The sequence below is a fragment of the Protopterus annectens genome, chromosome 14.part0 (genome assembly GCF_019279795.1).
Source record: "Protopterus annectens isolate FY-2018-M chromosome 14.part0, PAN1.0, whole genome shotgun sequence".
Classification (NCBI taxonomy): domain Eukaryota; kingdom Metazoa; phylum Chordata; order Ceratodontiformes; family Protopteridae; genus Protopterus; species Protopterus annectens.
The window spans coordinates 705,215,533-705,287,621 of NC_056748.1; positions in this window are offsets into that span (position 1 = coordinate 705,215,533).

Here is a 72,089-nt window from a genome sequence, read left to right on the forward strand (position 1 = left end):
CTTTCTAGTCATATATACTAATTATATATATTAAACTCAATATACCTGTGGTTAATATAGTCACCACTCAGTGCTTGGTTTATATGTATTTTAATAAGAACTTAATCTAGTCAGCTTGCCACAATGACCAGGAGCCTTATGGCAGTTTAGTAGTTTTGTGGTTGTTATACATTTACTTATTATACATTATTACATATATTTATTACATATATTTATATATATATATATATATATATATATATATATATATATATATATATATATATATATACACATTAGTTTATAATAAACATTTAGTAATGGTTTAACATAATAAATTTAATTAGTTGAACCAACATTTGATTTAATTAAGTGAATCTTTGACCTAAAAAAAATAGTTTAAAGCTTGTAAATATTAAAACGTGTTTTGAAAAACGCTTTTTTATAGTACAGGAACAAGTAGAACAACTGTCCTGGTTTGTTGCATTTTTGCACGAGTGCAGCTCTACTAAGTTTCATCTATGGTGCCATGTATTTATTATTACTTATTATTATGATTTTAAAATGTGAATTTTAGTTTTTACTAAGGGAATATGTGATTAGACATTATCAGTCAGTTTGAAACAATGTGTTTCTAGACAGCTACTTTTTAGTAGTATGGAAATAATACACAATAAACGATGGTTAGTCATAGTGTTTTTTTTCAATAACAGCATCTGTTTTATTCACATTTGGCATCTATTTTGTATAGGTTATGTATGACTTAGTAGATGGCTCTAACAGTTTTAAGTTCTCTTCTATTTTAAATAACTACATTAACTTTATGCCTTTGAAATTGCTATTTGAGTGTTAAAGGATGTTTTTAGTGAATTAACATTTTTAAATTGATTTAATGGTTTATAGGTTTGTAAAAAACATTCATGTTTATAACGTTTGTTTTATTTAAGAGCAGTATTCAGTTGATGGTGTGCTGTACACATATATACCCATGTGGAGTTACGAAAATCTAGTTTGAAATGTTCCTTTAAGCTTAGATTAAGGGACAAATCTAATTGCTTAATTGGATTAATTTTTGTATAAAATGCTTGTTAATTAGTTTAATCATTGTCTGAAGAAGGTGAGGCACTGACCCCACCGAAAGCGCTAATAAAACTTTTTACTTAAACATTCTTTTAGCTCTTCATTGGTTTCCTGATGTCTACTATCCAGTCTGTGCATTTTTACAGCATGCCCTATGCCTTCCAATGCTCAGATATTCCCCTCTCTGTCTTTTCATGTTATTCTGCTCTGTTGTCGGTATATCGGGGCCCTTCTTATGAGACTGAAAGAGTGAATAAAATGTAGAGCTTTAAGGATAGTTGAATATTCTCTGGAAAATTCCATTTTTTATCCCCTTCATTTCTTAAAACATTTCCACCATGCTTCATTTTAAGGTTTAACTGTTGACTATATGAATATTTTATCAAGAGTCAAGGAAACAATCTAAAATTTCCACCTTAAATGAATAGAAGAGAGATGCATGACATGCAACAAATTAAACTTTTAGATAAGCATTTTGTGTGACGTTATCCATAAGTTAAAATAACACCATAAAATATGCTTCTACACAAAGCAATTTGCAGTGCCTGCCCAGACAGATGCAAAGTATGCCCAAGTTTTCTGTCAATACAGAGAAATATTGTAAGTAATAATTAAAAAAATTTCTCCAAAGCCAACTTCACGCTTCTTAAGACAGAAGTGGCAAACTTCACGACACCCATGATGACGGACAATAGAGGTACGACTGCTGAATCCTATACAAATACACTTTATAGGCATTTACACGAGTGCATGGATCGTGCAATCCCTAACAGAACTAAGATGCTATCCTCCAAAAAAAGGAAGCCAATCTGGTGGTTCCCTGCCATAAACAAACTCTACAACAGAAGAAAGAAACTGTTGCAAAAAAGAGTAAAATCCCATGATTGGAGGAACTCCCTGGTCACCCTCAGTAAGAAGCTGAGATCCCTCATAAAATCCTCTAAAGTTAGTTATAAAAACAAAATCACCACTGATTCTAAAGACAGCCACAAAGCATTCTATAGTTATGTCAAGAATCTCAATGGCAGCACTCAGATCTGCTCTGAGCTACAGCACAATGGCACTAAATATCCAAAACCAACTGATATTGTCAACATCCTGGCAGGTTCAGTGCTAACTTTACCCCTCTCTCACCCCCCTAAAGGGCCCATCTCTATACTGGAAGAATGCAAAGTTCCTGTAATCACGGCTGCACATGTAAAAAACACACTCTCCAAAGCTAAGAACACAGCTTCCATGGGACCTGACAACATCCAAGGCTACGTTCTACATGAACTACAGAATGAACTGGCACCCCACCTAACTACCATGTTCAGTCATAGCCTCACCTCAGGCTTTGTGCCCACTGAATGGCGCACAGCAATGGTTATCCCACTCCACAAAGGGGGAGCCACCACAGACCCTGGGAACTACCGCCCCATTAGCCTGATGAGCCTGGTCTGCAAGGCTATGGAACGTATCATCATGGAACTTATAAACAATGACAGTGGTAATCTCTAAACTCTGGACCCTACCCAGTTCGGGTTTGTAAAAGGCAGATCATGTCTCCTAAACCTGATAGACTTCTTTGAAGCAGTCACCCAAACCATAGATGAGGGTAAGGTGGTTCACACAGCCTATCTAGATCTCGCCAAGGCTTTCGACACCATCCCCTACTCTGGAATTATAGATAAACTCACTAAACTAGGTATAAATCCCTATGTCACAAGATGGGTTGCCAGCTGGCTCACTGACAGAACCCACACTGTGAAAGTAGCAGACTCTAAATCAAACTTTAGACTAGTGACAAGTGGAGTATCATAGGGTTCAGTCCTGGGTCTTCTCTTGTTTGGTATCTACTTCTATGAAGTACAGGCTAACACAGAAGGTCTTTGGCTAACAAAGTTCACAGGTGACTGCAAACTAGGAGCCATAATCAAAACTCCTAACTATGTGGACATCCTACAAAAGGGCCTCACTGAAACAGATGCCTGGTTTCAAAGCCATGGCCTCAAGCTTAATGCCAAAAAGTGCATTGTCATCCCTTTTGGCAAAAACTCTGTACCCATGAACTGCCACATAGGCGGTAGTCTACTTAACTCCGAAAGTGTGATAAGAGACCTTGGGACACAGGTGGACAGTAGTCACTCCTTTGATAATCACATTGCCACAGTAGTCAGGAAATCCTTCCAAGTGGCACACCTCATCACAAAAGGTTTCTCATCCAGGAATAAAGAGGTCATTGTTCCCCTCTACTCATCACTTATTAGACCCATTATAGAGTACAACACCCGTTTTGGTATGTCCCCCACAAGACATCTACAATAACTGGAAAGGCTGCAGAAATACCTCACAAAGAGGATTAGCGGCCTCAAACAGATGCCCTATGCAGACCATCTCAAAAAACTCCAGCTTTACTCCATCACATATTGCCTACTCAGAGGAGATCTCTGCCTAACATACAAAGCTATGTCAAACCCAGAGCTGTTGGACATGCTCCACTTAAAGAAATCCCAATCCCTCCAAGCTACATGCCCTAGGGACCTAAACCTTGTCACCACAATAAACAGAACATGCTGGAGGGATAGATTCCTGTCCCAGAGACTTCCCATACTCTGGAACAAACTACCTATCCATATCAAACAAAGCTCCTCATTAGCACTCTTCAAGAAAAATCTTGATGATTGGATGGGATATAGGAAATTCACCCTGGGGATCATTTCTGTGGGTCTGCTTGACAGGGGCACAGGAAAATAATTTTCTTGTGTGGCGAAAGCCAGGGTACCATTTGGCTAGTCTTATATAGGCCCTAGGTCCAATAGCCTAGTACCTACCAATGAACCTATGACCCTATAAGCACATTTTGTTTATTTGCAATATTTTAGGTGGCAGCTATGCATTATCCCAAACATTTACTTTTTTTGGGGGGGAGAAGTCCCAGCATTGGTGACAATGGAGAATTCATACAAGCTTAACTCTTTTGATGTAACATCTTCATGTATTTGTGCCTCTGCTTTTTGCAATTTAGTTTTCCAACATAATGGTGGCCCTACTTATTGTGATACTCACCTGCACCTGCTGTGTAGCCCTCCTTCATATTATCATGGCAATTATCTTCAGATTTAGTAAAGTCTCTACATTCTGCATATTGGTTCATTTAGTGAGCACCCTTTATTATTCTTCAGATTGCAGGTTAATGTTCCTTCTTTGCCATATAAAGGACACTTCAAAAGAGATTTCTTGCACCAGAAAATTGTAGGCATCCATGTTTACACTGTAGCTGTTGCTGGGTGTGTATCATTGTCTGCAGTGCAAGCTTTGTCCTTTCAGTACTCTCTTTTCATTACACCTACCATTCTTTAAGCCACTTCAGTTGCATAAAATCTAACTGAGTAAATCTCATGGATTTTAAGATCATAGGATCTCAGGATGTTACTAGGCTACTGGCCCTGAGACCATTACAAGCCTCTCCAAGAATTTAACCCATGTTCCATCAAGTCAGCACCCTATGCCACTGTCCAGCAGGGACACAGGTGGAATCCCAGGAGTGCATTTTCTGTTCCCCATCCAGTTATCCAGGTTGTACTTAAAAAGGATTAATGAGAGACTCCCTAGACAAGACCTTCTTTGCTGGAAGCGAGGGTCACCAGAACTCAACACTACTTCCAATATAATCCAAATGGACTATAGCAATCTTATGTACACACACACACACACACACACACACACACACACACACACACGCACACACACGCACACACGCACACACGCACACACGCACACACACACACTTTCTGGGCCACCTAATCTCCCCTTCTGTATTTCATTAAATATGGCTGCTCTTTTTGTTGGAAAGCATTCAAAAATGTAACCTTGCAGATACTGATTTGATGTGCCTTTCTACTCTGTTTGTCACACTCTGTCACCAATAGCTGTGTCATCTTCCCTCCATTTTCATTGCAATGTTCTGATTATACCCCAACCATCCTCTGCCTTTGGCTGAAATCTATTACTTCAGCCACTCTGAGTAGTTACAAAGACCAAAATGGCTTCCCTGGAGAGCTCCTCAGCTTTGAGTATACCTGCCCTATGCTGGATGTCAAGCAGGTTTAGATGACAGGGGAAGCGGCACATCACTGAGTGCTGACTGACTTACAGTATTAAACTAAGAATAAAATTGTGTCCCTCAAAAGAATGTTGAAATGATTTTGAGAAGTAGCAACAAGTGTCATTTGTAATTTGAACTCAGTGTTTTAGGGAAAATAAACTGTGACAGATAAAAACCCTAACTTTTTTGTAATATCACCAAAGAAAGACTCTGTTTCCCTTTTGCTGCTTGAATTAACCTGTGCCTTGCTTGGTATTGTATTGGTCTTGCCCATCACCATGGTAGATAATTATATATTACTCCTAGTGAGAATAACAGGAATCATGCCATAAATCCTTTTAGGGAACCCATGCATGGGATAAAGCATTTAGGAGCTGCCTCTGTCCATTAATAGTAAAGGGCAGTCCTGGGGTAAACTTTCTATTCTTAAATTTTCTATTACTCATCTATATATCCATGTTGCACTTGAATTTGGTGAGGGATGAGCTTTGTTTTTATGTGGATGGGGAGTCTACTCCAGAGCATTGGTATCCTTTGTGAGATATACCTGTCCCCTCCAAACCATTCTGTTAATATTAGAAAAGCAGTTTAGATTCCTAGACTGAGTATTTCTGATTTAATTGACTTGCTGCTACCAAGTAGGTCCATCAGTTGGTCCTTCGCCAATGGGTTGGAATATGCCTTGTATGTCAGATACAGGTCACCTCTTAGCAGTCTGTAGGATACTGAGCTAGTGACAGGGCTTTATGTCTACCCATGTAGAACATATTGTTTGGTCCTTCTACCCATTTAGTAAGGTATATCTACATTCCATTTGTTGCATTTGTCTGGACAAATACTCACTGAATGGCCTGGCTGAATTAAGGGGGGGCAATGACATCACTATGTTGTTGTGTCTTTCGGCTTTTCCCGGTTAGGGGTCGCCACAGCGGAACTCCGGTCCGCTAATGATTGCTAGTTGATTTTTACGTGCCGAGTTACCAGCCCTGATGCACAACCTTCAATGAAGGTACGCCCATTCACGCATGTCTCCACGCGTAAGACACTCTAGCTGAGAATTGAACCAGACAGCGTCTTATTGTGAGGTGACAACGCTACTGCAGCACCACCACCGCGCAATTCCTTTGTTTATAAGCTGTGCAGTATAAAGGACTTTCTTATGGCAGCGGACACATCTTGGGAGAAAATTAGGTGACTGTCTTCATAAGTTCCCGATTCCTGAACAACTGGGTGAACTCCTAGGGGGTGTTTTGTCAATGTAGTAGTTTCAGTCCATGATTCTGGCATGTTATTTGTTTAGGACAAACCTTCCTGCAGGATGGCCAAGTTATTTTGGGTATTCAAATTGCTGTCATCTGCAAACGTAGTCAGCCAAAGCCCTCTGGAATTTGTTTTTATTTCAGAGAAGTAGATGCCAAACAGGAGAGACCCTAGCACCAAACCCTGGGTGACTCCACTGGTGACTGGTCTCTTTGTGGAGGTGGTTCCCCTACTTCCCTTACCCTTCCCTTAAAGCCCATAGTCCCCTTTCCTTCCCCTTAAAGTCTATATTCTAACCTCTGTTTGAGTAACCATACCTCCCAGGCTGTTTGGACATCTGCCTGCCAAGTTTTGAAGCACAAACAAGATCATAGAATTTTACCTGTGAATTACTACCTTGTCTTACGTCCCACCCTTTGTCACAGAGATAGTCTTTGTGACAATGATTACTTTTGTTTGGTTACAGTTCTTGGTACCCAAAGGAGCTAGCTGGTGGTTGGGATAGTGTTAGAGAAGATGGAGCATTGATGCATGATCTAGAATGTTCCTCAAATATGTTGTTGTTGACAGTGAGGCATTTGAGGATTTCTGTTACAATTCGATAAAAATGCCAGAAGTAAAAAGACTGAAGGGTGGGTATAAATAACTTGTTAACAACGTCATTGAATATGTAAGTAGCAGAGGGAGCTATGACTGCAAACATCATAGTGATATGCCAAAATTGTAGCAGTTTGCAGGTATGCAGACAGCTTAGAACAATATGGCTGATTTTAATTTGAAGGAAATGTGTATGATACCAGATGAAAAGAAATACCTGCTGGTAGCAGTTCCCTTCTGTTTTCAGTTAGTTATCTGATGGAAAACAGAAAGTGTTCTCTGAGTCATTTGGAGGTCTGCATACCACTGAGAGAATGAAATTGAATGGTCTTGCTTATTTGCATTCCATAGTTCCACCTAGGGAGATTTTGCCTGCCTTACTGCTAATGGTCATTGAGAAGGAAGTGCCAAGAGCTGGTAAGATTAATGGGTTCGCAATACTTCTGGGCACCATTGACTTATTTACCCTGACCTTTAAACACTAATGAAATTACACACACTTAACAGCTAATCACATCGCTGTAACGACAGGGGAGTGAAGACCTGATTGCCTTGCTTGGCGCAGACTTGATGGAAGAGTTCAGGTGTGCTGTGTTTAAAGAAAGTCTTTGAAACAACTTGATAGACATTTGCTATGTACAGAAGGTAATGCACCTCGGAGAATTTTTACAGCAAGAACTGTGTGAGGCGAAAATTCAAAACAGACGGAATATAATTGGTAGGTCTCTGTGCACACATATGAAGGTTTATCCCTCAGCTGTTATGAATTTCACATCATTTATGTGCCTTTTCACTTAGATTAAACCTTGCCTATCAGAAACACAGGGAGCATAATGGATACATATTAAACTGGAGAAAGCATACTGTAAATCAAAACTTATTGTAATCAATATAGTTCTTTAACCTGAAAAAAAAATGCTCATGTTATACTCATGTACCCGACATTGTAGTATCTTACCTCATTACAATGCCTGCAGTCATATGTGATACAAATGTAATTTAAAATGTAGAAAAATTATATATTTTCTATCCTGTTGATATTTGCCATTTTTTTATTTATCCTTTTTTAACCACTAGGCTAGTAGCCTCTTTTCAGGAGAGACCCAAGTTGGTATTTATACTACTAAGGAAATTTGATCAGGGAAGTTCCCCTTTTGAGGAGTGCCATGGTATCTTTTACATCCGGCTGAGCTATCATCATCTCAAGCAGATGAGTCAGTTTAGTGTTTTATCTGAAGTACAGACAGCATCCTCCTTCTCTGCACTGTAGTGTCAGTAATTAATCTACCTGGTCTGGGAATAGAACCCACAGCCTTCTGGATAAAAGACAAGTTTGTTACATGTTACACCACTGACACTGTTATTTTCAGAAGTGCTACTAGCATTTACCATGTGTTTGGCCATATTCTGACATGATCCTAGGGAAAACATTCAATACTACATAAGTAATTTTGTGAGAGGCAGTTTTAATACTGCTGTCTACAAGAACATCAGTTAGCCGAAAGATATCATGTAAGAAGTGAAACAGTATTTTGGAAAATACCTAGACAAGATCATCATGGCACAGTGATGCAGCATTTAGCGTTGTCCCCTCTCAGGAAAACGTTCTCCAAATTGACTCTTGGCTGAGGTGCCTTCTGTGCAGATTTTGCATGTCCTCCCTGTGTTCACATGGGTTTCCTCCAGGGGCTCTGGTTTCCTCCCACATTCCAAAGACATGTCTCTGGAGAGTTTCTCCCTGGGCCTTTGCTGAACATGGGCTATGACCTAGTTGGACTTTCCCAGTAAACAAATGCTAAACAAATACAATGAAAACACAATTTGCCTCTTGATTAAATAATTAAGCATGTGAAGGTAAAACATTAATAACCAAAAGTGCTAGGCAATTTAGTTCAGCATTTACCATAAAAGGCATACTATTTAAAGTAAACTGGAGAAACCTGCATTTCTACTATGGCAACAAAGAGCAAAGCGTGCTGTCCATTGCTGCAATATGAAGCACAACACTTACAAATGTCATCTTTAGCTCTCTCTCTCTCTCTCTCTCTCTCTCTCTCTCTGTATAGCATTTGCCTTACTGTTTGGATAGAATCGATAATACATTCAAGAATTGTATATTCATCTTAATTTTTAAGGAAAATCCTAAGTATGTAGCTAAACGGAGAAATAGTTGTAAGGTTTGGTGTGAATCCAAAGCAATAAAAGCACTGGAACAAAAATGAAGTTTTAAAAAGAACTTCCACCTTTGTGATAAATATGACTTTTATCCATAAACTGCAGTGCGATAGCTTGTTTCAAACTTGTTCATTTGGGTGGTTTTCTATGGTAGTAAGAGACTCACAATGGGAACTTGTAAAATTCAAGTACAGAGAAAGTAACACTTTATTTCACTTTGCAATAAATATTCAGGCTTGCAATTATTTCACAACCAGAAGAACTAATCAAATAATGGAGTTTAAATCAACTTTATTAACTTCTTACTGATGTGAGATGAAATAAAAGAATATGTCCTAGATCGAGATAAGCTCCTCATCCACCGAGAAAGAAGAAGAGAAAACAATGCTATGGGCTTGGGAGGAGGTAACGCATGAGGTCTGAACTTGACTTTTGACCTTTAATCCCCAGCTAGCATTTGTCCCTATGCATGTTTTTTTGTCTGGCTTTTAAAATATTACACTGTTCCAGGAGAATGGCATTCATTTATTTGTACTCACAAAAAATGATGTGCACATCTACATTGCTGCAGTTTAATTTTAATTCAGAAAATGTCTCCAGCTGACCTTCATATTACGAAAGTTTCTTCAATTGAAATTACCATATGAAAACCGTGTCTTCAGCAGTGGGGAGGGGGGTTGAGATGAAAGGGCAACTGAAAGGCAGAGTAGGAATCTGAACGTCATATACCCGTCCTCAGAACAGAACACAACATTAAAAAAGGTAAAAATAATTTGAGTTGGAGACGTGTGAATTCATATGCCCATAAATGTGAACAACCATTCATTGTTTTACACTTTTCTTCATTCAGTCATCAGCAAGTCATGTATGTATATATTATGTGTTAACATTTCTTGCATTTTGAGTTGAAACACAGGTCTGTGTGCCTTCTTTCACACTGATTTTTCTTTCATATACACTTCTTCCTTATTATTTCGCCTACAAATGAAAACAGCTGCATTTGTTTTGTTTAGTTTTACTTTCATTAATTTTTTCAAGAGTGCTATCCCACCCAAATATCTTTTGATTTCTCATGCTACCTTTAAATATGGCAAAGTCAGCTTCTGTATAGTCCATATATTCGGGCAATATAACTGTCCATGCTGAATGAATAGATTATTCTTTTTTCCTGAACTCACATGACTATATGTAACTAGTTTTCTGCTTTATTTGAGACTTTCTTTAACATCTCTCAGCCATATTAAAGATATCAATAATGCCCATAAAGGATAGTTTCTATAAATAATGTTTCTTTACATTTCATACAGTTAAGCATGCATTAGTAGTACTCCTTCAAAACAAAAATGCACCTGCTCTAGAAAACAATTATACAATTATGTTTTGTGTGTATGCACCTGAATAGGTGGCAGAGGTAATCCAGAAAGCTTGAGTCAGGTCTGGTATCCCGTCTGTAATCCAGAATGTGACAAGATTTACAAGAAAGAGTACAAAAAAATTAGTCCAGATAAAATCACTTTAGCTATCTGTCTCTCTCTCTCTCTCTGATACCCTTTCTGTGGGAGGAATAAAGACGTCTTGTTGAAGTTTAAAGTAGTTTATTCAGTTAAGCAGGTAGATGAAGAGCACTCATCCATTCATACATCCATATACATATTTTTGTATGTGTGTGTGTATATATATATATATATATATATATGTGTGTGTGTGTGTGTGTGTGCATGCGTATGCTTGTGTTTATTTCACATTTGCTTACTGGGTGCATGGACTGGCCACATAACCCTTGTCAGCAACAACCTGGACCATTGGGCAATTACAGCAAAAAAGGGCACAATTTTATTTGCAAAATACATACGAAATGCACAGGACAGTTTTAAAGATTTTTAGAATACTTTAAGTTTATTAGGAACATTAGTAAAGGAATATAGCAACTCATTAGTCAACAAGATACACAATATCTTTATATTAGTGAATTAACTATTAATGAAGATGCAACTGGGATAGTGTCGATAATGGAGACAGGAAGGTGTAACATTTGCACTGAGTGAAATTAGTATCATTGAGAGGAGGAACGTTCTAAAACTATAAATTAGAAGGTTTTGGAGCTCTGGTGGGATAAAATCCCATGCTGTTGTGTCAAGCATAAAAAAACATCTTTTAGTGGCAGAAAGAGAGAACGGTATTATTTTCAAACTTAAAAGGGGCCATTGAGGTTAGTTCCAAGATGTAAACTAGAGTTAATAGTCGGTATACAGGGAAGTGGGGCAGAAATCTCAATTCAAATGTTTGCGAAGGGCATTGGCTAGAGGAAGGATGCTTTCTTGTAAATAGGTAAAGTTTTAACAGAAGAAGCAATAAATATTGATTGGTGTACAAGTGAGAGAGGTTGATAAATCTGCAGATTTTGTTTCGGATCTTTTGTAAAATGGATGTATTACATATATTACAGAGGACTTTAGTGGAAAAGCCTGTGCTCAACTGGGCATAGGAAGGAAGTGGGTGAGTTAGCTGGCATATTTGTAATAGTGCTTGAGTCATGATGACAGGACTTTTAAAACTGGTCTCATGCTCCTGGAAGGTTAAGGAGTGATCTAAAGATATGCCAGGATATAAATCTGTGGGAGAAATAGCGTTCCTCCAAAGGTCAGTTAGAGGAAGAGTTAGATGACAGTCTTTGGGAAGTGCCATAGTGCATAGTTTGTTTCTTAGCTACATTGAATAGGAGTATTTAAGAATATGGATAGTCATAACTCTAAAATGCTTCATGCGCAAAAGCAGAATTCCATGTTACTTTAATAAAGAAGCCATATTGTGATCCTGATTTCATTTTCAGATATAAAAATATCATGGTATGTAGCTGTTTATGACATTACCAGTTGCAATCCATCTACTTCTGTAGATAGAATGTTTTCTTTTAGGTCCATAACAAGGCATCTAAAGCAGAGATATAACAGAACTATGTATGACCATAAAAAAAAAATTAAGTAAGTATCTCTTATAAAGGCTTCCACATACATCTCTATGTTGAGAGGGTAATAACTCCCTCACCCATTTACTTTACTATACTAAGGACATTGTCACACAATCTTACAGAAAGACGGTAAGCTCACCGTCACTATTATGTTGAAGAAAGTAGCTGCTGGCTCACTCGAATAAGGTGTCAAACGAAGATCTTCTTATTAAGTAAATTTAGAGTTTAATAAACACCAACCACAAGAAAAACGTACACTTTTACAATTTTTGTTAAGCGCTTTCATCTGCTTATCACAGACTTCATCAGAACAGCTTATCGTCTTTTTTTGCATCATTGGTGTTGCGGTGCTACACTAGACAGAAAGCTTACAGAGAGGGCAGACACCATGGGAAGGAAAAACTGTCCTGGCTACAATACGCAGATGCTCAAGTCAATAAAGATTAACTCCACCCATAGTTCAAAACGAAAAATTAAAGTCAGATTTCCTACTTCTGTGTACCCAGTCCCTGAAAAGCAAAACGAGACAGTCTGCATCAAAAATAGTAGCGATATACATTGCAAGAATCGTACTCAAGAATATAAGTCAGAGATGTTTCTGGATGAACATTTATGTAAACAGTGCACCAGAAAAAAAAAACATGCTTCCTGTTTATCCGATGTTTGAATTATATAAAACATAGTTTTAAGAAGAAACACGGGCAAAATCTTCCACTAAAATGTGTGTGTTGTGTTTTATTTATACTGATAATAATGAGCTTTTGGTACTTTCTTTGAATTCCATGATTTCAGGGCTGCAGTCACAGAAACCATTAAAGTGATGCCACTTGATGAATTACTTCTAATGTTCTACTTGGGATGCATCATAGCTAACAATCCTGTAACACTGGTGACTTTGTTTACAGGGTGCTAACAGCTGTTTAGCAATCCAAAAGATTTATATTGTTCAATTCCAAACAGATGTAGACATGTGTAGACATATGGTCTCTGCTAGCCATAGCCAACAGAGCTAAAGGCAGTGAATCTGAGGCTTAAATAGTAAAAGTCAGGATATTATTCATTTTCACACATCATTTTCTGTATCTGAGTAGGATAACTGACTGAAATCTGAATGCTTCTCTGTACCGAACTGGGAGTTCAGCGGTGATTCTGCTATGCCCCTTTACACAAACACACACAAGAACCTGGGAATAGAACATTGTTAGTGAGAGGGAAGTGTTAGAAGCTTTGCTTTCCCAACAGAAAACAAATCCAGTATTGCTATGCCTAGCCCTGTGAAGCAGACAGCATAACTTAAGACATTCCCTGTAAACCTTCCTGCAGTCACATCTGTAAGAAATATTTCTCGTAATAGAAGTTACATAGAGGACTGATACGCTTTACGCTTTTAAATGACAAGAGCCACCCTGCCACCCCCTCAAAATGGTAAATTATAATGTAGATATGGATGATTAAGGATATGTAGTCCAAGGTAAGGGCACTTCATAGGGAAGCAACTATTGCAATACAGTGGCAAAGATGCATTATTTTTTGGGGGGTTTTTTGCTTTTGCTTTAGTCTTCTATTTTTGTTTCTTTAGTGATTCAAGATTCAGCTTTCTGCTTTGGTCACAAAGGGGAATTCAGCAAAGGTGTCTTTGGTGTAAAGACCTAGATCCTGTTCATCATACGTTGTTATAATTAACTCTGTTTCACAAAGACAGTGACATACATCTAAGATTTCACATAGAGAATATAAAATAAAGTTTCTGGATGCAGGAATTTGTTATGATCAAGATTCAAATGTGTTGTGAAGTTTTATAATAACGTACTTTTATAAATTATTAGACTAAAACTTTCCATATGTGTGTGCAGACTAACAAAATTATGTAGTCTTTCAGTTTTGCTTTGCACTTGCCCTGCACCTGGCCTTATTTAAGACCCTAACTTAGGTGTTGTTATACACAGTGTTGTTAACAGTGGGAGCTGGCAGTTTGACACAGGGGTAGGATCCCCATGAGTGCCTCCAGTAGCCCAGTAACCCAAATACCCAAGGTCAGGTATTATAGATAAAAAGGACCACAGAACTTTAGGCTAGTTCTCTTTACTCAGAGGGACGGCTGGGATTGATTCTGCAATAGCTTTGTTTTATATTGATGGCCAAATTCTAATTCTGTTTCATATGTAAAGACTTGGATTTTATGTTGTGTTCATGTATATAACCTCTGTACACTCACTATATGTTCCTGTTGCTATTTGTCATGCAAAGCTTATATAGTATGTTGTTATTGTTATTTGTCATGCAGAGCTTTTCTCTCCAGGCCTCTGCTGAAAAGGGGTTCTCATTCCCAGCCAGACAATCAAGGTTAAGAAATGCAAAATAAATAAAAAAAAAATACATTCTGGACAACGTAAATAGTAATGGTAGGGTCATAAAGCATTATTAGTATCAGACTGCATGTAGGGGAGGATATGTGCACACATGCCCTGTGGCACAAAGTCAGGACACATCCAGAAGACCCAGGGAACCTTAAGTATGTTAGCTTTACTAGGTGCTCACAAGCTGTCACTCTGTACTTGTTCCTAACATAAGAATCAGCCCATTGGCTCCCATACAACAAATTATGTTTCATATTATCGATGCCTTATCTCTTTGCTGTAAGCATCCTCTAATACCTTATAAAGGTTTGACTATGCATCGCTGACTTCCACAATGCTAAAGATTCAAAATGCTGAAAACTAATACCTGAAAAAACAGGAGGGCAAAAAAAATATTTTTAAGTCTTTTTTGCAGGTGATGCAAGCTCCATGCATGCCATGTTATGGGGGGCAAGCCCCCTTGATAACCCTGAACTTATATATACTAATTCCATGGTCATACCAACTCAAAAGTCCATTCCTGGAACTCCACCCCCTTATCCCTTAAACATACTAGCAATCTTTCTAATTTCATGACCAATCTAAAAAAATATATCTGACACCTGGAGCTGTACACACACAACCCTTAAAATAGACACATGATAACCTACTCACTATAACTATTCCTTTCTCACTCTAAATTCATTAACACCTCCATATTGTAGCAGATAGTAATGACCTAATATCAAAAGTAGCTCACACTTTAATGATACGTACTACTAATGTAATCTGGAGCATTTCTCCAAATGATAATAAAAAAATAAAATAAAATAATGTATGCTGTTCTACCTCTTCAGCCACTACTTATTACTGTTTATTTTCCTCTCTCAAGTCATTCTATAACATTTTCATCTTTCTTCTTATTCTTCTTCTTTCGGCTTTTTCCCGGTTAGGGGTCACCACAACAGATCAGCTGTCCACTCATGATTGGCAGTGGAGTTTTACGGTGTCGAGTTGCCAGCCCAGTGCTAATAATACCCTCTCTCTTTGTCTTTAATCTTCCCTCCTGCTCATTACCCCTCCACATATCATTCTAGTCCTCTGTCTATTTTGGCAGCAAAATACTCTTTTATTTTTCACTTCCAGATATTATTAGAGATACAGTCAATTTTTGAATAACTATGCATCAGTTTACTTGACAGACAACAGAAGAAAGAAACTGCTGCAAAAAAAGAGTAAAATCCCATGATTGGAGGAACTCCCTGGTCAGCCTCAATAAGAAGCTGAGATCCCTCATAAAATCCTCCAAAGCTAGTTATGAAAACAAAATTGCCACTGATTCTAAAGGCAACCACAAAGCATTGTATAGCTATGTCAAGAATCTCAATGGCAACACTCAGATCTGCTCTGAGTTACAGCACAATGGCACTAAGTATACAGAACCAACTGATATTGCCAACATCCTGGCAGATAGTTTCAGTGCTACCTTTACCTCCTCGGCCCATCTCTATACCAGAAGAATGCAAAGTTCCTGTAATCATGGCTGTACAAGTAAAAACCACACTCTCCAAAGCCAAGAACACAGCATCCATGGGACCTGACAACATTCCAGGCTGCATTCTACATGAACTACAGAACGAACTGGCACCCCACCTAAGTACCATATTCAATCATAGCCTCACCTCAGGCTTTGTGCCCACTAAATGGCACACAGCAACGGTTATCCAACTCCACAAAGGGGGATTCACCATGGACCCTGGGAACTACTGCCCCATTAGCCTGAAGAGCCGGAATGTATCATCATGGAACTTAAAAACAAAGGCATCGATAATCTCCAAACTCTGGACCCCACCCAGTTTGGGTTTTTAAAATGCAGATCATGTCTCCTAAACCTGATAGACTTCTTTGAAGCAGTCACCAAAGCCACAGATGAGGGTAAAGTGGTTCACACAGCCTATCTAGATCTCAGCAAGGCTTTCGACACCATCCCCCACTCTGCAATTATAGATAAACTCACTAAACTAGGTATAAATCCCTATGTCACAAGATGAGTTGCCAACTGGCTCACTGACAGAACCCACAGTGTAAAAGTAGCAGACTCCAAATCCGACTTCAGACCAGTGACAAGTGGAGTACAACAAGGTTCAGTCCTGGGTCCTCTCCTGTGTGGTATCTACTTCTCTGAAGTACAGGCTAACACAGAAGGTCTTTGGCTAATGAAGTTCGCAGATGACTGCAAACTAGGAGCCATAATCTAAACTCCTAATGATGTGGACATCCTACAAAAGGGCCTCGCTAAGACAGATGCCTAGTGTCAAAGCCATGGTCTCAAGCTCAATGCCAAAAAGTGCATTGTCATCCCTTTTGGTAAAAACTCTGTACCCATGAACTACCACATAGGTGGTAGTCTACTTAACACTGAAAGTGTGATAAGAGACCTTGGGACACAGGTGGACAGTAGTCTCTCCTTTGATAATCACATCGCCACAGTAGTCAGGAAATCCTTCTACATGGCACACCTCATCACAAAAGGTTTCTCATCCAGGAAAAAAGAGGTAATTGTTCCCCTCTACTCATCACTCATTAGACCCATTATAGAGTACAATGCCCCTTTTGGTATGTACCTCACAAGACATATACAACAACTGGAAAGGCCACAGAAATACCTCACAAAGAGGATTACCAGCCTCAAACAGATGCCCTATGCAGACCGTCTCAAAAAACTCCAGCTTTACTCTGTCGCATATCGCCTACTCAGAGGCGATCTCTGCCTAACATGCAAAGCTATGTCAAACCCAGAGCTGTTGGGACATGCTCCACTTAAAGAAATCCCAATCCCTCTGAGCTACATGCTCTAGGGACCTAAACCTTGTCACCACAATAAACAGAACATGCTGGAGGGATAGATTCCTGTCACAGAGACTTCCCATACTCAGGAACAAACTACCTATCTATATCAAACAAAGCTCCTCAATAGCACTCTTTTAGAAAAATCTTGATGATTGAATGGGAAATAGGAAATTCACTGTGGCTCTGCTCGACAGGGGCACAGGAAAATAATTTTCTTGGCTGGAGAAAGCCAGGATACCTTTTTGGCTAGACATATATATAGGCCCTAGGGCCAATAGCCTAGTACCTACCTATGAACCTATGAACCTATGTCATAGGCTATCCACTTCTGCAGTGTGCCTTGCTACTTGCAGTGCATATTGTATTCTTGACCACAATTTATCCTAGTAATATTTCTGTAAATATATTCCCATCTGTTTGTGTTTTTATCTGTTGTGGAGATTTTCTTCCTTTGTATATAATTATTTAGCAGATGCTGTAAAATATTCTTATGCGTGTTTTTGTGGAGCCTTTCTTCCAAACTCATTGTAAAGTATTTAATCTGTTGTGAGGCTTTTCTCCCCTTGTATGTAATTACTCATCAACTACGGTTTAGATCTTTTTGAATCTGTCCTGGAGTTTTTCCTCATCGGACCTCTACTGAAAATGGGCCCTGGGCTCAGTCAGACCTTCCAGGTTAGCAAAAGACAAATAGAATAAAATAAAATAAAGCAGGAAGAACTCTCTCAATAGGATTGACTCATTTTGCCACACATTTAGAAATCACTGACAAAAATTTCCTATGGAGAACTGGATTCAGTATTGAGTTTTTCAGTCTTTTTTTCTGTGGACAACTGATGCTTAAGGAATTTCACCTCAACAACCTATATAGAAGCCACCTTATCAGTCAGGTGTATATTGTGCACGTGCACATTAACATTTGTATGTGTCTGTACTGTACTTATGCATGTTAGCATTTATAATATTATGTCAGAACTGTAATTCATAGGGTTATTTATGATTTATATCCCTCTCTTGCATGAAGCAATATTAACCTTATAAACCCAGTATCTTTGCTGAATGTTGCCATCACAACATAAAACTGACATTACTCTCTTTCATTTTTCCTACTTCACAACATCACATCACTTATTGAAATTTTCTATTTTGACATATTCTTTGGCCTGTTTGCTTGTTTTTAATTATGTTATTATTTATAAGGTTTTGTTTTCCTTTGGTTTGACAAATAAGCAATAACATGTCTACATATGTGCCTGGCCGGGATGGGCTAAAGGCATATTTTTGAAGCAGAGAACTGAGTTTTGAAAATTCCCTTACCTGATCTCCGGTTTTAGAAAGGGTTACTCAAAAAGCACATCAATGAGGGCAGTGCTACAGAAGAACAGGCAATAAAATAGAGCATTAGAGTATTTGTTTTATGTGGGGGGTTACCCCACCATCTCTTTGTGGGAGACACTGCACCACATATTCCGTGCTATCATATACATGCAGCTCTCTGTTTACAAGAAAGAGACAGGCGCCCTTTCTTTATGGACCAGAAGTAGTGTTTATATACAGTTTGGCAAATACAGTAATGTGACCTTTTCAGGTAGAAGTGTTTAGCCTTTCTAATTTTAGCAGTTCTGCTTCCATGGGTGTTGTTCCTTTGAAAGTCTGCTTGGCCTTAACACCTTTCATACTCAGTGTGTTTTGTGTTTGGGGACGTTGCATGACATTGAAAGTCAAAACCATTGTTCCAGATCTAATAAAACAACTAAAGTAAGATATTTAAAAGCCCTGAAGGCACCCTTACTCCAGAAATGTGTGAAAAAACATGAAAAAAAGTGGATAAGAAATAAATATCCTCTTAGTCAAGAAAGGACCTATTAAGGGAAGGTAGGTTCAGCTACAGTAATGAAAAATGTATAGAAATAATACTAATAAAAGTATAAGGATTACCTTCTGTGCCTAGTTAAAAAGTGACTTTCTTAAAACATCTCCCAAAATAGACTTTTCACATCATAAATACTAATATTAACACTTTATTATTTTTAGTTTATATGGATTTATATGGCCTATGTCTGTTAAGCAAACAACAATTTTAGGGTGGTTTCAGCAGAAGCACTAATGAACTTAACATGCTGTGATGTTGTGAGGTATTCCCAGCTGTACCAGGAAAAGTAGGACAGAGCATGTGTGGCATATGCCAGCATGGCTGGCTGAAGTTTTGTAAATGGTCTTGTGTCATTTGACTGCCACATTGATTTGTACAGATGCTCATATTAAAAATGTATTTGTAAAAGTTGCTTATGTTAAAAATGCTGCAACAGAATCTTAACAGAGTTCTGAAGGTGAATAGTGTCAGAGTCAGGTGACTAGATGCAACGTCATTGTATAATCAGCTGAAGGACAAAATTCTGACAGCAGGAGTTTGATGTTTGTTTTTGTTTTTCTTTGAAACTTGATATAAAAGATCTATGTCAATTATTACAATTCAGTTGTTCAGTTGTTAGTTATTTCTGCTAGTGTGTCGTATCTCATCTTGCCTCGTGGAAGTGAGCATCTCAGCAGTACATCTTTCCTTGCGATACTGAGTTAACTAGGGACGGTTTCTCTTTAGTTCTGTTAGGAAAAGTACAGCGAGATTAGTATTATTTATTTTTCTGCATCTGTGAGGTTCTATCCAACTGTGTAATTTTTATATTTATTGTAAATGGAACTCTGTTGTTTATCATAACTAAATATTCTCCTGCTTCGATTTTGTTATCCATTATTAAATATTGTTATACCTTTTCATTTTGGCTGGTCTTTTAGAGAAAATGTTTAACATCTTGAGAGTACTTGTGCTTATTTTAGTGACACTGTGGCCACTCAAATATGCCTTACTGCTTCAGTCACACTCTACTATTCATACAAGTATTAGTCTGACACAGCATAATTGGTTATCCTTTGTAAGAGCTGTAAGAGTATTTGATTGGTGGTAGCAATCTACCTTGTAGTCTGGAGAAAGGTAACAGCTGGTGAATCTGTGTCAGCCTTCCCAGGTGTGTGTGTGTGTGTGTGTGTGTGTGTGTGTGTGTGTGTGTGTGTGTGTGTGTGTGTGTGTGTGTGTGTGTGTGTGTGTGTGTGTGAAAAATCAGATATTCAAGTGTGTGCGTCAGATACTTGGAAGTGAGACACAGTGATTCAAAGTGAGTCTTGTTTGGGATCTGGAGAAACAGAGAGTCCAGTCCCAGTGGAGCATGTTCCATGTGTTCTCTTGATGGAAATTGTGATTGATGCAGATAGCTGCATTTGAAATACAGCTTAAATCTATCCCTGGTTTTAGTGACCACCTTTCATTGGTGTCAGTGGTAAGGATTGAGGCTCCTTGATTACTGGCTTAGGGTAAAGAAGGGCCATCATACATTGGTGACAGAGCAGTGGGATATTAATGGAAGTTCAGTAGCCTGTAGGCAGTTGTTACTGAAGGTGTGTGCACTGTCAACTGCAACAAGGTAAACATTCAGAGTTTCAGCTTCACAACATTTTTATTTATTTATGTTAGTTTAGTCACAGAAAGCAGGCAAAGATATCAGCAGAAGATTATAGCAAGCTGGTAAAGAACTAGTTGGCCAATGTGTGTGTGAAGCCAAAGAACTGGTGCATGCCTACCTGACTAAAGAGGATATGATTTCAGCCTTTATCACAGCTTCAGCATGGTCCAGCAATCAGGGAGATTAACAATCCTGTGATGGGGATGTGCAGCCTTTGGAAACAGGACAGCTCATCTTTTCCTCAGAGGACTTACACATCTATCTGGAGTTAAACAGACTTGAACTGGAGGTCAAATGTTTAGAGACCAAAGAGAGATTGCAGTGTTGGGAATGAATTGGAGGCCAAATGTTTGGAGACCAAACAAAAAGAGAAGCAGCATCAACATGAGACTGAAGGGAAACTGCGGCATTTGGAGACCAAAGAAAGACTGAGGAATTTGGAAGCTGAAGAAAAGGAGAAGTAGTGTCAGCATGAGAGAGAGATGCTGACCCTTCATGAGGGTCAAGGAGGTAATGGGGAAGGGAGTAACCAGACCCCAGAAGCAATAAAGGTCAGTAAATTTCTTCCACAATGTGCAGAGAGGAGTGACTTTAATAGTTTTATTCATATATTTGAAAGAGTATGTAAAGAGAATAATATTCCCCAAGAGCTCTGGGAATAGTTCCTGATCCCCTTACTCCATGACAAAACAGTAACTGCTGTTTCTAAATTGTCTGACACTGATTGTTTAAACTATGCTAGAGTAAAACAATGTTTACTAGACTGTTTTAAGTTAACATCTGAAACTTACAGAAAAGTTTCTTGAGCAAGGCAGATGAAAGTGTATGTGATTATATTGCTGAGTTAAGCACTTATTTTCATAGGTGGGTGAGTATATGTTAGATCACCAGTTTTCAAAGGCTGGCAGACCTTTTGGTGAGGGAACAAGCCCTTAGTACTTTGCCTGAGGACATGAAAATCTGGTTGGCATACTGAGAATGTAATTCTGCAGATGAGCTGGAGAGAAAAGGGGAACTCTGCTTAGCAAGCAAGGCATCACTGCATAAGAAGTGGATATCCAGTGTTGCAAATGGATATAAGGGAACCCATGGTGGGCAGCCTAGATCACCCCAACAGAGTCTACCAGTAACAGGGGAAGCCACCAGTTCAGGTACACAGCCAGGATCAATGGTTAAATGTTTTAAATCTAACAAGAGGGGCCATGTAATATACCAATGTTCACTGAAGCAAGGTGGGGAACAAAAGGTGATGGAGCCAGTAAGTGGGAATAACTGCCCATCAGTGTCAAGTTGTTTGGAGACAAGAGAGGTACCAAACTATCACCAGAGTTTGTATCCTATCTTAGTGTTTGGAAGACAGGCCACTGCTAAGGGAAACACAGCCTCTAACATAACCATTGTGAGGCCTGCAGTGGTTAAAGAAGAGCAGTACTTGCTTGGGCAGTCCACACCAGTGAGAACTTTAGGAGGGACCCCATTCCAAATACATTTGGCTAGGGTTCATCTTGACTGAGAAGGTGGAAAAGGGAACAAGCAGGTAAGTGTGTTTGAGGCTATCCCTGCAGATGCCTTAATAGGGAATGATTTTGCTTATGTAGCACCATGTGTGCATGCAGTTAAACACAGTCAGGCTTGGAGACAGGCAGGTAGGTCTGGTAGCCTTGGGAGACCCCATGCCTGAAGCTGGAGCTGTTGATGTGGTTATTTCAGGAAGGGAGCTATCTAGTTACAGTGACCCTGAAAGTGAACCACAGCTGCTGGTAGGTACTGATGTTCCTACCGAAAAGGTGACTGCAAGGACAGAGGTCAGTGGTAGTACTCAGGCTGACAGAGAGGCACCATTGTCAGATGATACTAGGCTTCCTGTCGAAGGGGAGTTGGGAAGGGTCACAAAAGTAGAGTTGAGGCAGGCACAGCTTTCACACCATACATAATGAGGATTGAGGTCAGGCATGAAATTGCAGCACCATTAGGCACCCTATTCAACCAAAGCCTGAGTACCGGCTTTGTCCCAGCCGAGTGGAGGACAGCCACTTTCTTCCCTTTACACAAAGGTGGAGCATCCACCGATCAAGGAAATTATAGACCCATCAGCCTAACTAGCTTGATCTTCAAGGTCATGGAATGGATTATCATGGACCTCATTAACAGGGACATTGGCAACCTCCAAACACTCGACCCCACACAGTTTGGCTTTGTCAAGGGGAGGTCATGTCTGTTAAATGTAGTTGACTTCTTTGACACAGTCATCAAAGCCATGGACGAGGGGAAGATGGTGTACACCACCTACATTGACCTGGCCAAAGCCTTCGACACTATTCCCCCCTTGGGCATAGTAGATAAACTCTCTCAACTAGGCATCGATCCATATGTTACCAGATGGGTAGCAAACTGGCTCACTGAGAGAACACACCTAATCAAAATAGGGGAAGCCACCTCAAGCAGTAGACCTGTAAAGACCAGCGTACCCTTGGGATCGGTCTTGGGGCCTCTGTTATTTGTGATATACTTCTCTGAGGTGCAGGTCAAAACCAGTAGACTGTGGCTGACCAAGTATGTAGATGACTGCAAGCTGGATGCAATCATCAGTTCCCCAAGTGATGTGGACGTCCTCCAAGAGGGTCTCACCCAAATAAATAGTGCCAGAAACATGGCCTCAAGCTGAATGTCAAAAAATGCATCATCATCCCCTTTGAGCAGAGTCATGTCCCCACATATTATCACATTAATAACAATGTCCTAAGTACGCAACCAGTAGTGAGGAATTTGGGCACCCAGGTTGATAGCAACCTGACTTTTGACCATGGCCCACCTCATAAGTAAGGGTATCTCATACAAGGACAAAGAAGTCATAAGATCCCTCTATTCTTCCCTTATAAGGCCAATTATTGAGTACAACTCCCCCTTCAGCATGTACCTCGCAAAGCACATGCAGCAGCTGGAGAGACCACAGAGGTTCCTTACCAGGAGAATACAGGGCCTCAAACACCAAACCTAATGCCTTCTACGGACACCTTCAAGAATGCATGGATCATGCAATCCCTAATAAAACCAAGACCCATTCCCACAAAGGCAGGCATCCTGTCTGGTGGACCCCAGCCATTAACAAACTTTACAACAGGAGGAGGAAGCTACTACATGACAGAGCAAAATCCCCAAAAGGGAAGGCATCTCTGATCAGTACTAGCAAAAAACTTCGATCACTCATAAAATCATCCAAGGCCAACTTTGAGAGAAAAATCGCAAAAGACACAAAAGACAATCACAAGGCCTTTTTTAGCTATGTTAGAAACCTGGGTGGAAACTCCCAGATATGCTCAGAGTTAGTCCAAAATGACACAAAATACACTGAACCCACAGATATTGCCAACATTCTGGCAGACAGGTTCAGTGCAAATTTCTCCACCCCCCCCCCCAAAAGAAGAAATATCTGTCCCAGCAGAGTGTAGCCTCTCTAACATCTCAGATGCCCAAGTGAGAGCCGCCCTCTCCAAAGCTAAAAACACAGCATCAATGGGACCGGACAGTGTCCCGAGTTGCGTGCTACATGATCTCCAAGAGGAACTAAACCCGCACATAAAGCTGCTGTTTAATCTTAGCCTTACTACAGGATATGTACCCAAAGAGTGGCGTACAGCAACAGTGGTCCCACTCCACAAAGGAGGTGCTTCTACGGACCCTGGAAATTACCGCCCCATAAGCTTGATGAGCCTGGTCTGCAAAGCTATGGAAAGGATCATTATGGAACTCATAAACAAAGACATTGGGGACCTACAGACATTGGATCCTACCCAATTCGGCTTTGTCAAAGGCAGATCCTGCCTTTTGAACCTAGTCGACTTTTTTGAAACAGTCACTAAGGCCATTGATGAGGGTAAGGCAGTTCACAAAGCCTATCTTGACCTTGCAAAAGCCTTCGACACAATACCCCACTCGGGCATCATTGACAAACTCACCAGCTTAAATGTAAACCCATATGTCACAAGATGGGTTGCAAACTGGCTCAAGGACAGAACCCACAAGGTCAGAATTGCTGGAGCAATGTCAGACTCTAAGTCAGTCACAAGCGGTGTCCCACAGGGCTCAGTCCTGGGACCCCTCTTGTTCGGCATTTATTTTTCCGTGGTGCAAGCAAACATAGGAGGATTGTGGCTGACAAAGTTCGCAGATGACTGCAAACTGGGCGTCATAACTGATCCTCCAGTGGACACAAGCATCCTTCAGAAAGGCCTCATAGAAATGGATAATTGGTGCCAGAGCCATGGCCTTAAACTGAATGCCAAAAAATGTATAGTCATACCCTTTGGGAAAAACAAGGTACCCACAAATTACCACATAGGTGGTAATCTATTAAGTACGGAAGAGGTAATCAGGGACCTAGGGACCCAAGTCAACAGTAACCTCTCATTTGACACTCACATTGCCAAGGTGGTTAGGAAGACCTTCTGTATTGCCCACCTTATCATGAAGGGATTCACATCTAGATCAAGAGAGGTCATTGTGCCCCTGCACTCTTCTCTTATCAGGCCCATGATTGAGTACAATGCCCCATTTGGGATGTATCTTACCCGACACCTACAGCAGTTAGAAAGACCCCAAAAGTTCCTCACCAAGAGAATAAAGGGTCTCAAACATATGCCATATGCTGCCCGGCTGAAGAAACTCCAGCTCTATTCAGTCGCATACCGCCTACTCAGAGGTGATCTATGCCTGACGTATAAGGCCATGTCCAATCCGGAATTAATGGACATGCTCCATCTCAGAAAATCCAAATCCATCAGAGCCACGAGAGCAAGAGATTTGAACCTCAACACAGAAATAAATAGGACTTGCTGGAGGGACAGATTCATAACCCAGAGGCTCCCTACACTCTGGAACAGAATCCCAGTCCATGTTAGGCAGAGCCCCTCACTAACTCTCTTCAAGATAAATCTTGATGAGTGGATGGGAGATTGTAGGTTTACCCCGGGGGTCATCTCTGTGTCACTACTAGACAGAGGCACAGTAAACTAAACCCTAAATTGGCGTAGTATTCTCATCCCAAGGGGTGGCGAAAGCCACACACACTCTGGCTAGGCTTGTAAATGCCCTAGGGCAGATAGCCTAGTATGAACCTATGAACCTATACAGATAGGCTAAAAGCCCTATCCCTCTACTCAGTTTTATACAGACTCCTCAGTGGTGACCTCTGTATGGCATACAAAGCAATCTCAGACCCCGCCTTGATGGGAATGCTGAATATCCGCAAGTCAAGCTCCATGTCAAGCAGAGTACCTCATTATCCCTTTTTAAGCACAACCTGCATAACTAGTTGAGAAACAGAAAATGCACTCCTGGGATTCCACCTGTGTCCCTGCTGGACAGTGACTCTGAGTGCTGACTTGTCTAAACACGGGCTAAACATTTGGCTAGGCATATAAGCATCTCAGGGCCAATAGCCTATAACGTCCTATGATCCTATGAGGGAGGTAGCTAAGGAAGCAGCTGATGCTCAAGGAAAAGGGGAGCCTTTATACTGGAACAAAGGGTTACTGCACATAGAGTGGACCCCCTAAAGGAGGGCTAGAGGATGAGGCAGCTCATTAGTTGGTAGTGCTTAAAGCCCACTGTCTGGCACTTCTAGCCATAGGCATGACATTCCTTTTGCAGGTCGTATGGGTGCTAAGCATACCAAGAGTCATATTATGCAGAATTTTTATTAGCCTGAGATTGCAAGGCATGTAACAGGGTACTGCAGGACCTGTTAACAGTGCCAAAATGCCTTTACCTGTGATTGCAGAGCTGTTTCAGAGGGTAGCTATGGATATTGTGGGGCCTTTGAGCACCCTAAGTTCCACAGGGAAGAAGTATATCTTGGTGGTAGTAGATTATGCTACCAGATATGATGGGGGAGAGCTCTGCCCTCCATTGAGGCAGAGAAGGTGGCAAATGCTTTATTAGACATTTTCAGCAGGGTAGGTTTCCCGAGAGAAATAGTGACTGACAGAGATGCCGATTTCATGTCAGACTTGCTGACTTGTCTGGCAGCATTGTGGGGTGAAGCTCCTAAAGACCACCCCCAGACTAATGGTCTTGTGGAGAGGTTAATCTACTTCTAGTGACCAAACCCAAGAACTCAGCAGGAGATGCACTATTCTCCTGCATCATATTCAGATTATGGAACAATCTCCCCCCTCTTATAACCACACTACCTTCTTGCAATCACTTCAAGACTACACTAAAAACTCACTTAAAAAGTCTCTGGTTATGCCCATGCACCAGTCCGACTAGTAACCCTCCTTTTAACTCCCCTCCCCTAGCCACTGTGCCTCACACCATCTGATCATTGCATTCCTTCCTCTGCAGGCTCTGGCTCACCCTTTACCCTCCCCTTCCCTCCTCACTCAATCTCTCAAACCTGTTATAACATGCTTAACTACACTTCATATCAACTCCAAATACATAGCCTACTGACTTACACCTAGTGATCTCTCACTACCACATATGCTACTCACTCAGTCTCCTCTCTTACTGCTGTATCTTCCCCTTTCATCCCATTAGCCCTTCTAGCTTGTTCCACCTTTATGTGGAGCTTCTGCTTTATATCTGCTTGTGTTTAGTGCAATATTTGTATATAAGATTTAGGTATACGAGTTTAGAACAGTATCCATTTGAGCTTAGTACTATCTGCATATACATCCTACCTTTATTCCTAGCCTCTGGCTAGATATTGGTATATCTGTTCATTACTATGTTTCATATTGTATGCATAGCTAATGTTTGCTGCAGTATGTATTATTTGCTATTGTATGTATACTCAGTTATTCTTCATGTACTCTGCTGGTCATTTATTGTTCTGTGGACCTTTTCTCCCTGGGCCTCCACTGAAAAAGGACCTAAGTCCAGTTGGAATTTCCCGGTAAACAAATGTAAATAAATAAATAAATAAGTTACACTCTACTCTAAAGACCATGCTATGAGCATTTGCAGACCAGTTTAAGAGAGACTGGGATAAATATTTGCTCCATCTACTGTTTGCATTCAGAGAGGTACCCCAGGAATCCACATGTTTTTCACCTTTTGAGTTTTTGTATAGGCATATGGTGAGGGGGCCTTTAGATTTGAGTTGTGATGAGTGGGAGTTGAGTGTGAATCCCACAAGGACAATATGTGGCATATGACGTAAACCTCAGGACAAGGCTTAGGGAGCTCATGGGGTTGGTCCAGGAGAACTTGGGAGGAGCCTAGCAACAGAAAAAGGTCTGGTATGACAGGAATACTCGAGCCTGTGAGTATGCTGTGGTACAGCAGGTTATGGTACTCATTCCTGTCTGACACAATAAGCTGCAGGCAGCTTGGAAGAGGCCCTTCCAACTGGTAAGGAAGGCCAGTGAAGTTAATTATATGGTAAACCTGCTTGGCAGGAGGCAGGGGCAAAAATTGTGCTGTGTTAACATAATGAAACCTCAGCATGTCACGGAGGTCCTAGGCAGACTGCAAAGGGCAGGGTTGACCATTAAGTCCAGTAAGTATCAGGTGGGTGTGGCAGAGGTCTCTTAACTGGGACATAGAGTGGAGAGTGGTAAGATCAGGCCAGAACCTGCCAAAGTGGAAAATATTCAGGTGTGGTCTGCCCCTGTTAACAAAAAGCAGGTGAGGGCATTCTTGGGGACAGCGAGGTACTGTAGAAAGTTTGTTCCCAATTATAGTACAATAGCTGCTTACCTCACAGACCTGACAAGGAAATATAGGCCAGATAAGGTAGTGTGGACTGCAGCCTGTGAGCAGGCATTCCAAAAGCATAAAGGGGTTTTGGGAAGACCCATTGTATTAGCCAGTCCAGATTATAGCAATGCCAATGTAGAAGGATTATCAAGACAGGGTATAGGTTAATGTGTTCACAGACAAGCCCATTTCGGTACTCATGTATTATCGCAGCCAGATTTTCTTGGTTGCGATTTATGCATAATTCCATACAAAGGAGCCCATGAAACACTGTAAGGGTTTTTTTAGTGTTTATTGCTAGGAATAAATTTGGAAAACCTTCTGGAACAGAAACTTTTCTGAAAACCCTCTTCCTCTTTTTGCATGCATTACACACGCACCCTTGACTTGGCAGGCCTAGGGTCCTATTACCAACATATTTATTTCATTATGTGTAAGGAATCCCTCACAGAAGGCAAACTTAGACACAGTAATGATGGTCTTGTTTAACTGTAATTAATTTTCCCAATTTGTAAAAAAATGTTCATGTACAAATAAACAGGCTACTACATGTCAGAAAATGCAGGTCTGTGTTGTCATATTACTTGGCATCACGTTGCAGAATATGAAGTTAAGAAAGTCAGTGTGGGGCTTAAATATGCACAAAATCATTTAAATCCAGTGGGGTTACATCCCAAAACAGATATGTTGTGGTAATGGAGGAGGGAGGGAGGAGGCAGAACCAAGAAACAGGACCTATATCAATGGAAAGGTGAAGTATTTCTGAAGTGTTACCAACGTAATCACTGCCGGAGTTACCATATGAAAACAGATGAGCTGAGAGCGCGGGGTCCTGGGAGAATGCATCCTTTGCAGACCTGGTGAAAACCCAGACGTATCCTCACAGGACAAAATTAACACAGTCGTGACCTACGTGAAAAAGTACACACTTCTGTGACATACACACATCTCCCCACACAGTCTGACCACATTTCTTAGCCCAAGAAACGAGCATTAATAATCTGCTCTTGAGTTAAACAATCTGGTTGCGATAATACGTAAGTATCCCCATTTCTTTCAAGCAACGTTTTATCAGGGTCACTTGAAAAACTACCTTGAGTCTTCAAAGGGGGGGGGCTGTGACGTTGTGAGGTACTTACAGCTGTACCAGGAGAAGTAGGACAGAGTATGTGTAGCATATACCGGCAGGGCTAGCTGAAGTTTTGTAAATGGTCTTGTGTCATTTGACTGTCACATTGATTTGTACAGATGCTTGCATTAAAAATGTATTAGGTCTGAAGGTGAATTGTGCCAGAGTCAGGTAACTAAAGTAGGCTAGAGAGAGGGGACATAGCTGTTGAATCTATGTCAGCCTTTCCCAGGTGTGTGTGTGTGTGTGTGTGTGTGTGTGTGTGTGTGTGTGTGTGTGTGTGTGTGTGTGTGTGTGTGTGTGTGTGTGTGTGTGTGTGTGTGTGTGTATGCATGTGTCTGAAAAATCAGATATTTGACTGTGTATGTCAGTTACTTGGAGCTGAGACACAGTGCTCCAAAGTGAGTCTTGTATGGATCTGGAGAGAAAGAGAGACCACTATCAGTGGAGTGTGTTCCCTGTGTGCTGTTGAGGGAAACTGTGCTTGATGCAGAGAGCTGCATTTGAAATATTGTGTAAATCCATTCCTGTTTTTAGTGACCACCACTCTCCAGTGTCAGTGGTGCGGATTGAGGCTCTTTGATTATTGGCTTGGGGTAAAGATGGGCCATCACAAATGCCACCTCTTGAATGAAACTACTTTTACAGGGCATCCCTTATGTACTCAGAAGTACATAGGATAATTTCTGTCTAGTAAGCCCTCCATTTAAAACTACTATTAGTGAGAGAGCCTTTTCTAGACTAAGACCTGCTGCCTGTAACCACCTGCCTACAGGCATCAAAAATCTAGAAACTGTCAAAAGCTTCAAAGATGCACTGAAAGAGCATCTCTTTGGTGAATCTACCAGCAACTGCTTCCACGGCAATGGTTATGTAGGTTACCATTCCTTATCATGGATATTAGAATATATTTAACAAGCTTTTCTCGGCCTCTTACTGTGGCATCTTGTATGCAAATATTTCACAGGTATTTAGGAGTTTATTTATGTGTTATATGTATGATTGAACTGTATTTTGTATGTATATCTTGCTTGCATTTTGCATATATATATATATATATATATATATATATATATATATATATATATATATAAATATATATATATGTATATATATATATATATATATATATTCCCCCCCCCTCAGTGCACTTTGACTCAATCTTTTAATGTTACCCAATTTGCATGCTGTGAAGATTATGCTATGAATTCTGCCATGTACTCATTTTGTATATGATATTGTTGATTTGAAAGACTTGATGTATTTTCTGCTCTTTTGAATATGAGTTGTGGCTGAAAAGGCTCAACAGACCTGGTGAACAAACAGTAAATAAATAAATAATTTCCCAAAGAATATTATATGGTGTTTCGGAGAATAAGTATGGGATAGAAGAGGGTTATTGAGCATCAGCAATACCTTTGTAGATCAGACCTTTGATCATACATGGATCAACATCAGCCGAGAGCGCTCTGACAAATTACACTACTTCATTTTGGATTACTTCAAGTAGCACAACAATGTCGCAGTGAGGCAAACATACATGGCACCTATGTTGGGTCATCATACTCCATGCTACAATAATTTTTCCAGTGGCAATACCTTTGAACACTTTTTCCAAATCTGCCGTTTATTCTTCATCTGTTAACAAAAGAAAAAAATGGTACTTTTCCGTTATCGGGGCAACAATTCATAGTACAACTTCAAATGTAACACGGTAGTGCATATTAACAGCAGCTGATATAATATTAATATAATATTGTGTATTTGTTACGAAATTGACTCTTATTTTGTCATTAAATAAGTTGGTAGAGTAATCTCTGTTATGTTGATTGAAATCATCGCACAGCTGTTAGCCTTCATGCTCTTAAAGTTTTCAATTGGAAAACAGCTGCTACGTGAGAATGCGTTATTTTAAAGTGGCAGACAGTACTTAGAAAGTGTTGCCCTAGCAACGTAAATAACCACGTTTAAAAGTAGTAGGAATGAATGTAATTTGAAAAAGTTAATTTCCTGCTTGTTATCATTAAGTTATTATTGATATACATGTATGTAAGATTGCATGACATTCACAACAATAGTTAAAGAATGACAGCAGACTGTAAAGATAGGTAAAGACTGCCAGCCTAGCCAGACAGAATTCTGTAGATAATTATTTCATTTGTAAATATTAATGTAAGCCACAGGCTTGTTCTCTTAAATGTGAAAAGACTGCACTGGACATTAAACTGCAAAAATGTAACAACAGTGCACTCTGCTGTAAGAAAGCTAAGTCAAGCATTTCATGACTGTCTTTGAGGTTAAAATTTAGAACCGATATGTCTAGAGGGAGGCATCCTGCCTATTGTTTTAAGGCCAGAGTTAATGACTAGAATTTGCATGTATAAATGTACTTTATTGCTCTGGTTTCTGACCGGTGTAAATAATGTAAATGTAGTTTCTGTTAGCCTGGGAACACCAGAGAAGTGTGAAGAATGATGTCATGTGAAACAGCTCTGTGTTATCAATTTAAAAAGAGAGAATCAGAGAGCTCTGAGCATTTGTCTTGAGGACATCCAACATCACCAGCACCTCTTTGCTCAATATGTAAGTTTATTTTAGAACTGTGTTTTCTCTTAGAAATAGCTAGGAATTAGGAAGGTTAGACTAAGTGTTTTTCTGTGGTGTCAGAATTTTTCTACTGAAATATTTTAAGTATTTCTCTGTGATCTATGAACTCTTGACTAGCACTGTGTAGTAAGAAGTATTATCTTGTGTTTTTATTATTTATTATTAAATATTTTAAATCTTTCAACTGTGGCTGTTTTGTGTAGAGATAATTTAAGCTCTAAGAGTACATTGCATGTATATAGTGATGCTGTACGAAGTCACTCCAAATAAGTCTTGACTGTTAGTTTGCACTTACCATTTGGATAATAATATTGCACAGTAATAATTGGACACCCTTTTAAGGGCCTTTGAGTAGCTGATAAATATTAGTGGGTGGTGGCAGCTAGTATTACCTTTTAGACTGGGCAGAAAAGGTGCACAGCTGGAGAACCTGTGTCAGCCTTCATACTTCTCGCATGTAGTTATTCCAGTACACAGTAGTGTTGTTATTCATGTGTAACTGAAGTTCACAAAACTCGACAGATTTCAGTTCCTGGCACCAGAAATATATAAATCTTACTGCAGTAAGGAAAGGGATGTGAGACCCCTCAAACCAGTTTTGATTTCATAAACCTTTTTTCTCCAAACATCCACATTGTGTACAGTGCTATTTAGGTGCTTCCTTATTACTGTAATATAGCTTCATAACATGTTTGTTAGAACAACATCTTTCCTTATGCAATATTCCTTTGTCCTGTAAAAATTGAATAGCAGAGTCTTCATCCTTGGACAATTGCCAGATAGTATAATCCATGGTACGTGGGAAATAAGTGTTGTAACTTTGACAGGACTGACACTATCTGTGACAGACATATCCTCAGCTGTAATCTCTATATCCCAAGCACATAGTAATTATTAGAATAAAATGACAAGTGAGAACTCAATCTTCCAAACTGATTATCCATACATAAATGAATAAAAATGTATTAACAATCACTTATTTATTTATTACTTATTTGTTTGGAGGAGAAATTTACTTTGAGAAGGGTTCGATAATAAGTAGTAAGAATGGTTTCCACTTGAATGCTTTTTAAACATAGATTAAGCTCCGCTTCATCTTCCAGGTACATACAGTCAAACAAACATATAGATCAGTTGCATGTAAGGCTCTACATGATTTGTATAAATATTTCATGTTATCTATAACTACAAAAGTACACTGACTGATGTGTGAACTTTAACTATAGCAATGACACTGGAGTCAGATGGTTTAAATGGTGCGAGTTTATATTTACTGAAATGTTTTGTACATGCCAATAACTCATTTTTTGCATATTTTTCTGGTAATGGACATCAGTAATAAAAGAAAATGTGAGCATTTGAAGAACGGACCATATGATCATTGATTTGACTGAGAACTACATGCAGATTACAACACTCAGTTCTTTTCCGATGTTGGGCCAATAACGCAAAGTGCTCAGTACATCTGTTGCCCCAATAATGGAAAAGTACCAAAAAACTACCTCCAACATCATTTATAGATGATTTTTTCAATGAAGTTTCCACACTGATCTTGCCGAAATATTCCTTTTCCTGTGTTTCTCTACCTAATGTTAAAGCCCGCAATGAAACAGTTAATGTAGCATACGAAGGTTGCAGATGGGGATTGAAGGATGCTTCCTCCCCAGTATGGTATAAAATAAATTGTTGAAAGTGACTCAATCTCATGTCTGGCTGCTTTCCCTTTGGTATACTGATTGTAGGATATAACCTAGTCTGTTTGGGATGCCTCACAATCTTAGCTTCAAATTCCTAACACAATGTTAGGTTCCATAAACACCACCATTCTGGTAGGCAATACCTATAGAGAAATCTGAAAGTATGCCAAGCAGTAATCTGTGTTTGTTTCCACCTCATTTCCACTGTAAGACAACTGCTAGATTTACACTTCCCCTGGCACAAAATCTAGGGGAGGTAGACAGGTCTGAGAAAGAGACTGGGAAAACAGACTTCTTTCATTTGGCTGTCAAATCTATACATTATTTGATGCTTGGGTAACATTTCAGTACTTTTCTATGTGGGGTTTACGTAGTCAAAAAAAGTGCATAGCTCTATCACAGAAGATAGATGTTTAAAGCTTGTCTGCTTGTCTGTGTATCTATATGAGCTCACATAAAAAAGTATACTAGAGATGCATTTGGTGCATTCAACTAGGTCAGCAGATAGATCTTTAGCTGTCAGGTATGCCATACCTTTCACACAGCACCTTAGACCAAGCCTCCTAATGTGATAACTTCTTATTGAGACAGCCTGCAGAGAATTTATAGAATATATTGATTTAACGAGAGAGAGAGAAAAGGACTATAACTGTAGTCAAGCAGATGTGCCATGATCCCGTTTCATAAAACGCAGACAGTTCAGGACCTAGAAGACCACTTTCCAAAATGTCTATCAGGACAAATGGTATGACAAAGAAAAAAAAAATACTTCCAGCAAGAGTTTTCTACAATATTTAGAAAAGAACTTTTATGGGGAAAGTTCACTAATCTTTTAAGACTTTGACAAACTTTGCATTGCACAAGCTGGTACTTCAAAAGGCTGTTTGATATTTTTTTTCCCCAGAAGTCAAGAGTCGGCTCCTCTCCACAAGCACCAAATCTTGAGAAAAAAGAAATGTTGTTTGTCTTTTCGGCTTTTTCCCGGTAAGGGGTCGCCACAGCGGAACTGCGGTCCGCTTATGATTGGCAGTAGCTTTTTATGAAATGATGAGGTGCCAGCTCGACGCCCAAACTTCAATGAAGGCACGCCCATTTACGCACGCATGTCTTTTGAACGCTACCCAACCACGGGGAGGACATGCAGACTCCACACAGAAGGCACTCCCAAGCCACACCAAGAATCGAATGAGAGAACCTCTTGCTGTGAGATAACAACGCTACCGCCATACCCTGAGAAAAAAGAAATATAATTAGTATAATAATTATTTATATATTTATTTCCAGTTTAATTACCGGGGAGGTCCACCGGGCCCAGAGGACCCGTTTTCAGTGGAGGCCCAGGGAGAAAAGCTCCAAAAGTACATGTTACAGTACTGATAAAAAGTATAAAAGATACATTGTAAAGAACAGTTTACACAATATGTACATTCAGTATCACACATAGTCAAACAAAATTCATTAATGTTTATCTTGAGGGTTAAACAGGTTCAATTATGAAAACCCTCTTGTAGAAGTATTGGGGAAATGCATTGTATGTGCACATTAAAAAAGAAGTAGGAAGACACTTTGTATGCATAATTCATTTATTTATTTAGTCATTCTTCACTGCCTGCTTTGACAAATTAAGGACTGCTGAAAAAGAAACACTATCCTGGCATTCAGTGAGCATAAGACAGAGATGTGTTCCAGGATTGCACACAAGTCAATTGTAGGTTGCATATACATTGATTGATGTGCACACCACACAAGCACACACACACACACACACACACACACACACACACACACACACACACACACACACACACACACACACACGTACACTTATGCGGGAATATGGGTAATCTGCATTTTTACTTACAGCATGACTTTGACATGTATGAAGAGACTAAACCATCCAGTCAAACTCTTGCAGAGGTAGGAAAGATATGCATAACTACACACAGTAGGCATCCCAGTTAGGACCCAAACCACTCAACCAAGTGCAGTGAAACAGCAGTGCTGACTGCTACACCTTTATTTTACCACACCTGTGTTAGAAAATGATGTGCCTGCATTTCCATTTTCCTTTTTCTTTTATACCAAAGACTGCCAGTGGAGGCCAGTTTTGAACAAAACTTACTCAATTAAATCAGTTTCACTGTCATCTGTTATATCATTCATCATTTGCCTGACTCTCCTGATCATAGGATCATAGGAGGTTAGGGTCTATATCAGAACATCGAAGTTTTAAAACTTCGAATGTTCTAATATCAACCCGTTTTAATCGAACGCTAAAAATAGCGAAGCTGCAGAACACCAAATTCTTTCCTAGGGAAAGAATTTGGTTGGCCGGTTCTGTGGCTTCGCTATTTTCAGTGCTGTGGTGGAGATTTACGGGTCGGGTTCAGGTAAGTGTGCGATTGTGTGGTTGTTAGGATTAGGGCGCGGGTTAGGTGAGTTAGGGTTTGGGCGCGGGTTAGGTGAGTTAGGGTTAGGGCGCGGGTTAGGTGAGTGTGCGATAGTGACGGACCTTAGGGTTAGGGTTTGGGTTAAGGTAAGTGGATAGACAGTAGTGTATGTATAGTTTAGTGTAGGGTTAGTTTTAGGATTGTAAGTGTATGTGTGTGTATTGATGTTTTTGTAGGTGTGCTTGTTTGTGTGTATGTGTTCTGAATGTTCAATATTATGTGGTTTAGATATTTTAGGTTTGATGAAATAGCGTTCGCTATTTTCATCTTTTGATAACGTGATATAAGCGTGGAGGTTACTAGGATAATGGCCCTGGGGCCCTTACAAGCCTAGCCAAGAATTTATCTCCAAAAAAGAAACCTCAGTCAGCACCTGTGGCCTCTGTCAATGAGGCACACAGGTGGAACCCCTAATAAATCAAGATTCCTGGAAGCAACATTTGATATAGATAATGCTCACCTACATTTTTTCTTTTACTGACCTAAGATTGTTCCACATTAGTCAAGTAAATAACATGTGGGTAAACTCTATTTACATTCAAAAATATTGAGTTTGTAGAAGATTTCCAATGAAAGTTTTATATGAGTGTAAATGCTTATGCATCATATGCATGGATCTTCACCCCCTGTATCCCTTTACTTAATACAATCATCTGTTTGATTACTACATTTGATGGAAAGTAAAGCTTTCTCTTTAGCAAACTCCTTTAAAAAAGTGCAGTTTCATACTCAGTAATGTTTATACTAGTGATTATATCAAACTAAAACTTCAATCATGGGAGCAGAAATCACAAAAAATATAGTAAAAAAGGCTTAATTTCCAAAATCTGAATTACTGAAAACTGGAAAGGCTTAATCAAAGACTAATGACAGGAGTAACATAAATTTGCTACAGGAATAACATTACTGCTATTTTCTACAGTTTGAGCTCTTTACGTTTTAAGACAATGTACATTTCTGCAGGGGAGGCTTGCTGGAACACCCCCAGTTATGTCTGCACACGCGTGTGTGTGTGTGTGTGTGTGTGTGTGTGTGTGTGTGTGTGTGTGTGTGTGTGTGTGTGTGTGTGTGTGTGTGTGTGTGTGTGTGTGTGAGAGCATGTATCTATTTGTTGGAATGGCCATATCTGGAAAATTCTGGTGACTCCCCACCTACCACCCAACCCACAACCCCCTGTTTCATGCTGACCTATGATTTCTTCATATTAGGTATCAGAAATATATGCTATTATTTTGTATTAAAAACAAAACATTTTTATTTATTAGCTTATGGTTTATCAAGAAGTGTGTTAAAATAGAAGCAAACTGACAACCTGTCATGTTAAGTTCTTTGCACATATTAATGGCATTTGGAGGTACTGCAGACAATGAGCTTGAGGGCTTTTGAGAGAACTAGAGTGCCAAAAAGTGCATGTGGGCATTTTCTGTACTCCATTATACATTCTCATCTTATATCACCCCTTTGTTCCCTCATGGACTTCCAAGTTAATTCATAGGTTCATAGGTTCATACTAGGCTATCTGCCCTAGGGCATTTATAAGCCTAGCCAGAATGTTTGGCTTTGTTCCATTTTTTTAAATTTATTTGCTATTTTCTTTTTAGGTTAGTATATAATACCTCTGTCTAACAACAGTGACATACCTGTGGTACCAAATATAAACATAATCATCACATCATCAAGATCCTCATTGAGAGAGTCAAAGAGGGGGAGTCAATGAGGGACTCTGCCCTAACCTGGACTGGGATTTTATTCCCTCTGAGAGGAAATGAGTCCTCCAGCATGTCCATGTCCTTTTTATTCTGAGGAGTGTCAGTCTTCTCTCGTGTCTGATGGGATTTTATGGATTTGATTTGGCAGTTTCCATGGTAATTCGGTTGGACATGGCTTTCATCGCCAGGCACAGATCAGCCTCTGAACAGGCGTATGCGCCTCTGAAGAGCTGGCGGTTTTAACCAGCATAGCTGGAGTGTTTTTAACCTTTGATCCTCGCTCTTTGGTGTCTTGGTGTCTTTCTTTTTCTTGCTGGGTACTGTTAAGGTCTGGTGTCTAAAAAGTACATTGTACTTAATTATGGGCCTGATAGTTGATGAGTAAAGAGGCACATGACCTCCTGATCTGATGAAGAATCCTTCATGATTAGGTGGGCTATATAAATGTTTTCTAACCACTTTGGCCAATGGTTGTCAAATGAATGTTTTTTACTTTGTTGGGTCCCCAGGTTTGCCTACTTCTTCTAATTACTTCTTATTTAGGTCTATAATGTATTATGTGGTATGTTTGTTTTTGCTTTAATTTTGTACTATGTGAGCACTTGTGGGCTTTTTTTTTTAATTTGAGGGGCAGGCAACTATCTGGCATTGTTTATTTTTTCTATATGAGCCTGCTGGAGAGCATTGGAGGTGCCCAGTTTGCAGTGATCTTTGCTTGGTGGTTGGAGTGAGTTCCAAGTGGTTGGAACTTACCAGTCATACCTCCGCATCATATAGAACTTGTCCAGAGAAGTCCTTGGTGGGAGCCACCACTGTAACCGGTTTGGAGTCACTTGGTCTTGGAGCAATTCTTTGGCAGCTGTCCATCCTGGTCTTGTCCCAGTTTTGCAACCATCTAGTGACATAGGGTTTATATTTAAGCTGGTGATGACTGGCTAATGCCTCTATGGTATTGTATTCCTAGTTTTTTAGGGTGAGGTATTTAAGCTGGACCACCTGCTCGGAAATGTTGGGGTGCATTTCCAAGTTAATTATCATACTTTTTTACAGTCAGTATGTTTCCACAAAGCCACATAAAACTGTTGAATTTCCTGTCAATGGTCAGCAATAACAATAGTAATAATTTCCTTAGAAAAGGCATTTCTTACACACCACGCCAGTTATAATTAATTCAGAAAGTTTATTTTATTTATTTATTTAATTATCTTTTAAACTGGGTAAGTGATTTAATATTTCCAACTGTAGTCCAGGTCACAAGGGCAGTAATAAAGATTACATGCAGGGGTAATTTAGCATCATCACTAAGCATCAAGTTTTGACAGATGAGAGGAAGTCAGAATACATTAATAATATATACACGAATGTATGGTGCACATGCAAAACCTATGCAATTTGTTCATCTTTCTACAACACACTTCTTCCTCAAAACACCTTTTCAATCCAGTCCAGAACCATGCCTCCTCTTTAAGTTTCTATACGTCTCTCCCTCCATTTTATATGTGACCCTGAAGCTTTGGTATCCTTGCAGCACCTCCATCTACTCAATATACACACCTAATGTTTCACTTCTCAGGGACTCTAGGACGCTAGGATTACTTGGATCCTATCTGCGACTGCAGCAAATATTTCTGTGCCACACTGTTGAACTGGTAACACTCTGTCATAAGTTTTGGTGATAAGAAGCAGAGCCATGCACCAATCTGACACTCTTTAACTCATAACTTTAGGATCAAAGTCCATTTCCCTATATGCACCCCTCAGCCTGTAAGTTGAGGAAGAAAAAAAAAGGTCCTCTATCCAAGTTGAGGATCACAAATAAATAAATGTCTTCAGTTTTAAACTGTAAGAAACATCTTGCTACAAATATCAATGTACATTTGACCTCTACAGGACCTCTCTCATACTTGAAATCAAAAGTAGTAAAATGTACAGTTCTGTTGCTGCTGGCCACATGCCGGCTTTTAATAAAGTATTATTTTCCCTGTCGTAAAGAGGCTGACTGGTTTTGTTAGTAAGTCTATTTAAAACATCTCACATATGGTTGATCTGGGATGTATGGCCATTTCCTGTTTTTTTTTACTTATGCCTGCGAATGCTTAATTTCTCATATTCGTTCTTACAAGACTCATTATATTTTAATACAAATCTCAGAATTCTAGAACTATGAAATCTCAGACTGAAATTTTAAGTTGGGAGGGGGGTATTTGTTAACCAGGTAAGTGGACAGGTCCAAAAGCAACCTTCTCAACTAAAGTCTATGGCAGAGATAAGCTAGAGAAGTTACACCAATTAGTATTTAGCAAAAAGTAATAATCATAATAGTAAGAAAAAAATAGTCCACGGTTCACTGTTATAATAAGTGAATAATTTTCTTACTAATGAGATAATAAAAGATGAGGCTGCATTGTTATTATGTACAAGTAGGTGGAACCAGGTTTAAAAACAAATAATATGGTGTGAAGTGGGAGATGATTAATCTTTATCAAGATAACCATTCCAAAGTACTGCTGTTTTAGGTGTCGACAAAGAGCTGTCCCAGAGAAGAGTAGAGACAGTAAATTTCCAATATCAGGGGAGTTGGTGCCTTAGTGCTGATGAAAACTTTGTGAAGATTATTTTAATAGCTGCTGGTATAAACTGAGGGCTTTTTAATGTTTATGCTTCTGTTTCCTGAAACGTGCATGCTTTGTAGACATTATAAAGTGACAACTTGAAGGGTATATTCAACTTTTGGGATTAGGATACTTTTTCAGCAGTGCAGCAGAGACTGGCTCTTAACAGACAAGCATGCCAGTAGAATAATTTAAACTGAGCGAGTACTTTAATTTCTGTGCTACCTCTGCATGGGTGAAAAGAAAGACTAGAGTACAGGATGACACTAGGTTTAGAATGACTGCTAAGTATTTACAGGAAGTAATTCATACCACAAGGATCTGTGCCTCCTCAGTATTCACAGTAAGTAATAATTCATACCACAAGGATCTGTGCCTCCTCAGTATTCACAGTAAGTAATAATTCATACCACAAGGATCTGTGCCTCCTCAGTATTCACAGTAAGTAATAATTCATACCACAAGGATCTGTGGTTCCTCAGTATTTACAGGAAGTAATAATTCATACCACAAGGATCTGTGCCTCCTCAGTATTCACAGTAAGTAATAATTCATACCACAAGGATCTGTGGTTCCTCAGTATTTACAGGAAGTAATAATTCATACCACAAGGATCTGTGCCTCCTCAGTATTCACAGTAAGTAATAATTCATACCACAAGGATCTGTGGTTCCTCAGTATTTACAGGAAGTAATAATTCATACCACATGGATCTACGGTATTAAGTCAAAATAAGCATGTAGTCTTTACCTTGTGCCAAACAGCATTACATTTAACAAGTTACTTCTTGCCACTCTGCATGTAGAAATGTTTATTGAAAAGAAAACGAGCCTCTGCCTTTCCAAAGATATCATGCTTTATTACTGCAGTGGCAGCTGGTGACTTCAAATGAAGGAGGGGGGCTCCAAGAGACACCTTAACAGGGGTGGAGCCAACTAGAAAGGGGTGAGGTTAACTTCACAGGGTGGAGCTAAGATACAGTGTGATCAGCACTGATCAAGCTTACCATTTTACATAAAATAACTGCTCAATTACTATTGCACATGCTGAATAGTCTGCCAAATACTAGACTAAATCACACTTTAGAGCTAATGAGGTGTTTAGGTTATGCTATAACAGCTAAACATCTCTGAACAGTAAAAAAGGGGTTGGTCTTGACTGCATGAAACTATTACGAGTAAACATGATGTAGTAAACATACATTGTACTGTATCAGGTAATCTGGATTTTGTACAGTGCAAAGTGAAAATTAAGGAGATTTGGAAATCCGATTATACTATCGTAATTTATTATTCACAATTCAAGGTCACTTCAATGCCTAATGTGCCGATGGTGGTTCTGAGAGACACTGACACAGGCTTGTATGACAGTTGACTTTAACAAAATACACATTAATCTTGCAAAGCTAGAATTACAACAGTAAACAGCAGGGCCAGTCAACGCATTTCATTCACAAACAGTCTCCCCCCATTACCGAACAAAAGAATGGGCTTTGACCCTGCAAGGATTAAATTAACATATTACATAGTTGTATTAATTTTATTTAGTTGACAGAAACATTAGTCACAACTTATGTATGCCAGCTCGCCGTACACAAATATACATTTCATTTTATTTATTTTACTTTTGTTTACCCAGGTTTGTCCAACTGTGTTTAGTCAAAAAACCCTTTTCAGCATATGTCTGGGTAGAACAGTTCTAACATATTACAAGCATTTTTAAGCAGATATTCAGTATATACATGAACATATATGAAATAACATACATAAAGAATGACTAATACATTTGATAATTAGATTGCATTCTTCTGAAAGTGCACACAACTATTACAGTCTTGCAAAGCTGGAATTACAAGAAGAGTAAACAGCAGGCCTAGTTGCTTCATTCACATATAGCCACAGTCCCTATTGCCGACCCCCACCAACAGTATTTGATTTGATCTTGTGAGGTTAAATATATGTATTTTTTCACATACACAATAGCAAGAGCTCAGAACTTGTGGTCGATCTTATTTCACTCAACTGCACATTACTATTGCAAAGCAAGTTAGAAGTACAACAGTAAGGCTAGTCATTTTGTACACAGATACTAGGCATAGCCCCCAGCCAAACTGCCTACCCACAATATCTGCTTTGAGCTTACAAGATTTAAAATAATGAAAAGAGAAGACAATGGTTACATTACTGTGCTTCTTTAGCATCACAAATTTAAGAACTTGTAGGTGATCTTACTTCAGTTCCCTCATGCACACTTTAGTCATGCAAGACTAGAGTTTCAACAACAAAACATCCACACACAATCCTAATCTATCTTGACTGACCCTGCAAAAAGATAAAAAAAAAAAACAGTTCATCCACAAGTAGCCCCCAACACATTGCATGCCTAGTATCTGTTTGACCCCTGCCAGAATATTTTAGAAAAAAAAGACGTTCAGAGTCAAGCAACCTCCAAAGCACACTACCTCCTTAGTATTTGGTTAACCCTGCCAGGATATGATATTAAAAAAAAAAACATACAGTCATCAACAACCCCCAAAACATATAGACCACTAGTATCTGGTTGACCCAAATAGTGTATTATATTCAAAAAAAGAATATCAACAGATCCCAAAACACATTGCCTCTCTAGTATCTGGTTGACCCTGCCAGGATATTAAAAAAATAATGTCATCAACAGCCCCCAAAACACACCGAACCCTGGGCTGAGCCTGAAAATGATGCTGAAAATTTATGGTAAACCCCGTGATCTACATGGCAGAGCAAAACTGGTATGATTGTTTCCTAACATCTAACATGTGATGGACAGCAAAGTGATGAAACGGTATCAGGCTCCTATCAACCAGGGGTGCTGAAAATAATAAGCCCCTGAATGATCTTTATTATCATATAAATACTGTTAATCAACATATATTTCAAACTTTGCTGGAATAGTTACCTGTTGTTTATTCTTCAGGATACGGAGTTACAAAAAAAGAGAGAGAGAGAGACAGAGGGGGTCTTGAGTTAATAGTAATGTATGACAGCACACGTTGGCAATAGTTTCACTTATGCACTGTACATGTTAATAAATAGTTAATAATACTGAGCTCAAGCATATGGCCATCATTCTGCAGAGAACTGTGAGAAAAAAAATCCTCTCACTGAGGTATTACAGATAAATAACATACACAACCAGGAGCTGGCTTTAATTCCTACAGCCATATTAATAAGGCAAGAGTAAATGTGATTATAGATTATGCACTATGCAGAAACTAATAAAAGTCCACACAACGGCATACAAAATGCATACCACAACTGCTATCCTGAATAAATATACAGTAAAATATTGCCCTAATTTCACATCTGCCACATGTGGATTTATTTTAGTAAACCACTTAACAATGAATATATATTTTTTTCTAAAACTTATTGCGGAGAATGACATGCAAAACATTAGGAAAGGCATAAAAATCTAAACAGAAAATTGGTTTCTGTTCACTGAATATGAGGAATGCAAACAACACACATAGCCAGCTTAACCTCCTTTAGTTTTGGTAACAAAAAGATAATGAAAAATCAGTAAAGTAAATCTAAGAATTAAATAAACAATTTCACTCTGAGAAATGAAGAGTGAATTAAGCCCAAGATGGAGAATTGGTTTTGTTTTACAAATTCTGAAGTATTGCCAAATTCTGATTGGCTACCCTGAAATAACAAAAGAAATACCTGAACACATCTTTGCTACAGAATACTAACCTTAGATACACAGACGACTGCTTACACTTCTGTACGGGTTCCTGAGCATCTGTTGGAACTGCTGAGAGCATTGCGCTTACCTACAAAACATCTGAATAAATTTTACTCTGTTAAAATAACTTATTTTTCATAAATGGACAGGATTTGAATGGTGGAACTAAAAAGAAACAGATAAGTCCTGTTGTTTGAAGTCTATTTTCTAAACAATAGCACATTGAGTAACAATTTATCAAACAAAGCTGAACAGACAGATTTTCTAAAAATAGACATATTTTTGTGACATTTTCACAAAGGAAACATTTCTTTGCAGACATAGTCATCTTACAGGTAATTAGAAATGTTTGCTTTTTGGTTAAAAGTTGGTTAGTTACTTACTCCTCTCCATCCAGTAGCCCTTCTTCTTCTTCTATCATTATTAATGTTATTATGTCAATCTCAGCAAGTCTCAGCACCTCAGTCAGCCACCGTCCGATGTAAGTTACGAACTCCATATAATCCAAAGTAAGTACTGTTATGGACTGTTTCTCTTTTTCCCAGCACATAAAGCCCGGGAAGAGAGACAGAACCAATCAGTAGCCTCCCAGCCATCCACGTCACATATGTGACTGCAGACGTGGCAGTCCAATCTCCTTCCAGTTTACTGCAGTTCCAAACCATATAGACTTTTGGGCAAAACACTGATGACTTTTCTTCTTAATCTGGACTGCTTTTACAGCAGTCTGTATTTAAAGATATTAGTTTTTTTTTTTTAAAAACCCGGAACTTGCTGAGCACATACAGTTTGAGTTCTGGGACTGTAACAGACTTGCAGACAGTCGCAGCTAAGCAGCCAGTGAGTATACAATAGTATACTACACTAAATATTTTATGTTTTAAAATGTTATTTCTTTTTTTTTTTCTCTTCACAGCTGGGGAGGGGGGTTGTAGTCCAATGGCACGAGCTGCCACTGTATTACTGAGTCATATTATGCTTTTCATTTTATGGGTAAAACCATGACTGACTTGTTATGTAAATGTACAGATTTTTATTATTATTTTGGAGGGAATTTATATTAAGGTCTCCTAATAAGATGCCACTTCTTTTATGAATCCAAGGTGATAGTTTTTAGGGCCGCATGGCAGGTTGTGAAAGGTAGTTTCACTGGACAAAAGTAGATTGTAGACTGTTCACCAAAACTACTTTCACTGACAGTGGAGTTTCCCTTTTTCTCCACTGTTTTTGTGACCTTAGAGTTGTAATATATAAGTCCAGGAATTGTGTGGGGTGGTGCTCCCACATGGGGTGCAAGGGCGTTTTACCCTTAGAAACAATTTCCTCCATTGTTCACTGAAGGTAATTTTGGTGAATGTTTTTTGATCTTTTAGCCTTCACTGAAACTACATTCAGTGAATCAACATGAATCCATTTTTAGGAGCACAAGAAAACAGAACAGTGAATAATTTTTGTTGAGCAAGTTAGGATAAACTGCACTACTGCCCAGTTAGAAGGCGTATCATCTTGAGAGTCTTAAGCAGAGGCTCCAGAATCTCCTTTGAACAGTAGCATGCATGAAGTTCCTGTTGTTTCGTTTGGTCTGTTATCAAAGAAAGCTTGTTATAAATTATCAGTTATGTGCACAGTATTTATTCTTGCTTAACCAGATATCTATTATAGAGCATTTATAAAATGTGATCCATGTTTCAAATGACTTTATTTTGTTGTGCAAGCATTCACAGTAAAGGTGTGCAGTTCTGATACCTTTACTAATTCTAATCCTGAAACTATGTTGGTAGAATATAGTTGAGCATTATGACAGTGACATGAGATTGTGTTTTGTAATGTCTGAGTGGGATTTAAAGACATATGAAGCCGTGAAATGAGATCATAGTTTCCATCTCAAAGAGAAACAATATGTAATGGGCTGTAAGTTTTAAAGGATGTTTTAAGAATAAGTACAGATGTAAGCCTTTGTGCATTGTATTTAAAATATAGTGAGAGGGATGTGTACCACTGTCATTAGTCTACAGGCAGATTGTGATTGTAACTGTTAAGCAGCTGTGTGCAATTTCTCAGGGAAATGCTTGAAAGTGGTATTTTGAAAGACAGGCGAATTTCATAGGTAAGCAGTAGTGCATCTGGGGCGAGGTACAAATGTCATGAAAACAGACGCTGATGATGTTGGTGTTGTGAGGTTAAAGCAGGTGAGACAAAATCACATTAAGCAGACTGTTACTCAGGGTTGGAAAGCATGACATCTTAATTGAACAGTAATAGAGTGTGAATTGGGGACAGCAGAAATAGCAGCTGCACATTTTTGTACAAGGCTGATGCGACTATATGGTTGGATGATGATATGTATTGATGGTAACAAGTATGCATTGGAAATAAGAATTTTTGTGTATTTTATAATCAAGAAGACTGGCTATGTTTATGTGTTGAATGTCTCTATGTGTATGTATGTTTGCATGTTAGATCCTGATCGACATGAGGTTGTTCCAGGAAATTTCTATACCTGCAACTATAGTTATGCATTTTCCACATTTCTTGCCTTCTCACCTGATGCTATGCCTTATATTCTTTTGTCTTTTTGGCACATTCAGTTGCTGCCTGATTTTTGTCTACTTGATTTATATTCCCGCTTGACACCAATATACTCTTTCTAAACTAAGCAGACTAGTCATCTTAGACTTGTTTTCCTCATGTTTTAAAACTTGCTCGATATTTGGATTTTCTGAGGTCAGCAGATTTGTATGCAATCCTACTATTATATATCTATACGTTTAATCAGTTTCGAGGAGGCCCTATTCCAGGCTGATATTTTCGTGGTGCTGCAGTTGTCCTGCTTCAAATTTTACTTTTGCACATTTACCAAGACTAAATGACATTCTTATATCCTCTGAGAAAGTTTTCACCACTTGCAGTAGTGCTTTCAGTGCCTCATCTGATGAACAGAATACAGTTTTAAATCATTCACAAAAAGACGATGAGAAGTCTTTACATTTTGTCTCTCCTTTATTTTTCCCCTAATGAAATCCCAGATAATCCTGATGTTAGAACAACCCGAAAACATTTGAATGTTGTCTGCAGCTGCCTGCCCACACCTCCAGCAGTGATTATCCCCTTTCCGACCCATTTACCAATGCCTGTTTAAACAGAACCATATGTATTTAAACAGAAGCTATATTTGTTGGTCGTAATACCTTGGCCATTTTCTTAGACATTACAGTACTGTCATCCAGATGCATCCCCTCTTGCCTACACCATCTTATCTTCGTAAGGCTTTATATTGTTCAACTTTCTATTCCCAAATGTGTTTTTAAATTATCTGTGACCTATTTATATTAGTATTAGTCCACATCTGCCAATGCAGAATTCTTTTATGGCTCCCTAAGTTCTTAACATTTTTAACCCACATCTGTTGATTTTGGTCATAAATGAACCAGTTCTGCATACCCAAAGCAAATTCCTGTCTACTCTTCTCTACAGAGACTTAGGAGGATCTGGCAGGACTAGTTGGGACCAATCTCTTATGCCTTTGAGTTACCACCTATATTTGTATGGTTCAGTAACCATCCTACTAATTTCAGGTGATACCATCTGTAGTTTGTAAGACCTGTACCCCATGCAAGCCCTGCTACCCTCATATACTCATTGTGGATTTGTGTCAGCTATTCCAAAATAATCCCTAGTAAAGTGTCTGTCCAACCCACCCCCCACCCCCACCTTCTTGCTTACTTTGCTCACCATCTTTTTCTTTGCACATAAGATAATTCAGCTGAACATAAGATCATAGGAAGTTTCTAGGCTATTGGCCCTGAGGCTCTTATAAGCCTAGCCAAGAGTTTAGCCCATGCATAGACAAATTATCACCCGATGCCCCTGTCCATCAGGGACATAGGTGGAATACCAGGGATGTATTTTCTGTTTTCCATCCAGTTATCCAGGATGCACTTAAAAAGAAGCTATGGCACATCTTGCTACATGTGGGATACCTAGTCCATCATGGAATCTGGGTAGGTGTGCCACAGCTGCCAAAATCCTTCCCTTTTTATAGTCCCCAAGTACTACTTCATCGTTTAGAGTCTGGATTGACATCAAAACAGGGTGAGTAGCTAGTGCAAAAGTATTTCTCACTAAATATAGAATAGTAGGTAATATCATAGGTTCATGGGTTGGTATTAGGCTATTGGCCCTAGGACCTATACAAGCCTAGCCATAACAATTCCCTGGATATTTCTTCCCACAATATTTACTTCCCTGGACCCTTGTCTAGCAGAGTGACTGACATGATCCCCGGGGTGAATTTCCTATCTCCCATCCAATCATCAAGGTTCCTTTTGAAGAGGGCCAAGGAGACACTCTGCTTGACATGTATGGGCAGTCTATTTCAGAGTATGGGGAGTCTCTGGGTCAGGAACCTATCCCTCCAGCATGTTTTGTTCATTGTGATGACAAGTTTTACATCCCTGGAGTGTATGGCTCTGATGGATTGGGATTTCTTTAAGTGGAGCATGTCCAACAGCTCAGGGTTTGACATGGCCTTGTATGTTAAGCAGAGATCACCTCTGAGTAGACGATATGCCACAGAGTATAGCTGGAGTTTTTTTAGATGGTCAGCATATGGCATCTGCTTTAGGCCTGTGATTCTTTTAGTGAGGTATTTCTGGGGCCTTTCCAGCTATTGCAGATGTCTTGTGAGGTACATACCAAATGGGGCATTATACTCTATAATGGGTCTAATGAGGGATGAGTACAGTGGGACAATGACCTCCTTTTTTCTGGATGAAAATCCCTTAGTGATGAGGTGTGCCACATACAAGGATTTCCTGACTGTTGTGGTGATGTGCTTATCGAAGGTGATACCACTGTCCACCTGTGTCCCTAAGTCTCTTATCACACTTTCGATGTTTAGTGTACTGCCACCTATGTAATTCATGGGTACATGTTTTTTTCCCAAGGGGATAACTATACATTTCTTGGCATTAAGCTTGAGCCCATGGCTCTGGCACTAGGCATCTGTTTCTGTAAGGGCCTTTTATAGAATATCCACATCATTTGGGGATTCAGTAATGGCTCCCAGTTTGCAGTCATCTGTGAACTTTGTTAGCCAGAGTCCCTTAGTGCTGGCCTGTACTTCATTGAAGTAGAGGTCCCAGGACTGAACCCTGAGGTACTCCTCGTGTCACTTGTCTGGAGCTGGATTTGGAGTCGGCTACTTTTACAGTCTGGGTTCTGTCAGTAAGCCAATTGGCAACCCATCGAGTGACGTAGGGATTTATGCCCAGCTTAGTAAGTTTATCTATGATTCCAGAGTGGGGAATGGTGTCAAAGGCCTTGGCAAGGTCCAGATAGGCTGTGTGGACTGCCTTACCCTTGTCCACAGCTCTGGAGATGGATTCGAAGAAGTCAGTCAGGTTCAGAAGACAAGATCAGTCCTTCACGAACCAAAACTGGGTGGGGTCCAGTGTTTGAAGGTTGCCAATATCTTTGTTTATAAGTTCCATGATAATGCGTTCCATGTCCTTGCAGATCAGGCTTGTCAGACTGATGGGATGGTAGTTCCCGAGATCCAAGGTGGATCCCCCTTGTGGAGTGGGATAACTGTAGCTGTGTGCCACTCAGTGAGCAGGAAGCCTGAGGTAAGGCTATGATTAAACATGACACTTAGGTGAGGTGCCAGTTCATTTTATAGTTCATGTAGTACACAGCCCAGGATGTCATCTGGTCCCATGGATGCTGTATTCTTAGCTTTGGAGAGTGTGGCCATGATTACCAGAATTTGGCAGTCTTTTAGTATTGAGATGGGCCCTTTAGGGGGTGAGGGGGGGTGAAGTTGGCACTAAATTGATCTGCCAGGATATTGGCAATATCCTTGGGATCAGTATATTTAATGCCATTCTGCTGTAGCTCAGAGCAGATCTGAGCATTGCCATTTAGATTCTTGACATAACTATAGAACGCCTTGTGGTTGTCTTTGGAATCTTTGGCAATTTTATTTTCATTACTACTGAGGATTTTATGAGGGATATCAGCTTCTTACTGAGGCTGGTGAGGGAGTTTTTTGTATCCTGGGATTTTCCTCTTTTTTGCAACAGTTTCTTCCTTATGTTGTATAGTTTGTTTATAGCAGGGGACCACCAGATTGGCTTCATTTTTTGGGAGGAGAGCATCTTGGTTCTATCTGGGATGGCACGATTCATGCATGAGTGGATGTGCGTCTACAGTGCCTTAGTATAGGATTCAGCAGTCGAACTTTCAGATCCCGTCTGCATGGGTGTCATGAATTTTGTCACTTCTGATTTCAGTAGCATGAAGTTGGCTTTGGAGAAGTTTTTTTATGGCGGTTTCCTTACTGGGGGGTGGGGAGTGGGATGTGGATGTCAAGGATGATTTGCTTATGGTCAGACCTGACCAATGAGGGGGTGACCACTGGTGTGGAGTATCTATCTCCCATGTTGGTAATGACCAGGTCTAGGATATTGGAGCCCCTGGTGGAACAATGGATTAGTTGATACAGGGCGTTGGAATTTATGAATTCCAAGAACTGTTGGGCAAAGGTGTTGGTACCTGAGTAGTTTTCCCAGTTAATGGCAGGGTAGTTGAAATCACCCAGTATTAGGGTGTTTGCTTGTACCTTAATATTTTCCAGTATGTGTAGAAAGGTGTAGTGAGAATCTTGGGACATGGTGGAGGATCTGTAGCAAGCTACAATTTGGATTACAGTCTTACCTAGTGTTAGTTGCACCTGGCATATTTCAGATGCATTGTGTTGGGCAACTAGCCTAGAGGTGTGAATATCCTTGGTGAATATGGACACTCCTCCACCTTTAGTGTTTCGGTCTTGGTTTTGTGGTCGAAAAGTGTGGTAAGAGTTGTAGCCTGGTATTGCAGGGGTGCTCTCTGGAGCCTTGAACCAGGTCTCAGTTACTGCACAGATATTGATGTTCTCCATTATTAGGAGTGCCTCGAGAGAGTGCATTTTGAGGTTTAGACTTCTAGCATTGAGTAGCATTACCTTCAGATTTTGCATGCTTGTATCTGTTACAGTGGTGGTTTTGTCCTTTGAACCCTGCCTAAAAAAGGCAATATAGGGGTAGCAAGACCTTTAGCCAGTAACCTGAACCCCAGGGGTGACAGGTGCAGACCATCTCTGGCAAAGCATCGTGGTTTGTTGATCATATCTTCCCAGGTAGACAGATACTGGATCCCCTTTGAATGACACCAGAAGCTTACCCAATTGTTGAAGTCAATCATTTTGTCCTTATACTGTAGTATCATTCTGGGCAAAGGCAGGATGCTACTCAGGGCTAGGGTCATACCTGCCTGGGCCACATGATCCAAGAGCTCTTCCATGTCTCTTTTCATGTAGTCCAGGGAGGTACGTCTCAAGTCATTCACTCCAACATGGACAATGACAGAGTCATATTTGTACTTATTGTGGAGTGACATGAGTGCATGTGTTATGTGGCGGATTCTGGCACCCGACAGGCAGCTGACTGTAAGTTTCTCCTTGTTCAGCCTGGTGAGTGGGACATCAGTGTGCCTGACTATAGAGTCACCTATGACTAAAGTGTTGGGTACATTGTCTTGCCTTAGGGGCTGTTGTTGGGTGGCACACTGGTGTTGTGAGCTATGTGTCACTTTGGTTGTGACTGGTGTTTGTTTGCATTTCAGTTTCGGAGGTCCTTGTTGCTTGGACAGGTTAATGTTAAGGACCTCCGCATATGTGGGTTTGGTGTTGCTATGTGTGGGTGTTGATGGTGTGGGTTTTGAAGGGCTATGAGTTGCTTGAGGTGTAGTGCAGGTGTTAACCTTCTCCTCTTGACTGTCTAGCACACTGTTGGCCATAGAGAGCTTTGCTTCCAGTTTGGCTATGCAAGTGCATCTCTCGCAGGTTGTAGTGTTGGGTGGTAGGAGGAGAGGGTTGTCTGTGTACATGAGGCAGTTTCCGCATTGCCCCAGTATGCCCAGATTCACCAGGTGGACAGGAGAAATCACCAGAAGTTGACCCTTGGACATGCTTGTTTAGGTGCTTTTTTTGTAAAGTACAAGAGTTGTTTTCCCTTACCTTTGCAAGGTACTTTGCAATTATAGGCTGTTTAGTGCCTACGATTAATTTCTCCTTATTGACAAGGAGAGTTGAGTGCATGTATCAGTTTCAGGCTTCCTAGTGCATTCCAGCAGATTCTAGAGCAAGTGCTAGTCACAGGAGTTCAGATTTTAGTGCTACTACTGAGAGACCAGCTAGTTCTAAGGGAAAATTTGAATAGCAGACTTTCTGGCATCTGGAATAGTTTAACTGTAGCCCTGCGGTGCTGCACGATGCAAAAAATGCACAAACACAAGTGTTTTTAAGCCAGAAAGTTGAAAGGGATAGAAATCAGCCCAAAAAAGCTAATAAAATTACAATTTCAGAGCTGGATTCCACTCCTCTAGTGTTAGGCAGTACAACGCTCACCAGTCCCACTGGTAAGCAGTAGGACTTCCCTCTACCACAGCAAGATCTGGATAGCTCTGAACACAGAAAATAAAGTCCTGAAACCAGCAAAGCCTGGGATCTGGACTATACTGGCTAGGAAAGGTGGGAAATGAGCAAGCAAGATATTATTTTTTTTGTTTGGTTAAAACAGGCTAAACAGTGCAATAATACAGTAAATAAACACAGAAAAGGCTAACACACGAGTGTGTAGTCCTAAACAGTAAATGCAATTAAAACTCTACAAAATTAGCAATTTAAAACTTTTTAAATGAAGCAAGGCAAGTGCACAACTGAAAAATGATTTAAGAGGCAGTAATACAATAAAATAAGTAGCTAGTCTACATATACAGAGAAGTCTATATATACAGAAAAACAGTCAAAACACACTTAATTCAGATGCAGTGCAACCTAGAGCACTTAAGTTCTAGCAATATTAAGGCAATTACAGTTATAATAAATGCACTAAAATATACTCTATATTTCCAAAATGTTTGAGAAGCACAGTCAGAACACAAGGAGATTCAGGCAATTTTTTTTTTAAGAAAGAAGAAAGGAGGAACAGAAGCCCTTCTCAGATGTTCTCTTTGTATTAGGTAGAATGAGCTAATGCCAGTAGACTGGAAGGAGTATCTCAGATCAAATTTACAGTAGGGGCGGGCAACTGCAAAGCCACCAAGTATAACAAGAAGACACCAACAGGGAGGGAGGGTGGGGATCAGTACTAAAGCTATTAGCCTACACTCTTTAGACAGTATCGTTATTTGAACTGCTCTGATTTCCCACACCATAGATTGGAAAGCTGAAATCTTGGGTAATAGCTGAATCCCCTTCTGGTTTAAACTAATTAAATTGCAGTTTAATGTCCTTATATATATGTTCTCAGACTCAGGTACATTTTTCTCAACTTATAGAATTCTGCTGAGAAATCCTTTATCCTAGGTGGCTACGGGCTCCCAGCCTTTTGATGGCATTTATTACTTCAGAGGGTGAGACAAGGAGATTTACTACTTCATTGAAGTTCATTCTCTTTATCCATTAATGGGGCCTTTTCAGATGCTATGAAATCCCAACTTATGTCAGGTCCCTCTGCCATGGTGTTACGTAGTGCACAGTAATAATGCCTTAAATCTCCTGTATCTGTTCATTTTAACCAGCACCTGGTCAGGTTCAGTTTAGCCTTGCTAAGTAACTTTCATCAAAATAATTTCAGTCTACAATACCAATTATTTATATTTTAGATTTTCTCAATCCTTATGAACCACTAACAGATCATGGCCCTCCTTTAACAAGGGGTACTTCAGGTTGATAATAAATTTCATGATTATCCTTCCTGCCTCCTCCCAGTCCAAGAGTTTCCCTCTTTATGCCAGTCTTGCAAGCCCCCACCCTGTACCAGGTGTTGAATTACTAGCCTCGGTGTCATTTTCCTACTGACAATGTCCCACACAATTTTGCTCAGCACCTCCTTGTCTTTTTGAAAAGACCATTTTAATGTGCCTGTTATTCAGTGTTAATAAGAAGTGAAAAAGAAGTTTGGTTCAGTATAGCTATCTCATGAATTAAAGGGGTATGAACCCTGTTCTTATTATGCACTGGAATGAATGTATAATCCAGCCTACTACCCATTAGGGAGGAGTTTCGGGTTGGTTATACTCCCTCCAAGTATCTAACCAGCCCTCCTTGTTCATCAAAGACCAAATGAGTCTCTAGCTTTGTCTGTGGGTCTTCTTCCCATTATACAGCCTGTCAACCTATTCACCTGGTACAAGGTTGAAATCACATGACAAAATACTAAAGTTATAACCATCTCTCATGCCCTTCCAATTATTCAGAAAGTTTTCAAAAAAGGATTTGTAAATCTTTGTTGGACACAAATACGTTGCCTACTGCCCATTCTTTAGTATTTAGACTACCCCTGGTGCTTCTGGCTTCAGGTAGAGGGGTGCATTCCAATATAATCTGAACATGAAGAGCTTATCTATATTTGTAACTTTGTAGGAAATGAAAAGCTCCTTGCACTAGATCACCTTATTTGTAACACAGACGATAAGCAGCAAAAAGCTTAATAGAGCACATCTACCAATAAAAGAAACACTTGCATTTAGTTGCTTTAGAAAATAATGCCACATTTAGCTCTAAAACTACTCTACCACCAGAAGGGATCAGTTAACTAATTCTAGAAAAAATTTTTGCAGTAAAAATAGTATAGGCAGTATCAGCACACTCGATTTTAAGCATTTCTATCAAACGTCTTGGCCTGGTGCTCCTGACTTTAGTTAAAGTAGTCCAGTCTGGTTTAATCTTGTGTCAAAATGGAGTACTTCTCTCTTTGGTATTTTCTTGTAGCAAATGAGAGGCTAATCACACTAAATTGAAAAACAACAGCCATGACCAGCAGATAAAAACTATTTAATCACCTCTAGTGCCTCAGCTTAATGCCTTCAAGGAGTAAATCACAAGTTAAAAAATCCACAATATATAGTAGGACTAATTAAGATACACATAGAATAATAACATAGTTAGAAAAGATTCATCAATTAAATAAATATTTCCAGTTGCATTCATTGTTTAACCCCCCTGGTATCAAAGAATTATATTTCAATATATACAAAGCTTCCTTATATAACAAGTTATCTTTTCAGGACAACATTTTTACCTACTTTCATAATTATCTCTTCCAAAATACAACCTTTTAATAAAGATACATTACCCTGATGATATAATTTAAAGTGAGTGGCCAAAGGGCTTTCTATACATTCTTTTTTGATATCCCTGATGTGTTCTGGGAACCTTAACTTAAAAGCCCTTTGACTTTTCCCTACATAAAATAAATTACAAGGACTTTTCAAAACATAAACTACATCCTCAGTGTTAAGTGTAAATCCGTTAATCAGCTCAAATTTAATATTATTAATTGCTGGAAAATAATTAACTATCTGATTACAAATTGAACATTTACCACACTGATAAGTACCGTTTTAAAAGAAATATTGTAGGAAATATTAAAAACTGGAACTTAAAATTACTGTGAACTAACACATCAGGCAAGCTACAACCTCTCTTATAACAAATACATGGAATAGGATATATAGATTCATAGTTTCATAGATTAGTACTTGCCTAACTGTGGTCCATTTTAACCCTAGCCAATTACCCCATGTAAGGATCAAAACCTGCACTTTGTGTCTGTAAGATAACCACCTTAACAATTATGCCAACCTCCCTCCTCATCCAACATTCTTCTGATTAGCTTTCTTGATTCCATGTAACAGAAAAATATTTTATATCAACCATGAAAGAATGTTTTACTGACTGTGTGAGAACCAATGAAATGATACCAGAACATCTTTATGCACACTTTAAAACTATGATCTTCAAATATAAGCATACAATTTAATCCTTTATAAAAGATGGCTGGACAAAACACAAATCCTCCCAGCTGCATGTATTGAAAGTAGGTGCCTCATTATCAAAGCTTTCAGAATCCCCATATTCCCCTTCGATATCCCAGATCTTCTTAGAGTCTAGCTTGGTCTCCACCAATCACAATGAGAGTCTCCCCAGTGATATATGAAGCATCAGAAGAGCAAAGGAAAGACACTGCATTGGCACACTCCTCCAAGTTCCTACACCTCTTCACAGGCAATTTTTCATTTACCTCTTTCATCAGATCTGGATTTTGCCACAGATATGTACTGAATCTGGTCTTGATGAGTCCAGCTGCAACACAGTTCACATGAATATTTATGAGACCAAACTCAGAAGCCAGAACTTGATCAGTCCGAGAAAGGCAGTCTTACTTACATAATATGGACCAATACCCAGTTTTGGACTGTAACAAGTAATAGAGGATATTAATACAATGGAACCACCACCTTATCTCTCCATATCCACACACACACACACACACACACACACACACATATATATATATATATATATATATATATATATATATATATATATATATATATATATATTGCAGAACAATACAGTTAAAAAGATGACAAAGAAAGGGTAACTCAAGCTTTAGTAATCAAGGGCAGGACCTTCCTAGTTGTACCTTCTATTGTTCACTACTGTGTATAGATGGGATATTTTTTATTTGGCATTTATTATTGCCCCAAGAAATGTGAGTGGTGGGCATTAGGAATCAAAATTAGAGAGTAAGCAACTGTACTGGAGAATTCTATTAAATGTGACCTACTATCCTGGATTGAATGAGAAGCTGAGCATTAATAGTATTTCCCGGTAAACAAATGTAAATAAATAAATAAAATAATAAATAAATAATAAATACATTTTAATGTGAAATGCCTGAAAGATTAACTGAATATTTATACTGCAGGGTTTATTTTGGTTGCTTTTATGAAAACATAAATGTAATCTTTTTTTACGTTTTTATTTCTTATTTACTATTTTGTATACTAAATTTAGATTGCACTGAGGCAACTTCAAGTTTTAATATGAGAAAATGAATATGACGGATTCTTCATTTTTGAATGAGTATTAATCTGAATGTATATTCAATGCCATTTTCATGATTGATGAATTGTTGTCATGAAGTTCATTTACAATTTTGAAAAAAGTACTTAACATGTTTAACAAAGTATATTTTTGTGAATTTGCCCTCTGGCATTTGCTTCTTATTTTATCTGCTGGGATAGTCCAGTTTGGTCAGTAGGATTATCACTTTTCAGTGGAAGTAATAAGGGAGCAGATAAGCTCCAAATAGGTTCATAAGCTCCAAATACAAACATTTTTTAAAGCAAATATCATAGGTGACAGTTACCAAAATAAAATATATAGCACATGTATAATTTATAATTTATAAAACACATTATATAGAGAGTAAAGTATACAGTTAAAGTACAACTATTTTACATCAGGTGTTATTTTCTCAGAGACATGGAAACAGAAGTAATATGTCATTGTAGTGTGAATGTTTGCTTTGCGGCCATTTCCAATGATGAGTTTATTGTAAGTACAGGCAAATCTACATCAATACATTTAAAAGAACAACACAGATTATCTCATGAGTGGATGCTCAATATCCTGGTTATGTGAAATGCAATGAGAGGGCTAGTTAATTTAAGTAGGGCAAGGATAGTGACTTCTTAAAATGAGCTTAATGACACCCAATGAAAGAGAAGAGGTAGGGGATTTTGTAGTGAAATTTGCATAAAGGGTGGGTTTTATGTACATGGCTTTTATGGACACATCAGGAACAGGGAGGGGTGGTGGAAATCTAGTCATACAGCAGACTGAGTGAGCATATTCAGTCAAGCTTTGAAATTATTTTTCCCCTATATATAAAAGGCCTAGTTACTTTTCCTTCCTCTGATCACAGGTGATTAACCTTAGGCTACCTTTTCTAATTGCAATGATACACCAAGAGTCACAGCTTTGGTTCCTTTCCTAAGAAAAACTTTTAATATGCAATAAAACACACAGTGCAATATGAAATATACCACAATATGCAAACGTATGAGGAAATATAAAAAAAAAAACAAATCAAAGTATACCACACAGCACCCTATGGCAGAGTCTGAGTGAACTTATTCAGTAAAGCATTAAAATGATTTATTTTCCTCTTTTAAATGAAGTACCTTGTTCCCAGCTCCGTCCACAGTTCACACATGATTAGGCTTATGTGACTTGTTTTAATTGCTATGACTTACCAAGAAACACAGCTTTGGGTCTTATCCTAAAAAAAATAATATACACTGGTAACAGTGCAATAAGAAATACACAACAGTATACAAAAAAAAAATCTAAAGAAAAACAAACCAACCTGTCCACACAGCAGTATGTCACAGTGGCAGTGTCTGAATGATCTTTATTAGAAAAAAAAACATCTGATGAGCTACACTGTATTCCATCATTATCAAAGAGTAGATGCAATGTCTTTAAACAAGGTTGTTTTCTGGAAGTTAGTCTGTAACCATAGCTTAGTCAGTTGAGTAAACTGTTTAATAGGTTAAGGACAAGACAAAACAGCAGTGGTGTTAAAGACTTACCTTGGAATATCCCCTATTGAATTGTTCTCCCTTAGATAACAATTTGCCCTTTATCATGGCTCATTTGGAAAGTGGTTTGCTACTGTTTCATAGTTACTGCAATGTCGATGATCAAAGCAGGGCATATCTTATACATTTGTAAGCATTCCATTATCTGTGAATGTGGGGTTGATGCCAAATATATGGATAGGTTACAAATAATTTATTTGTAATCTATCTCTGATATACTTAGATTCCTTCCCTTTTACATGGTTTTCTTATATTCTTCCATTTTTTACAGCTCTTTATTATGGTTTTAACAATAGATAACTCTTTGTATCAGATGACTTTCTTTTAGTACATTTTCTTTCTTTTGCAGTGATTGAACTTTTTTAGATGGCTATAAACTTTGTCTGCATCAGTTCCAGTATATAATTGATGTATTGTCAGAAGGCATGTTATTTGGTCTATAGTTCTTAGGATGGCTTGCAGGTTCACTCTGAAGGAGGAGCATTTTTTTCCTGTTGTTAACCCAAATGGTGTTTGTTCTGGATGTGCATATTAGTCGTTTTTTTTTCAGACTTAATCTCTATATAGGGATATTAATGCCTTTATCCAGACATTAGATACTGCATCACTTAGGAGTTTTTTTCTTAATTTTGTTTCAATTTCTCTGGCTATTACTTCATCACATTTCATATCCTCTATATTAAAGCCTCTTCCTGTTCCTTTTCATTCTTCTATCCATTCAGTATTTTGTTATGTTCAATAAGCTCTTCATAAATGCTTCTCAAAAATATTATCTTTTTGGGTGTATTTCCATTGCTTTTTCTTTGTTTTGCAATTCTCTATGTAGCCTTTCTGTATCATCAATGAATTAATTATTTATACTTTTCTTTTATATTTATATACCTTCTGAGTTTTTTCTGCTTGTACTGATATTTTTAGTTATATTTCCATGTATGCATGTCTTGATATCTCATTCAATTTCTGTTCTCCAGTTATGTAAACTAGATCTTTTGTAGTGGTCTTGTACCAGCCCTACCCATTCATTTAATATTTCATCACTGCACTGAAGGTGCAATGGTTAGTAGTATTCAATTTTTTATTACAAATTGTGAGAAAGCATTTGGTGACCAGTGGGTATATTTTTTCTCTTGGTGACTCAAACTATTTAAAACTAAATTTTCCATTGGACATTTAAGCATTTCATACTTCAGATGAGACATTAAACTGAGGTGCCATCTACATTAGTTTACAAATGCTCAGGTGGATATAAAAGAAAAGTATGGGTATGTTATTAAAATTTACATTTATTTTACACCATATAAGAACTTTAAATCTATTTTATACAGTCTTTTTAAAATTCATTTTAAAATTATTTACAAGTTATCAACACAAAAGAACTTAACTAAACTCTATGATTTATTTTATTCTTTTTATTTTATATTTACCCTCTATCAAACCCAGCCTTTCTTCTATAACCATTTTCTTATTTCAGCTAATATATCATTATCTTGTATTTTCTTGTTATGTAACAAATTTACACATTTTTCCACAGCATGCATATTGCCACAAATAGTACTTTATCCAGTTTATCAGTATCAAATTTCTTTACTTTAATATACTGTGCTTCCCATAAAATATATTGATATGCATACATTTAAATCCTTCCCATCTATTTTATTTTTTAATACATTTATTATTTTGCAATCCAAAAACAATGTTTTGTTGCTGCTTTTTCACTACAATCAACACATTTCCTTTTCTCCATCATCCCTTTCACCAGTAATGTGTCTAATAAAACACTACATAAAAAAATTCTTTGTTTCATAACATTTTTCAAACCTTTTTCTTTAGTATTTTACTTTGTGTTTTTTTTTTTTTTCATCTTCTTTTAATTCCTTCCATGGGTATACCAAAGACATGTTTTTTCTAAAATCATATTATACCATTGTTTTCTTTTTCCATTGATCTCACTTATGTTTAATGTTCATAATTTCATTTTTTGTCATATTCTTTTTTCCATCATGTACATTTTGTTCTTCACTTTTCCCTATGCATTTTTTATATTTTTCATATAGCTTCTTCCCTATTATTTCTTTTTCCTTTCTTTTACCTTTCTCATTACCCCAAAAAAATGCATAGATGCTAAATGCATCACTGGATTTTTTTTTAATTCAAGCTACCTTCATCTTTTTTTATTATAAATTATATCTCTTCTTACTGGCTTCAGCCTTGAACCCCAAATGAAGCTAAACAATCTCTAATACACTTTTTTCATTTTTTGTGGAAAATATAAATTCCCCTAAATGTGTTATTTCTCCTAATATGTTAGAATTCAGCATATATGTTTTTTTTTCTGAAATAAGTGAAAACTTTTCCACCAAGCTAACATGTTTTACATGTTCCAGCATCTCGCTCCATTGACTTATTATTTGTTCATACTCACCAGATTTCAATCCCCAAATGATTTCCTTTCTTGTGAAATGTATTCCATTTATTTTATCTCAAACAATTCCCTGCACTTTGTTTAGTTTAACTACATGCCATCTTTTTAACTGTTTTATATCATTATTACAAGCACAAATTTTGATACCTTATTCTTGTTATTCGAAGTAAATCATCAGCATATATGATACATACTCGTAATATAACATTTCCTTCCATCTCACATTTTGCCTCCCTCATTTCATGCATGAATCTCTGTACTACTGCATTCATTACTAATGCAAATAAGCACAAATTCATCTGGCATCCCTGTTTTACTCCTCTCTTAATACTTATTTTCCCATCTATTCATTTATCATAACTTGTACCTATGTATTTTTCATTTCTTTATCAAATTAATATTTTTCCCCTGCCATATTATCTCTAAAATTTGACTTACTTTTTCAAAGGCTTTAGCTGCGTCACATGTTATCAGTCTTACTTCTTTATTTTATTGCAGTATCATCTGTACTACGTCTTTCACTATAAGAACATTTCTTTCACCTCTTCTATCATAAATCCCTTCTCCATCTTTTTTATATTTCCATTAATATTTTATAATCAGCATTTCCTAGTCATATAGGCCTCCAATTTTTATACCTTTTCTTTCATCCTTTTCCATATATATTTTATCACTCTACCATATATGTCTTCTTCCATTATACCTTCATTTATCCATTCATTTAATATGTTAAAAAAATAACAACTGTAATTTGTTTGGTATACCGACATTTCAGTTTGTACTCTGTTTTATCTTGGATATAATATTTCTTTTACCTTTTATTGCTGTAGATATTATTGGAACTTTTCTCTTCAGGTCTCCACTGAAAATGGGATTTTTGTAACTCAGCTGGATCAACCCAGTTAGCAAATGTGAAATAAATAAATAATCTTTCATCTTTATCGATTGCCTTATAATACTCATACCTCATACCATCTAATCTTGCTGCTGATTTGGCCTTACCTTCTTTTCTTAACTTCTCTATTTCTTATATTCTTATATCATTTTCTTGAAAATTCTTACCTTTTCATATGTTTTTTTTCACTTTCCATTCTTGTTGCCAATCTAGTTCTTCTTTTTCATACATTTTGTCTACAAAATTTTCTGTTACCTCCATAATATCTTCTTGTTTGTATTTTATGTTTCTTGTGATAGCTCCATCCTTCCTTCTCTCATTTGTACTTCTTTGCCTAAATAAGGGGGAACCTCCACTTTCTTTTCCTTCAGAAAAAAAAATATTTGCCTATGTAACATACTATTATTCTTTCTCTATTATTTTCATATATGTGTTTTTCTATGCTCCTTATTTTGTCACTTCTTTCTTCTATCCCTTTCAAATAATTCCATTTTTTTATATTTCATCTTATTTCTTTTTTATTCTCCTTTCCACTTCTAACTATATTTTTATATTTCTGCTAATACTGTATTCACCACTGTTTCAAATTCTATAAAATGGTCTCATTGTCATCTGATCTTTCTATAATATTTCTTTCTCGGTTATCATTTTGTCCTCCTTTACAAACTCTGCAGTTAATTTCTTCATCCCTTTCCATCCTTTATTATTTTGTTGTCTTTCCCAGTTCTAGTCCATAGTGTTCAATGATTTGAAAATGCTGCAATCTATAACCCTGTTGTTTGTTTAAGTGTTTAGAGTAAACTTAATGCTCAATTTTAGTCATAAAATTTCCCCTTTATATGTCCATTCTGTATTTACCCTACTTTTAAATCTCCACATGTTATTCATTCTCGTAATATCTTAATATTCTGTGTTATTTTTCCCTTTACTTTCCTCAGGTTACCACTAAACTCTCCTACCATCACTACTGACATATTTACTAACACAACGGTTTTTCATTTCCTCAAGTAACTGTTTTCTCTGTCTTTTTAATGTATGCATAATTCACTACAATCTTATACATTTTTATGTCACTGGCATATCACATATTGCTACCTTTCCTGGTAATATTATTGTTACACCTACGATGGTTATTTCATCATTTTGTATAAAAATTCCTATTCCAGAACACATCTCATTTCCTACCAACCAAATAATTTGACCTCCACCACCCTATACTGTCTGTATTATATTCTTTTTTTATTATTCTTTTATTGTTGCATCAGGTATCTAGCATGCAAAAAAAACATCCATTTTTATATTGTTGACACCATTCCATTACCATCAGCAAACCTATGATATCATTGCTAATGCTATTTACATTTAATACAAAAAGATATATATAATGATTTTCCTTTTTGTTTTGTAAATGGTTTACTTTTAGGTCATATTTTTACCTTCTCCTAAGCCTCCTACCAACTGATTTTTTACTGTCTTGTTCTTGTTTTTCTCCTGTCTCCATTTCTCCCTCTTCTTCCTTTTCACTTTCTAAAATTGTAAATCTGTTCTCTTCCTGTGTATTAATAACCTTGCTTTATACTGTTATTTCTTCACTAACTACCTCTTAAATGTTTAAATTTTCTTCAGTATCCCCCTTTTCCAATGCTATCCTCTCTTTCAGTATTTCTAGTAATATCTTCTACAGTTTTTTTCTTCTGTTTCCTCTTCATTTACTCTCTCCTTTTTAACATAGGATAGCTTAACCAGAAATATCCAAACTATTTACATTTTCCTACTAAAACTCTTTCAGTTTTTTGTTGTATGCCCCTTTTCCCAACAATTGCCACACCTTTGTTTGTTACACTCTTAAACTAAATGATTTTCATCCCCACAGAAATAGCATGCTTTGGCTTGACCCTAGTACCTAACAAATCCTCTCTTAGCATTCATAATTATTGCATTTAAATTTGTGTTGAATTTTCCCATCCTTATTTATTTTATTTTACATTTGTTTACAGGGAAAGTCCGACTGGACACAGGTCCTTTTTCAGTGGAGGCCCAGGGAGAAAAGCTCCAGTTATAGCAAATACAAACATTGCAGAAGTTGTCAAACATGTAAGGAAATAAAGAAGTATTCACAAACAGTTGTTACATAATAATGGAAAATGCAGTTCTTAGTAGTAAACATTTATATCTGACCAGACACCTGCTGTAGCTTGAAAGGCCCAAAAAGTTCCTCACCAAAAGGATAAAGGGTCTCAAAAATATGTCTTATGCTGCCCGACTGAAAGAACTCCAGCTCTATTCAGTCTCATACCGCTTGCTCAGAGGTGACCTGTGCCTGACATATAAGGCCATGTCAAACCCAGATTTGATGAATATGCTTCACCTCAAAAAATCTAGATCCCTCAGAACCACAAGGGCGGGAGACTTAAACCTTGACACGGTTATAAATAGAACGTGCTGGAGGGACAGATTCATCACCCAGAGACTCCCTATGCTGTGGAACAAAATCCCGGTACATTTTATTTTATTTTATTCATTTTTATTTTACATTTGTTGACCAGGCTAGTCCAGCTGGATAATTTCCATTTTCAGTGGAGGCCCGGGGAGAAAAGCTCCACAATTAAAACAAGGTTAAACATTTAAGCAACAATGCATACATTTTAGTGTAGTAGAAAATACAGCGAAAAAAAAACAGGTAAAAATCAAATAGCCTAAGCTATATATTCATATTTTTTTTTTTTTTTTTTTTTTAGAACAGTACAGTAATTTAGTCATTTGAAATAGCAGGGAAAGATAGTGATTTTTACGTAGGGAGGTATGGCTGAAGAGCGAAGAAGTCATTTAGTCTGGATTGGTACAGGAGCAGAGCCAGAAGTTGTTAAGATGTAATAGAAGTTGTTTTTTGAAAAGTTGAAAGGAGTCTAGTGAGGTAATGTGTGAGGGGAGGTTATTCCATATGTATTCCTTTACTTTCCTCAGGTTACCACTAAACTCTCCTACCATCACTACTGACATATTTACTAACACAACGGTTTTTCATTTCCTCAAGTAACTGTTTTCTCTGTCAGACACCTGGTAAAGGAATACATGTGAGGCAGAGCACCTCTCTGGCCTTGTTCAAGAGGAATCTTGACCAATGGATGGGAGATTGCAGATATACCCCAGGGATTACTTCAGTGTCACTGCTTGACAGAGGCACAGCAAAATGATAGGCATAGTTTTTATTCAAACTAAAGGGGTGGCGAAAGCCACATAACTATGGGCTAGGCTTATAAATGCCCTTGGGCAGATAGCCTAGTATGAACCTATGAACATGAATACGTACAATTTAAACAAGAAAGAGAATTATTTTCTATACTGATTAGGTCAAATATTGGTGAAAGATAATCCTCAATGAGCAATATTTAGTTAAAGAGACTGAGGTAAGTCCTAAGCATGACAGTTGCAAGAACAGAGCCATCCATTATTACCATCCATTGTTACCTGCACTTCCCATCTCCCAGTCTATACATTAATTTCATTGCATATTTTTTTAATGTTGTGTAATTTACTACATAGTGAAAGAAAAAAAAACTGTTTCAACTCATGATCATCTATATCTGAAGTCCTAAACTGCACTTTTATTTTCTTTTTCAGTTACAGTCAAACTTTTTGAAATAAATCCTCTTTCCTTCGTGCTTCTGTATTTCTTTTTTCAGTCTCAGCACATTAAAGCTTTCAAATGTCACTTTACAAAAAACAGTTCAGCTCACAAATGAGCTAATGCTCAAGTTTTTAGTATTAAACCCTAGTGTCAAAATAGTACTATCGATAATGGCATACTTGTTTACACTGCCATCACTTTTACTTTTTATTCTTATTACTGGTCGTCTTCTCTGTGGCTATTGAGAAACTGCAAACGTTTCTCCCTTCTCAGTTCCGTCTTCCAGTCTTCCTTTTCTTGCCACATCTACAAAACTTCTTTTTTGTAAAAAAAAAAAAAAAAAACAAATCAACTCTATCAGCACTTGTGTACGTCTCCAGACATCCATTTTTCAACTCTGTAACAGTTATTTAATTTCCTTCTCCTTCATTCAGTAAGTTTTCTCCTACTCCTCTCTCCAGCTGTGCTGCACTTGCCACCATCTTAGAATACCCAGAACTGCAGTACCAGCTCACCAGTGCCACCTAGCAGCTCCAGAGAATACTATAGCAATAACCCACGCCTGGGTGTGGGTAATGCGGGATTTACCCATGGTTGGCATGGTTTGGTCCCGAGGGACCAAACAAAGACAACCGTGGGTAAATCCCGCATTACCCACACCCAGAAGTGGGTTATTGCTGTTATACTATAACATTATTTAAGAAAAGAAATAATTACTTTTCTTAAATAATGGCATTGTATAATGCCTCTTTGCTGCCCTTCCGCAGCTGTCTGGTATCCGCGGCAGTTCTGATGTACTGCGCATGCCTACTCAGTACATCAGAGCTGTGGCCAAAAGCAACGGAGAAAGCAAGATTTCTGTTGCTTTTTACTGTTTCGCTATGTTAAATGGAGATCTCCGTTGCTTATTTTAAAGCTGTCTCGCTATGTTAAACCCATTTAACATAGCGAGACAGGTTTAAAAAAAAGCAACGGAGAAAGCAAGATCTCCGTTGCTTTTTACACACTGTGTACATAGCGAGACAGCTTTAAAAAAAGCAACGGAGATCTCCATTGCTTTTTTTAAACCTGTGTCGCTATGTTAAACTCTTTTAACATAGCGAGACAGTGTTTTAAAAGAGACTTATACTAATGGAAAAAGTCCGGGCGACCGGACCTTTTTCCATTAGTATAAGTCGATTTACAACGTGCATGCTGGCCAATCAGTGTGCACGTTTTGGAATATTAATGGGGGGTCATGGTATAATTCACTTCCTCTCCTCCTGCCAAATGTCTCCTAACAGTATAAATGCCACCTCTGATTCCTCCAGAAAAAGAGGCTACTAGTCTAGAATAACCCCATCAACAAAAGCTAAATAAATAAATACATTTCCCTGTACATTTTATGGTAATGATTCTCCCTCAGTGGAGAAATGTGTCTGATTTGCCATCAAATATGCCATTGCAATACACTAATAATATTAAGGATGCAACTAGAAACTCTTAGACCACTTTTGTCAAATCTTGCAAAAAAATATTGCATTCCTTAAACAGGCCATAAACTGGCCCCAGAATAAAACTATAACCATTTGTTTTTAGGTGTGTCAAAATTTTCCTGCCTTCCACACCATTATAAAATTTAGCAAAACAAGACATTTAAAAATAAATACCATCTAAGAAACATAAGAATTCATATAGCAAACTTGAGGTAAAATGACATATTTTAATTTAAATTCTTGCATATCACTTGGCACAAAATAAAGTATTCTAAAAAATGTAAACCATGGTGTATATGTTGTTTTCTTGGATAGACTCATATGTCATTTGGCTGTGTTATTTATGCCTGACTAGGGTTTCTATTCCTGCTTTATCCAATTGTCCTTTTTGGCTTAATCTCTCTCACATTTTATTTTTAAATAAACTATTAAATGTAAGAGAGACAAAAAAGCAACATAGAAAAGGATGAATGTTTTGTGTTTGGAAAAACAGCATCTGTTTGTAAGTATATCTTAAATGGAATTTGCAGTACCCTTTGAAGCAGTCATTGGAGGAAATAGACTAGGGAACCACAATGTAATTAACCTAAAAGCTGTATTTTGTCCTAATTATTCCTTGCTGCATTCTTCCAACTAATTTCATGTCTTGTTTTGTCATTTATAGCTCTTTGTGGTTGTACTCTTTCATTGTTACAGGAACCCAACAGGAACGTGCATGGTCTTTGTAAGCAAGTGCTTTACATATACATTTCTGAATTAATATTTCCACTCTGAAACAAAACAAAAGCCTCTGTAGTGAAATCTTGGCAGCAACATGAGGTATTGCTGCCAATTTTCCTTTACTTTAAATAAATGGCTTAAACTAAATCCTAAGCCTTGCTGTGAATGGACTTTCTTTAAGTAGTCCAGCTTTTGCTGGTGCTGTTTATTATTACATTTATAAAGAAGGGCAATTTCAGCTGCAGCAATATGCTATGCTATTCATCCATCATGATGTATCAAGGCATCTAACCTGTATTCAGTTTCTTCTGAATGTGTTAGAATGACATTTTGTTTCTCTTGTTTGTCCAGATAGCATGTATGCATCAGAAGACCTTCATTTTCCTGATTTGTGTACATTGTCCATTTCTATCAACACCTGTCTCTCAAAAATACAAAACACATACTCTGTCCCAATAATAATTCTTCATGTCCTCTTTCAAATGGTCATGGAATATTAAGTATATGACTGCATGTGGGAGAATTACCTTGAATTATGTGGTAATACTATATGACTTTAAGTAGTGGCAATTAAGTGTCCAGCAATACTGATTGCCTCTCCTGCAATTCCAATGCTTTTCCGAAGAAGCAGAACAAATGCTGGCACTGAACAAAGTCTTATTTTTAACTGTGTGTAATACTGCACTTACTTTTGTGGTCCTTTGGTGACAGAACAGTTCTGGTATTGACAGACCTTGCACACCAAATAAAGAAATCAGACATCAGGAATCCCCTTCAGCTCTCCTGCGGCCCAGTTCAACTGGCATTGCCCCAAATAGCATTGGGCTGCATTCTTTGTGTCACTATTTGTAGCAGGATTAAAATTCTGGAAAATGAGTGGACAATTAAATGAAACAAGTTAAAGTAAGCAAACATTTTGTTGTTGTGGGACTGTGTCATTCCACAAGTGCTTTACTCAGCAAATAACTCCTTTCAGTGTACAGCCAATAAGTTGTTAATGCCTGTAAAGGAAATTAATATTTCCTTCATCTTTTTTACTCAGATTTTGAGGAATTTACAATATAGGCTAAGTTATTTTCATTTCTATAGAGATCAGAAATATTTCATGCAGCAGGAAACAGACATTCACTAAACATATTAATGCTAGATAACAGCCAAATTTACAGTCAGGTATTTGGCATATGAAGATGCAATTCACTGGTTAAACTTTCTATCCCACAGCTCCATGGCTTGAAGGTAGGGGTCATTCATGAGTCACATGCCCAATGATACTTCAGAAGCATCCAAGGAGAGCAGCAAGGTGTGCGCTACAAACAGAACATTTGTCAAATATGCTGAAATCCACATAAGAAAAAAACATTCTTGTAAACTACTACTCTCAGACGAATTAATCTCAAATTTAGAAGTGGGCAGTTATCAAATGGCATATAACCAATTTCAGTTTTGCCATTTATAGTGTTGGTTGCTGATTGTAAGTATTAATTCTGTACTCCAAGTTCTGATTCTTTTTTCCTTTCATTGCTAACTTTGCAACGGCAGGCTAGTACCTTAGTTGTATCAGTGTATTCTGACCATCTCAAACATATTCCTAGATACAAACAACATTTCTTTGAATCCTAGACAGGGAGCACAAAAAGTTTAAAGCAAATTGAAAAACATTTTTCTGTGAGAGATGGGAGATCCCCTCAATACCCTCATGGGCAGGACATTTCATTGTCTCCATCCCCTTGACAACATAATTAATTGAAATTACGACACCTCAGAGAAAGGAGAATTTCATCTATAACATCCTGGAATTACTATCAAAATGAAGGACTTGCACTTAATGTATCATAACTACTAACTACATAGACAGTAGTTATGCAAGCCAACATTAACAAAAAGAAATAGAATGGATTATTAGACAAAGCAATATTATGCAAGATACAGGAAGGGGTGAAGAAACTGTGGAGAAAATCAGATCTTGTATTATATAAGCATTACAACTTTACAGTAAATTAATGCAATGGAACGAAGAAGAAAGACAGTCACATGGAGGGTTGTCTAGTCAACCTGAGCCAATATGCAAAAAAACAAAAAAAAAACAAAAAACAAATGATAAAAAATAAATATGCTGGCCTGAAATTGAATTATGAGATAGAGATAATCTTCTTGACCAGCTCTCGGTCTCATGTCTAAGGAATGGCCTGAAATGTTTGGCAGAAACATCACAATATGGTCTTCTCTATGGACAGTTTCTAAGAATCGAGCTAATGAGTGAAGGATTTTCATAATCATAAATGTGGCACAGTTTAATTTGTTGGTCAGTATGATTGTTTTACATATTCCTATATGGACACTGCCATTTAGATTATGGTTTGCTCTTAGTTGTCCTGTGATTTACCTTGACTGACCTTCACCCTAATAGAACATGTGAAGTTCCATGTGCTATACCCACCACTGATTTAGTTTATTGCCCAATGTTTTACTGCCTTAATGATTATCACACACACACACACTTACATACTGCATGTTAGTGCAGGAATCTACCTTTTCAGTTAGTATACCTAATAAGGTAATTAAGTGCCACTGATTATTAAAAAAAAAGTATAAGCAAATTCCAGCTGCCATAAATCATATAAATGTGCAAGAGAAACTGTCTCTATTTCCAGCTAGTTGAGAGCTTTCTATGATTATGAAAAAAAGAAAACTTCTAAGATATATGTGTTTGACATTTTGACTCATCTTCTTTCTTATATGATACCTTTACTCTCTATTTTAAGTCTACTGTAGTACTTATTAACATTAGTCATAATAAAACTGCTCATTCCAGTAGGCTTGAACCACGTTTTCTTTAAAATTCCCAGATGGTTTTGAATACCTATTGTTCTGTGAGGTCAGGGAGCATCCTTTTTGCATGCAGGTTCATTTTACCTGCAACAGAAGTGATTTTAAAGAATTGATGTGCAAAGGCAGAACAGAATACTAATGAATGTCTGGATCAAACCATTTTTGAAAATGAATCCCCCTTGTGTTATTTTAGATGTGAATAAAGCATTAATGTAAGTTCACATTGCATAATCATGGAAGAGTTATCATAAAAGTCAGTAAATATGGAACTACCTAAAACAGAATTACAAAGTATGGATCAAAATAAACAGCAAATTCATGCCCTGTTGATGTTTGTAATTCATGTTTGAAAATGCTATATCAATTTCAAGCTACAGTTCCAGGTAGTATCTTTTTTTAATATTCACTACGTAGAGGAAATGAAATGTTCTCCTATAATGTCAGTCAATCCAGTGTGGGATTTGAGTGTCACCCTCTGGATATATGTAACCTTGTTCTAAGCCTGAGACCAATAAAACATTTTTTTTAATATGTCTTTTAGCTCCTTCTTGCTTAATGCTCTAAGCCAAGCTAACTGTGACTGCACTGCTCCAATGACTAAACTGAATTTAATGCCTTATTATGTAGCAGTTTCATTAAGGCCTGAAAATGGCTTTGAAATGGAAACAGTAGCCCTTTAAAACCTTTCATATCCTATAACATTTCACTTGTTACAGAGGAATTCTGCCTTGGGATCTATTTATAACCACAATTTGCTAATGGAATCCAGGCTATTGCTGATGATTAATGGTTCTCCCTGCACAGAAATCTAAAATGCAAAGATTGTTTAAATTGATTTTAGCCTAGATTTTGTTTTGACTTTTATCATCTTTGGACAAAGAGCCAGTAGTGTACATTTCTTCTAGGTATAACACTGAGAAATGCTGCCTACAGGTGCCCAAACATTAACATGGTAGTGTTCTGGAGAAAGCAGCCACAGGGACCTTAAACATGTATTTTGAATTTAAATTTAGGCATTTTTGGATATATAGATTTTGACATTCTCTTCACACTTGTGTTAATGAGTACACATGCTTTAAAAAGTCAGTACTGATTGCCACTTGTTATTCCCTTTTCGGCACCACAATTAAACATACATCTCCA